The 72,089-nt window shown below is 44.7% G+C and overlaps 1 protein-coding gene across 1 annotated transcript; it reads right to left on the bottom strand.

Annotated features, from left to right (window-relative positions):
- Positions 1-20,691: 20,691 nt before the first annotated feature.
- On the bottom strand, positions 20,692-70,750 carry klf5a (Kruppel like factor 5a). Its single transcript, XM_078221575.1, has 4 exons — positions 70,491-70,750; positions 54,813-55,680; positions 43,983-44,042; positions 20,692-23,036 (listed from the first exon to the last, which is right to left on the bottom strand). The coding sequence occupies exons 1-4, from the start codon at positions 70,653-70,655 to the stop codon at positions 22,858-22,860; spliced, it is 1,272 nt and encodes a 423-aa protein (XP_078077701.1). The 5' UTR covers positions 70,656-70,750; the 3' UTR covers positions 20,692-22,857.
- Positions 70,751-72,089: the final 1,339 nt, after the last annotated feature.

Raw genomic sequence — 72,089 nt, 5'->3', positions numbered from 1 at the left:
CTACAGACGGTAATCAATACAGAAACAGCCAATGATCTAAAGTGTGATAATGTCAAACCTCTGGAACCACGAGACATAACAGTTTTTAAGGAGTGCCTCAAAGGAGGAAAGCGAGGTAGAGAGATGTGGCAAAGGTATTACAAACCTTAAGGCCTTGCCAACAGAATATGTGGCCCACCAACAGAGGAGCGATTAAAACCAGGAGAGCCAGAATTAGAGGGGTGCAGGTGTCTCGATGGGTTGCGGGGTTAGAGAAATAGAGAGCAACAAGGCCACGGGGAGTGGCGGGGGCGGGGGGTGGGGGGGGGGGGGTGGTGGTGGTTTGAAAACAAGGATGAGAATTGTAAAATGAAGACACTGTTTAACCAGGAGCCGCCCTGTAAGTCAGTGAGCACAGGGGTGATAGGGGAACAGGATTTGGTGCGAGTTAAGGTAGGGAGAGCAGAGTTTTGGATGCTGCTAAGTTTATGGAGGGTAGATTGTGGGAGAGTATTGGATTAGAAAACTTTTGAGAAATAATTAATAAGTAATGCCTGAAGATTCTGTTGTACAATAACATCTCCGCTGACAGCATTCAACACTGATTCAGATGGGGTAACGCTGGTCAAGCTTTAACAGAAAAGATTAACTTGACTGGTATTGCTATAATTCATAGCCCAGAAATACAGCCCAAATCCCACAATTCTGTATATAATCTTCCCAAGGCAGTAAATCCGAGCAACACATCATTTAACAAATTACTTCCTCTACATGTAACAGATGGCGAACTTTCAGAGGAATATCTTCTTCAGTTCTCCGCCCGAAATCAGGTCCAACCTACAGCATCGCGATCCCCACCATGGTTAGGGCAAAGGGGCAGGTTCCATATCCATCCCAACCAGCATGGGGATCAAATCCCCTGCTGTTAGCACAAATGTGATCCACACTGGACGCCCAGTCAACTGAGCCAATCAGCCCCCAGGGAGTCCGAGCTGCTGTGAAACACATGTCATAATCCAGAGCTATGATTGGCGACGGTAGAAGTTCCAATTTTCTTTCTATCTCATGAGCAGCTCTATTGCCTGCCATTGGTGGATGTTGGAAGGAAACACAGAACAGGCGGAATTTTCCCGTTCCGCCCGCCACCGGAATCGTAACGGGCAGGACACGGACCATGCAAAGGTCAGTTGACCTCGGGCGGGGTTTTCCGGCCTTGGGGCAAGCGCGGATGGAAAATCCCACCCTACCTGTTTGTACCCATTATAGTATCATAGAATCCCTACAGTGCAGAAGGAGGCTATTCGGCCAATCGAGTCTGCACTGACTCATACTCGAGCTTAGCCCGTAACCTCACATATTTACCCCGCTAATTCCCCTAAACTACACATCCTGGGACACTAAGGGGCAATTTATGATAGCCAATCCACCTAACCTGCACATCTTTAGACTGAGGGAGGAAACCAGAGAACCCAGAGGAAACACACGCAGACACGAGGAGAACGTGCAGACTCCGCACAGACAGTGACCCAAGCCGGGAATCGAACCCGGGTTCCTTGCACTATGAGGCAGCAGTGCTAACCACTGTGCCACTGCACCACCCAAAAACATACCGTTATGAAACACTACGTCGTTGGCAATCAATCCTGGAGCGGGACCCTAGCACAGAGCTTCACGCTCAAAGGCTCTACCACTGTGCCACAAGACTGCCTCATACCTTATATAACACTTGCAAATTCAAATATCAAAATGTATTTTCATTGAAAAAACTCCAAATCCTTTCAGCTCACCAAGATGGGAGACTTAAGTATGGAACCCTTTGTATCTTGGATGTATGTGTTAAGGCACAGCATTCCCTGGCCAGAAACAATGTCTTCAGACAGAGACAAATTGCTCTACCTCACTCCTTTCATGTGCCATTGTCTCAACTTCAGAAGATCACTTCCTAAGTTAAATGTAACATTCCCACTCCCACACTCCCTACTATATGCACTGGCTGAATTTGATACTGTAATAAGTCTTCAGAAGCAGAAGTCCCTTCACCAGAGTCCCTTCATTTACTAACTCTAACAGCAGTACACAGAGTGCTGGCGGTTAGCAGTCTATTCCCGGGGGTGTCAGAGGAACTGACACTCCCAGTTAAGTACAAGGCAAAGACTCCCTGATTGGCCCATCAATTGGATCCTTAATCAGGGACATCTTTTGATGCCAACCAAATAAATGAACTCAAATTAACTTAGGGACAATTCAAAAGGGGCAGCTCCCTAAAAGGAGGGGAACCGCTCGAAACAAAAGACAAAGCGGAAAGGAAACTTAAAACATCAAATTAAAATGTGATTAAAGGGGTCAATAATACACCCCAGTCCCTGCGGTGCCCAGCAGGCACGGAAGATCGTTAATCAGGGAGTTCATACTCCAATAGGCCAATATCAATGGCCTGATTGAAGTCATTACAGGTACTATCTTTAAGCTGTGCATCGGTCCATTACTTGTGTCCAACATAAGGAAGGTTTCTCTCCCCTCAGTTTGGGCTACATTTAAAGCCTGTTGTCAGGTGACCCATGACCTCCTGGATTGTGACAGGAATACTGATATTTTCTCATGAACATGAATAAAAACTCAAAATGTGGAAGCCAAGTTTAAAGCTAGCTGGACTCTGCAACTTGCGAACTGCAGAGTTGGAGCAGACAGTATTCATGCAGGCAGGCCTTAGACAATCAACTTACCATCGAAACCAGACAGGCCTGGAACTGCCTGGCCAGTTGCTAATGGCCACATTGTTGCAGAATGAACAGTTGTTTACACTTCCAGTGAACCTGCTTTGTGAGAAGAATGTTACACAGACTGAGTGGCACCCAGCTCAGTAGGAGGCCAGAGGCATTGCATGACATGGACAGCACTTGACATGTTCTGTGGCCTCCAAATGTGGAAAGTAGTCACCTCATTAGATTTTCCCGCCCCGCCTGATGCTAGTATTGGACATAGGCCACCGAATCTTTGAGAAGGGCGTGAAGTGGGGGATAAAAGGCCAGCCTGGAGCCCCAACTCTCTCTACTTTTGCACCTTCTTCAACAGCATCTCTAGAGAGTACCTTTGACTGGCAGCCAAGCAGCACAGCGTCTCCAGCTCCTTGTACCTTATGGCGAGCATCGTCAGACTGACCAGACCCAGAAGACAACCCCAGTGAGATGACCCAAAGACCAGAACCAGCTTTAGATGAGAAGAAAGCCCAAATTGAGGACTGCAGGTCCTGAAACATCAGCCAGCCAACCCTCAAAGACCAAGGAACAGCCTGTTCCAGCCTTATTCAATGGGTATTACCAGTCTTTTCAAACTGTTCAAATACAGTGATAGAGACCTGTGGATAGAGTGTAGCGGATCCTCAGAAACGTGTATCAAAGGTAGAGGGTTAGTATAGATTTGAGACTGTTTACTAAGAGATTTAAGACTTTTTACTCAAGAGTCCTGTAAAGAGGTTGACAAAGTTTGAGAGAGCTTAATGAAAGTACAATAAGAGCGTCTGATAAATATTGTTTTCTCTTGCTAAAGTGTTCAAGAAAGTTGTGTTGGACCTTCCCCTGACTCTTGTCCCCTTTGTCTATCTCATCACATAATGCGCCCGAGTTAAGAAGGGTTACTGCAAACTGGTCAAGGTTAGTCTGGGTACATTTAACCAACTTTCGCTTTACAACAATATAGATTGCAGAGGAAGAAAGGTGCCGCATCGCTCAGCAGCCAATCAATGTAAGTTTGAAAGAAAATTTACTGCGTTATAATGAAAAAGTAAGTAAATTTAGATGGTGATTCTATCTTGGGGTTCAGATGACAAAGTACAAGCTACACAAATCTTCTCATGTAGTTTATGGTGTAATTTCAACCACTCGATTGCTTCTAATTCACTTAGCTGCAGTCATTACGTATTACCCTCTGTCAGATAAATTATGAGTGTAACGTGTTCCGAGACAAAGTAGGGCTGTGTGTAAATGACTCAAGATCCAGAGCGCATTAAGACAATTAAAGCTTTCAACTTGATTACATAGCATTTGAAATGTGTATTTTTGAGGTTTTGAAGCACTCTATTACATCTATACAAGTCTGATTGGGTCTAATTGAGTGTAATGAGTTAAATACTCTGTGGCAAGGCATCAGTGACAATCATCTGAAAAAGTAGAAAATAATTGGGTCATAGGGTCATAGGGGTTTACAGTTTGGAAGCAGGCCCTTTGGCCCAACTTGTCCATGCAATTGTCCAGTCCCAATTGCCTGCATTTGGCCCTTATCCCTCTATACTCATTTTACCCGTGTAATTGTCTAAACGCTTTTTAAAAGACAAAATTGTACCCGCCTCTACTAACTCTGGCAGCTTGTTCCAGACACTCACCACCCTCTTGTGTGAAAATTGCCCTAATCCTTTTATATCTCTCTCCTCTCACCTTAAACCTATGCCCTCTAGTTTTAGACTCCCCTACCTTTTGGACAAGTTGTTGACTATCTACTTTATCTATGCTCCTCATTATTTTATAGACCTCTATAAGATCACTCCTACGCTCCAGGGAAAAAAGTCCCAGCCTATCCCGCCTCTACTTATAACTCAAACTATCAAGTCCCAGTAGCATCCCAGTAAATCTTTTCTGCACTCTTTCTAGTTCAATAATACCCTTTCTATAATGGGGTGACCAGAACTGTACACAGTATTCCAAGTGGTAACTGGGTTTAGAGAGCATATCAAATACCGTTTATGCTATAGTGGATGCAATATTTGCCTCCCCACATACCTAAATTCTAAAGTTAACTGTACTTGTTGGAAGTGGTTACAACTGGATAATCAATAATTAGTGTGCAAATTGGCGATCAATGAAATCAGGATTCCACCAGGAGGACAAGGGCAGCAGCTACTTGGGAACACCACCACCTGCAAGTTCCCCTCCAAGTCACTCACATCCTGACTTGGAAATATATGGGGTGTTAATGAGGAGCGTCTTAAGTGGTGCTAGAACCGCACTCATCTAGTCATGAGACTATTCCATCACATTGCTGACTTATGCCTTGTAGGTGGTAGTCATGATGTGGAGATGTCGGCGTTGGACTGGGGTAAGTACAGTAAGAAGTCTCACAACACCAGGTTAAAGTCCAACAGGTTTATTTGGTAGCAAATACATAAGCTTTCGGAGCTTGCTGCTCCTTCGTCAGATGGAGTGGTCTCTGTTCTCCAACAGTGCACAGACACTATAGAGGGATAAACCTGTTGGACTTTAACCTGGTGTTGTGAGACTTCTTATTGTAGGTGGTAGACAGGCTTTGGGAAGACACTGCAGAAGTCCCAGCCTCTGGCCTGCTCTTGTCATCATCTTGTCATCATTTATACTGATATTATTAGTCATGCTAATTTTTCTTACCTATTGCATCTTGTCTCAAATATTTTTGATTCTTAAAAGGTAAGTGTAATAACTCTACGGAGGCAAAAGTCCCGTCACCAAGTTACTTTATTTACACCATCCATTACACCAGCCGTTTCTTCACAGTCGCTGGGTCAAAATCCTGGAATTCCCTCCCTAATGGCATTGTTGGTCAACCCACAGAACATGGACTGTAGCATTCAAGAAGTCCACTCACCACCACCTTCTCAAGGGCAAGTAGGGGTGGGCAATAAATGCTGGCTTGGCCAGCGACGCCCATGTCCCATGAATGAATTAAAAAAATAATCTGAGTACTAAATTGCTGTAAGATCAACTGAAAGACCATGATATCAAAATCTATAACAATGAAAATATACTTCAGTGCGTTAAACCTCTCATTTTGATTTGCTGATTTTTTTATTGAAAGACACGCTTAATTATCCTGAATTATAACCAACTGCAAACTGTAGACAGTGCAAAACCTCTTCTGCCTCATAAAGTTTCCCAGTGTTGTGGGAAAATTGGCACTTTGGAGTCAAGACTTGGAGGTTTCAACAATACAGTTTTATTTGACGAAGCTTCGTGGAGAAAAGGCACTGGCACTCTGCAGTACTTTAGGCAGCTACCTTCCCTCAATGATACAATAGGAGTGGTTCATTTTTATACTTTTCAGACAATGGATAGTCCGGACATTAGCCATTTAACACTATAGCTGAGTAGGATCGATAGTTTAACACATCGTTACAGCCAGACATATACAGACATTGGCTTTTAACATCACATTGTTTCATAGAATGGGTACATTTTCCCTATCAATCACTTAGTTTCGGTCTATACATACAGTAATTGGTTTTCCTGCATTTATGTATTCCCGTTCCCGTTTGTGGCTAACCTCTTTATCAGTCCTTATTGTCCTAGATCTGTCCTTATCTTAAAAGTGCCTCAAGCCCTGGCTGTTTCCTGTAGTATTTGTTCCCTGCATGTTTAACTTTAAATAACTGTCTGTTTCAATTTCAAGTAGCTGTCTGCACTAAAAGTCAGTGCCTGCTTAATGTCTCTCTCCCAGGTAACCTTTTTATGTGCCAGGCAGCCATTTTATGTGTTATGCACCCATCTTTATGTTTTTCCCACTTCACCAGTATATTTCACTGTTTCTTCATTTCTGGATTTAAATTCCAAGTGCAAATGTTCCAAATGCCAGAGTAGAAACTCCTCCAGTTTTTTTAGGTTCTCTCTTTCATATGCACATGCAGTTTTATGTTTATTTAGAAAACTATTATTGCTTACTGTGATGACTTCAGCCAGGCTAATGAGTTTGGCTTGCCAGAGTATGAACTACCTAATGAGTCCTGGGTATGAAAAGAAATACCTAATGAGTCCTGGTTATAGCTGTGATGGCCGAGTGGTTAAGGTGTTGGACTTGAAATCTACTGGGGATTTTCCCACGCAAGTTCGAGCCCCAAGCAGTTCGAGTGTGTTTGAAGCTGTTCATTTTCTTTATTGAAAAGAAATACCTGACGAGTCCTAATTGATGGTTAAATCAGGGAGCCTCATGCTCCTTATTTAAAGCAGGTGTGTCAGACTCCCAGCCTGCATTCAGCAGGGAGCAACTGGAGAGCTGGTTGTGTACAGATGGATGGTGTAAATAAAGTAACTTGGTGATGGGACTTTCGCCTCCGTAGAGTTATTACACTTACCTTTTAAGAATCAAAAATATTTGAGACAAGATGCACTAGGTAAGAAAAATTAGTATGACTAATAATATCAGTATAAATACTATGATGACAAGAGCAGGCCAGAGGCTGGGACTTCTGCAGTGTCTTCCCAAAGCCTGTCTACCACCTACAAGGCATAAGTCAGCAATGTGATGGAATAGTCTCTTGCCTAGCAGGAAGCTGATGATGCTCCTCATCAGCACCCCATCCACAACATTTAATATTCACTCCTTCCACCACCGATGCACAGTGCGTACCATATACAAGGTACACCGCAGCAACTCCTCCAAGCAAGGTTCCTTCAACAGCACCTTCCAAATCTGTGACCTCGGGCACCTATAAGAACAAGGGCAACAGGCACATAGGGACAGCACCATCTGCAAGTTTTCTCCCAAGCATACACCAACTTGGCTTGGAACTACATCGGCATTCCTTCACCGTTGATGGGTCACAATTCAGGAGTTACCTCCCTCCCAGATGTGCTGCAGAGGTTCATATAATCCCACAGAATCCCGACAGTGCAGAAGGAGGCCATTCGGTCCATCGATCCTGCACTGACAACAATCCCACCCAGTAACCTCACATATTTGCCCTGCTAATCCCCTTAATGCGAAGAGGCAATTTAGTATGGCCAATCAACTTAACCTGCCCATCTTTGTGACTGTGGGAGCACCCGGAGGAAACCCACGCAGACACGGGGAGAACGTGCAAACTCCACACCGTCACCCGAGGCTGGAATCAAACCCGGGTCCCTGCGCTGTGAGGCAGCAGTGCTAACCACTGTGCCACAATACCGGTTCAATAAGGCAGTTCACCACCACCTTCTCAAAGTCAATTAGAGATAAGTAACAAATGCTGATCTTGCCATATCAATGAAATATTTTTTTTAAAAAGAGTTCCATTTTCCCCCAATAGTGAAATTATAAACGTTTATTTCACACAATTACCCAGATGATCTCCCTCCCAATTTCCCCCCAGAACGCAAACAGTAATCAAATGGAGTTCAAATAAAACTGAAAGCAGACAGACTAAAGTTACACCCGCAATACCGTTCTGCATTTAGTTACTGTTTAACTTAATGGTACTTTTGTTTCTGAAGATGAGTCACACTGGACTAGAAACATTAACTCTATTTCTTTCTCCACAGGTGCTAAGTTTATTCCCCAGTTTCTGTTTTTATTTCAGACCTCCAGTATTTTGCTTTTATTTTTGTTCCTGTTCTCCAATATATCTGCTCCTTCCTCACTACTGAACCTTTCCTTGGGTCACCCCTCCCTTGGGTCACCCCTCCCTCCCTTTTCTCCAAATCCCTTTCCTTTGAACATCCTGGACTGAAATAAGCAGCGCATATGACCCCTGCAACATAAAAGTACTAAGTCTCTTGGAGTAAAAGTATAAAATCTTAAACAGTTTTTGGTTCATTAACCTATCCAATGTTAGCCGTAGCATCGGTCTTCTTCCTGTCCCAGCACCGTTAGCTCTGGAGTCTCCTCAGGATCCATACAGGCTCCTTGCCCTTTGCCAAAATGCTGCCCATTGTCCACATTCAAAGAAATGGGGTCAGCATCCACATGTCCATTGATGGCACCCAGCTCTGTCTATCCATTACCCTCCACTGTATCTGTGTTGTCAAAGGATTCATTTCGTATCCACTCTTGGATGAACCACAATATCCACAATAGGGCTTCACGGTGGCACAGTGGTTAGCACTGCTGTCTCACAGCGTCAGGGACCCAGGTTCGATTCCCGGCTTGGGTCACTGTCTGTGTGGAGTTTGCACATTCTCCCCGTGTCTGCGTGGGTTTCCTCCCAGTGCTCCGGTTTCCTCTCAGTCCAAAGGGTTGCGAGTTAGGTGGATTGGCCATGATAAATTGTCCATTAGTGTCAGTGGGATTAGCAGGATAAATATATGGGGTTACAGGGATAGGGCCTGGATGGGATCGTTGTCAGTGCAGGCCTCCTTCTGCACTGTAGGGATTTTATAATCCTCAGGTTAAACATTAGGAATATCAAAGTCCTTGTCTTTGGTCCCTTGAAAAATCTTGGCCTGAATTTTGCACTCACCCCCAGCGCCTCTGGCATGTTTTGAGGCAAGGGGTGGGGGGAGGGAGCGTTAAATTGCATGGGTGGGATTCCCGCCCGCCCTGACCTGGAAGCAATTTTATGGTGAGATGGCAGTGCCTCTGCGGTAAAGCCCAATTGAGTCCATTAAGATGAGGCCACTTAATGGCCCTTTCCCGCCCAGACTAAATTTTTAGGCTGGCGGGCAGATGAGAGATCAAGGGAAGAATAGAAAATTTGGAGAACCTAGACCTTGAGTGGAAAACGGTTTGAGAGCATCTCCATCATAAGCCCCCTTCTGATGGTGGGCAGCCGCAAAGCACCGGAGACCTCCAGCCCTCCCTTGCCCTCAGTCTATCTCTGTGAACCGAAACACCTCCTTCATGACCCCATCCCCAGGCGTCAACAACCACTGACTTGTTCTCCATGTCCCGACACTTAGTCCCAGGCAACTTGCTGCAGTGCCTCTTCCGACCATTGCAACGCTGTGCCTGGAGGGCCTGGAGAGCTGAAGCCAATCTGATTGGTTGGCAGCTTTCCACGGAGGGATTTCTTCCCTGTGATGGATGGAAGTCCAACCTACAGCCAATCAACAGTCGTTAGAGTGTAAAATGGCAGCAGGCTTGTTGGAGTCAGTGGTGATGTGGCCAACACCCACTATCCAAATAACTCAGGCCTTAATTCTTTTGCCACCAGTTCCATTCCCTTTTCCAACCATTGTTGAACCAGACTGTTTAAAATCTCAGCATTCTATTTAACCCTAAGCTGAGCTTATAAGAAGTCTCACAACACCAGGTTAAAATCCAACAGGTTTATTTGGCAGCACTAGCTTTCAGAGTCTCAGGCTCCTTGATCTCCACATCTGAGCTTTTAACCCACATTCTCTCCATCACTAAAACTATTGTTGTACCTGTAAGTCTCACATACTTCCGACCAGTATACTTACTCGAAGTTTTACCCTGGTGCCCTTATTTGCAAGATGGACAAAGGACAAACACAAGTAAAGGTTCAATAAGTTTATTAATAATAACACTATTAACCCTTAAATTACCCACATAAAATAAGAGAATACCCCAGATTCATGTATACTACCCGCAAAGATGGTTTGGTTAAACTGCAGGCCCGATTCTCTGAGTCCCTCTGGTCTGTGGTCACAAAGGTGAGTCTTGATGGCAACTTCTTCCTTCTCTAGTCAGTCTTCCGGATAGTCAAGGTCGCCTCCCTTGTCGAGTCTTCGCTGCTAGTGTGTCTGAAAGTGTACCTTTATCCCCCTGCCTGCCTGCCTTTCCAGAAACTTCTCTGGCTTCCGACCAATGAGGTCTCGGGAGAGGCTACCAATATCCAGTGGGTTTCTTGATGTCTGCCTGACAGGACACCGGGGCCCGTCCCCAGGTGTCCATCTTCATGGTGTTGCTTACATATAGCCTGTTGCCAGATAAGGTAACTGCAGGAATTCTAGGTGACAGAAAGACTGTCCCGATCTGGGCTTCTAACAATAGGCTGGTGCATTTCAATGGGGTGCGATGATCTCCTGCTGGGTCCCAGTAGAGTGCGATGATCTTTGATGGCTGATTGATGGGACAGGCCCAGACATGTTTCTGTGTTTTTGTGTATTTGACTTTTGTTAAGTCTGGCCTGCCCGAGGTTTGACTGTGTTTGATTTTAATATGCCCAATTCTTTAATTTAGGATATCCAATTTAATCAGCCTTAAAACTAGGCCCTGATTATATTACCACACTATTTACCTCCACTTCCATATCCTCCTGCACTGCTTCCATCTCTGCATTATCCCATCCGCTGCTGAAACTCTATTCCATGCCTTTGTCACCTTCCAGCTTAATTATTCCAATGCTCTCCTGCCTTCCTATCGACAATAAACTTCAGTTGATCTAAATCACCACTGCTTGTCTAATATGCCTTTCATCCATCACACCTGTCCTTGCCCATCTACACTGATGATGTGGAGGTGCCGGCGTTGGACTGGGGTAAACACAGTAAGAAGTTTAACAACACCAGGTTAAAGTCCAACAGGTTTTATTCACGACACACGACGGCGCAGAGTCGCTGAGCAGAAACTGATAGCCAAGTTCCGCACACATGAGGACGGCCTCAACCGGGATATTGGGTTCATGTCACACTATTTGTAATCCCCACAGCCTGCCTGGACCTGCAGAGTTTCACTGGCAGTCCTGTCTGGAGACAATACACATCCCTTTACCCTGCCTTGATGCTCTCTCCACTCACATTGTTTGTATCTTAAAGACTTGATTCGCTGTGAAGTATTCGCATTCCAACCATTATTCATGTAAATTGAGTTTGTGTCTTTATATGCCCTGTTTGTGAACAGAATTCCCACTCACCTGAAGAAGGGGCTTGGGGCTCCGAAAGCTTGTGTGGCTTTTGCTACCAAATAAACCTGTTGGACTTTAACCTGGTGTTGTTAAACTTCTTACTGCATCTACACTGATTCCAGGCTCCCAGTTCTTCCAATTCAAAGCTTTCATTCTCGTGTCATGATATCATTGAATGACAGAGCAGACTTGATAGGTCAACTGGTCTCTTTCTGCCTATGGTTTTTAAAAAATTAATTTTATGGGATGTGGGCATCGCTAGCTAGGCCAGCATTTACTGACTATTCCAAGTTGCCCTCCAGAAAGTAATGTTGAACTGCCTTTTTGAACTGCTGCTGTCCCTGAGGTGTCGGTACACCCACAGAGCTATTAGGGAGGGAATTCCAGTATTTTGACCCAGTGACAATGAAGGAATGGCGACATATTTTCATGAGGTGTGGATGCCGGCGTTGGGGTGAGCCCAGTAAGAAGTCTCACAACACCAGGTTAAAGTTCAACAGGTCTATATGGAGTCATGAGCTTTCGGAGCGCTGCTCCTTCATCAGGTGAGTCACGAGCTCCGAAAGCTCATGCTTCCAGATTAGCCTGTTGGACTTTAACCTGGTGTTGTGAGATATATTTTCAAGTCAGTATGGTGAGTGGCTTGGAGGGGAACCTCCAGGTGGTGGTGTTACCAGGCATCTACTGCTCTCGTTCTTCTAGATGGTTTCTTGGCATTGCCTCTCGTATATCTATACCCTCCTGCATGTCCCAGAACTCTCTGCTGCTCCAACTCAATCTATTCATTCCCATGCTCTTGCCTGTGTCCATGCCACGAACTCTGATATTTCATTCTTAAGCCTCCCTACTTTCCCCGTCAAAGAACAAAAAAACAAACAATACAGCACAGGAATAGACCCCTCCAAGCCCGTGCCGCTCCCTGGTCCAAACTAGACCATTCTTTTGTATCCCTCCATTCCCACTCCATTCATATGGCTATCTAGATAAGTCTTAAACGTTCCCAGTGTGTCCGCCTCCACCACCCTGCCTGGCAGCGCATTCCAGGCCCCCACCACCCTCAGTGTAAAATATGTCCTTCTGATATCTGTGTTAAACTTCCCGCCTTCACCTTGAACCTATGACCCCTCGTGAACGTCACCACCAACCTGGAGAAAAGCTTCCCACCGTTCACCCTATCTATGCCTTTCATAATTTTATACACCTCTATTAAGACTCCCCTCATCCTCCGTCTTTCCAGGGAGAACAGCCCCAGTTTACCCAATCTCTCCTCATAACGAAGCCCCTCCATACCAGGCAACATCCAGGTAAACCTCCTCTGTACTCTCTCCAAAGCCTCCACGTCCTTCTGGTAGTGTGGCGACCAGAACTGGACGCAGTATTCCAAATGCGGCCGAACCAACGTTCTATACATCTGCAACATCAGACCCCAACTTTTATACTCTATGCCCCGTCCTATAAAGGCAAGCATGCCATATGCCTTCTTCACCACCTTCTCCACTTGTGACGTCACCTTCAAGGATCTGTGGACTTGCACACCCAGGTCCCTCTGCATATCTACACCCTTTATGGTTCTGCCATTTATCGTATAGCTCCTCCCTACATTATTTCTACCAAAATGCATCACTTCGCATTTATCAGGATTGAACTCCATCTGCCATTTCTTTGCCCAAATTTCCAGCCTATCTATATCCTTCTGTAGCTTCTGACAATGCTTCTCACTATCTGCAAGTCCTGCCAATTTTGTGTCATCCGCAAACTTACTGATCACCCCAGTTACACCTTCTTCCAGATCGTTTATATAAATCACAAACAGCAGAGGTCCCAATACAGAGCCCTGCGGAACACCACCAGTCACAGGCCTCCAGCCGGAAAAAGACCCTTCCACTACCACCCTCTGTCTTCTGTGACCAAGCCAGTTCTCCACCCATCTAGCCACCTCCCCCTTTATCCCATGAGATCCAACCTTTTTCACCAGCCTACCATGAGGGACTTTGTCAAACGCTTTACTAAAGTCCATATAGACGACATCCACGGCCCTTCCCTCATCAACCATTCTGGTCACTTCTTCAAAAAACTCCACCAGGTTAGTGAGGCATGACCTCCCTCTCACAAAACCATGCTGACTATCGTTAATGGGTTTATTCCTTTCTAAATGCGCATACATCCTATCCCTAAGAATCTTCTCCAACAACTTCCCTACCACGGACGTCAAGCTCACCGGCCTATAATTACCTGGGTTATCCTTCCTACCCTTCTTAAATAACGGGACCACATTAGCTATCCTCCAATCCTCTGGGACCTCACCTGCGTCCAGTGACGAGACAAAGATTTGCGTCAGAGGCCCAGCGATTTCATCTCTCGTCTCCCTGAGCAGCCTTGGATAGATTCCATCAGGCCCTGGGGATTTGTCCTTTAAGGCCTCCCTGTAAAACCTACACCTTTGACCAAACATTTTTGGTTACCCTTCCTAAAATCTCGCTTAACTAGTCTACATTGAAGGTGGCATAGTGACATAGTGGTTAGCACTGCTGCCTCGCAGCGCCTTGAACCGGGTTCAATTTCGGCCTTGGATGACTGTGTGGAGTTTGCACATTCTCCCTGTGTCTACGTGGGTTTCCTCCAAGTGCTCCAGTTTCCTCCCACACTCCAAAGATGTGCAGGTTAGGTTGATGGGCCATGCTAAATTGCCCCTTAGCACCAGGGGAATTAGCAGGGTAAAAACGTGGGGTTATGGGGTTACAGTGATAGGGCCTGGGTGGGATTGTTGTAGGTGCAGGCTTGATGGGCTGAATGGCCTCCTTCTGCACTGTAGGGATTCAACGATTCTCCAGCATTTAAAGCTCCTCTGGTCCCCGAACATTAGGAAATTCTGCAGCATACATTTTATGAAAGGTTGCCTGGACCTGCACGTGAGCAGACAATAGTGGCCGTGTTGCCAATATTCGGAGGAGTCTGTAATAACTTGGCCCAACGGCAATGAGAAGATCAACTCCATTGGCATCTAACCATGTTGCTTCGAGAACGTGACCAGTAGAAGTGTGTAAAAGCAGTTAAACATATGATTTAAAAGTTGCCAGTTGAAAAACACGTAAGTCATAGTCTCTGTTGGGACAAATTAAAAGCCTCTGCAGCGCTGAAGCCTTTCAAGCAAAACCAGGCAGAAAGCTGCACAATGGATAGAATTCATCACAAAGATTATAAAGTATAAAAGTTATAGCTCATTCTTCCAGTGAACCTTGGACACATCATCATCATAGCACTCAACTATAAACATCCTGGGGGTTATCCTTGACCAGAAACTGAACTGGTTCAGCAATATGAATATTGTGGATACAAGAGCAGGTCAGAGACTGGGAATTCTAGGGTGAGTAACTCACCTCCTGATTCCCCAAAGCCTGTCCACCATCTAGAAGGCACAAGTCAGGAGTGTGATGGAATACATAGAAATCATAGAAACCCTACAGTGCAGAAGGAGGCCATTCGGCCCATCGAGTCTGCACCGACCACAATCCTACCCAGGCCCTACCCCCACATATTTTACCTGCTAATCCCTCTAACCTACGCATCTCAGGACTCTAAGGGGCAATTTTTTTAAACCTGGCCAATCAACCTAACCCGCACATCTTTGGACTATGGGAGGAAACCGGAGCACCCGGAGGAAACCCACGCAGACACGAGGAGAATGTGCAAACTCCACACAGACAGTGACCCGAGCCGGGAATCGAACCCAGGACCCTGGAGCTGTGAAGCAGCAGTGCTAACCACTGTGCTACCGTGCCGCTCCCCTTGCCTGGATAAGTGCAACTCCCACCACTGCAAAAACTTGACACCATCTAGGACAAGGCAACCTGCTTGATTGGCACCCAATCCAGCATCTTAGATATTCACTCCCTCTACCACCAATGCATACTGGAAGCAGCGTGTACCATCTACAAGATGCACTGCAGGAACTCACTCAGTGTCCTTCAGCAGCACCTTCCAAACACACGACCTCTATCATGTAGAAGGAAAAGGGCAGCAGAATGTCGCTGGATCAAAATTCTGGAACTCCCTAACAACACTGTGAGTGCACCTACACCACATGGACTGCAGTGGTTCAAGAAGGCAGATCACCACCACCTCCTCAATGGCAATTAGGGATGGCCTAGACAGCGACGCCCACATCCAGTGAAAGACTGCTTTTAAAAACCGCACTGCCAAAGAACAAAGTACAGCACAGGAACGGGCCCTTTGGCCCTCCAAGCCTGTGCCAAACATGATGCCCTAACTAAAAAAAACCTTCTGTCCTTACTCGGTCCGTATCCCTCTATTTCCACCCTATTTATGTACCTATTCAGATGCCTCTTAAATGTTGTTAATATACCTGCTTCCACCACCTCCTCTGGCAGTGTGTTCTAGGCACCCACCACTCTCTGCGTGAAAAACTTCTCCCGCACATCTCCCTTAAACTTTCACCCTCTCAACTTGAACCTGTGCCCCCTTGTAATTGACATTTGCACCCTGGGAAAAAACCTCTGACTATCCACCCTGTCTATGCCTCTGATAGTTTTGTAGGCCTCTATCACATCTTCCCTCAGTCTCTGTCTTTCCAGTAAAAACAATCCAGTTTATTCAACCTCTCCTCATAGTCAACACCCTCGAGACCAGGCAACTTCCTGGTGAACCTTCTTTGCACTCTCTCCAAAACTTCCATGTCCTCTGGTAGTGTGGTGACCAGAACCGCTTGCAATACTCCAAATGCAGCCTAACCAAGGTTTTATATAGCTGCAACATGATTTCCCAACTCCTGTACTCAGTGTCCCAGCTGATGAAGGAAAGCATGCCATATGCCTTCTTAATCACCTTGGCCACCTGTGTTACCACAAATTTGATCCTCCAAAATGCATCACCTCACATTTGTCCGGATTAAACTCCATCTGCCATTTTTGTGCTCAAGTCTCCAATCTATCCATATCCTATTGTATCCTCTGACAATCCGTGACACTATCAGCAACTCCACCAATCTTTGTGTCATCCACAAACTGGGCGGCACGGTGGCACAGTGGTTAGCACTGCTGCCTCATAGCACCAGGGACCTGGGTTCAATTCCTGGTTTGGGTCACTGTCTGTGTGGAGTTTGCACATTTTCCCTGTGTCTGTGTGGGTTTCCTCCAGGTGCTCCGGTTTCCTCCCACAGTCTGAAAGATGTGCTGGTCAGATGTATTGACCCGAACAGTCAATTCAGCCGGAGTGTGGTGATTAGGGGAATTTCAAAGTAACTTCATTGCAGTGTTAATGTAAGCCTTACTTGTGGCTAATAAACTTTAACTTACTAATCAGAACACCTACATTTTCCTCCAGATCATTAATATATACTGCAAACAACAAAGGTCCCAGTACTTGGAACAATTCCCCAGTTTTGCCCTTGACTAAAAAGAAATAACTTGCATTTATACAGCACCATTCATAACCGTGGGGTATCTCAAAGGGCTTTACAGAATTATCGTCACTGTTGTAAGTTACCTGAGGCTAAAAACCATTCTAGGTATTATTCACTTCACAAACTGTTGCCCAGCATTAGACCTGAACTTGCCGTTTACAGATCTGTACCTACCTCCTCTTGTCCTGAAGCCACAGCCTTCGGATTTCACCCTTTCTATCCCTACTCAATATCTTTTGATACCTCCACAAGGTCTCTGCTCAGTCGATTTTTTTAAATGCAGAATTTCTTATCTCAGTCTTCAGATTCTGAGAATCATCCTTTAATCCCTTCTCTGCAATATTTAAGATGGTTGGGGGTTTGATCTGAGCTTTGGTGATATAGGAGTGAATGCAGATTTTAAGGTGACCACACCATTATGTAGTTTCAGCACGACAACCTTTGACTAAAACTAGAGCAGTGTGGGGAAGGTAGCTCCGCACTGTGTTCGCTTTGGTGAGTGCTACTTTGAGAAGACTGGATATGGTAGGACAGACGTTTACCAGTGGTCTGAAAATTGGGAGTGCTGTGCTAATCTGCCTGTTCCCACATGCCATCATTTTGATCAGGCCCATCCTAGGGAGGCCCAGGCATCAGTCTGAAGCAGAAAATAGCCTCATGTAAGTAATTAAACAGATGTCCTTTTGTGTTAATCGAACACCAGCCCCATTTTCACCAGAAAAAGCAGAAATGCAACTCATGACACCCCACTCCCCCCCCCCCCCCCCCACCCCCGCCGCCATATTGAACTTTAGTCAAAGCTACAGGAGTTGAGAATAAGCTGCCTTGTGTGAGGGCAGATTGCAGCATGCATAAAGGTTCACAGTGAACTGTGGAACGCTGATGTCCCACAATGTGCCACTCAACTGGGAAGCAGATTCCTCCACACTCTCATAGTGCAGCAGCTCCAATGCCAGGCTTTCCAAGACCTGATACAACTTGCAGATGCATGAAGATCCGTTTTCATTTGAAGGCAGGGTTTTATAATCTGGGTCCTCTTTAACAGAGCTGGGAGCGGAGTTTGCAGGCCAGGGCACCCCCTCCTGAGCTGTCATTCCCATGAGTGCTTGCCCCTGCTCCCTTATGCTCTATGACTCCTCATGGTGCAGGCCTGCTATCTCACTGTCTACCCTACTATCTGGGATGCTGCTTTCTGTGCTGCCACTTAGGATTGTTGGAGCATTGCTCCTTCTAGGGGATTGTCCTTCTCCGAGTCATGTTCTCCTTTGTTCTCTGACGAAGGGTCATCCTGACTCGAAACAGATGCTGTCAGACCTGCTGAGTTTCTCCAGCATTTTCTGTTTTTGTTTCAGATTCCAGCATCCGCAATATTTTGCCTTTATGTTATCCTCCATGCAGGCTTTCAGATGGACCTAGGAAAAAGGGAGATTGATAAGGGTCAGCCTTGGGTACAAGAGCTGTGTGATTGCATGAGAAAAGAGGTGGCACAGTGGTTAGCACTGCTGCCTCACAGCTCCATGGACCCAAGTTCAATTCCCGGCTTGGGTCACTGTCTGTATGGAGTTTGCACACTCTCCCCGTGTCTGCGAGGGTTTCCTCCGGGTGCTCCGGTTTCCTCCATAGTCCAAAGATGTGTGGGTTAGGTTGCTTGGATATGCTAAATTAACCCTTAGTGTCCTGGGATGTGATAGGTTAGAAGGATTAGCAGGGTAGCTAAGCAGGGATAGGACCTGGGAGGGATTGGTGTCGGTGCAGACTCGATGGGCCGAATGGCCTCCTTCTGCACTGTAGGGATATTAATAACCAGATGCTCAATGAGCACGACTTCAATCAGTCTCCTGCACTTGTATCAGGTCTTGGAAAGCCTGACATTGGAGCTGCTGCGCTATGTTTGAGGATGTGGGAGAAGCTGCCTTTGGGTTTCTCCTCCATTTTGTCTGAAGGCTTGGATGTTGCTTAGTCCAATCCTGGTTCTGGTACACTCCTAATGATCATGAATTAGTGTCTCCTGCAAACAGGGAAGAGAGTTAGGATGTGGTCATTACACAGCTGTGCTGGTGTATATGTTGCGTGAAATTGGTCCCAGAGTGGAGTGTGAAAGCAGAGGACTAAAATGCTTTGCGGTTGTTAACCAGGTAAAAGCAGAATGGCCGTATTGTGGGAAGCAGCAATAGGTGAGTATGTCATTGAGTTGGGAAGGAGGGTTGGTCAAGGAGAAGTAAGTGTAAAAGGTTTGCAGTGCTGGATATCCCATGGCTAGATCTATTGTAAGATGATATGACGGTATCATTCTCATCCTTCCTATTGGGTCAGGCCATTGACAATCTTGCAGCGTTTAACCGCTATCCTAGCGTGATGTGATGGCATTTAGATATCAGCTCCCTCCATCTGATGCAGCATCTACTTGGTCACCTTCCCATCATTCAAGAACAGAGCCTGCTGGCTTTGCTTATTTTATTTACTAGTGTCACAAGTAGGCTTACATTAACACTGCAATGAAGTTACTGTGAAAATCCCCTAGTTGCCACACTCCGGTGCCTGTTCGGGTACACTGAGGGAGAATTGAGCATGGCCAATGCACCTAACCAGCACGTCTTTCTGTGGCAGAAAACCCACGCAGACTCCACAGTGACCCAAGTCGGGAATCAAACCCGGGTGCCTGGCGCTGTGAGGCAGCAGTGCTAACCACCGTGCCATTTAACCCAGTAAGCTGTTCTACCATTCAATAAGATCATGGTTGATCTGTACTTTACCCACCTCATCTATCAAATTCAGTCTTGAAAATTTCAATTCAACAAGAACTACTATTCCACTCACTGAGGAACAGACGGCATAGGATTGAAAATAACACTAGCATTGCGACTAATTTATTTTATATGAGAAAGAAATAGTCATTGCACCAACTTAAGGGCCTTAATGAGGAGTAGACAAAAATCACTAAGTCAAGACTGAGGGGGAAGAAAGGCAAATCTTAGTTGGAGACAGTGTGCTGTCTTTATAAATGTCACTCCGGGGTAGAAGGCATGGTGTCATTGTTATTAATCAATCTAATTAATTGTATAGCTATCGGAGATAGGATTGAAAGGAAATCTACTGATTATAGTTTGAGGATAAGAGGTAAACCTTTTACAACCGAGGTGAGGAGAAATTTCTTCATCCAGAGGGTGGTAAATGTGTGGAATTAACTACCACAGAATGTAGTTGAGGCCAAAACGTTGTCCGATTTCAAGAAGAAATTAGATATAGCTCTTGGGGTTAAAGGGATCAAGGGACATGGGGGGAGAAGGCAGGGGATCAGGATATTGAATTCGATGATCAGTCATGATCAAAATGAATGGCAGAGCAGGCTCAAAGGGCCGAATGGCCTACTCCTGCTTCTAGTTTCTATGGTAAGAAGTCTCACAACACCAGGTTAAAGTCCAACAGGTTTATTTGGAATCACGAGCTTTCAGAGCGCTGCTCCTTCATCAGGACTCGCCTGATGTTGTGAGACTTCTTACGATGCACACCGCAGTCCAATACCGGCATCTCCACATCATGTCTAAATTTCTATTAACATTTTTCTTAAAAACCCAAAACGAAATATAATGAAGAAATAGGTGTCCTTCGTTTGACAGCTGCACCTGTAGCGACCTGAACACTGGGATTGTAAAAAGATTTCATTTTTATAGCCATTCACGATTTCAAAGTGCTTTACGGTCAACTAATTCAAATTTGTTTGTAGTGTATTTACTGTTGTAATGTAGGAATCACTGACAATTAGCTTTATTTTAAAACATTTTATTACTGAAGTTTTTTTAAATTTACATTTAACGCCCCCCTCACAAACAAACCTTCTCATTCTATTAAATGCAGATTGTAGAAAGTAATATACAGCCGCAACAACTTAAAAAGGGAAATACAACGTAACAAAGAAGAAAATCAAGCTGAGGCAAAAATGATGCAACCACATTTGCCCCTTTGTTCAAAGTATAAACTTTGCAGCATCTTATAAAACTATATACATCTTCTTATGCTATTTACATATTCTCGCTGCCTTTTTGCGTCAAGCCATCACAATAAAGAACACGATAATTTAACAAGTTTGTAAACGATCCAGTTAGAAAGCCATTTTATGATTAGAAATAAATAAAATATAATTATCTTAAACAGCATTTTCTCTTGCCGCAGAGTCAGACCCAAGTGGAGATGAGCATTTTGACTTCAAACTCCTTCTTTAAATCAGCCAGCCTAAGCCTACGCAGCCCATTATTAATAATTTCCACACCTCATAAATGCATAATATTCCCATTCAGCTAGAAAAGCATGTTATCAATTGACAATGCATGTTAAGAGTTACAGCATTACGGCATAACAGTTGGGGAAAATAAATTGATATCATTTCCTCTTACTTGTTCCCCCACCCCATCCCAGGGAATGGAAACAAGACGACCCTCAGAAGGGGTAAGATTTGCAGCTCCCTCCAACAGAATTTGAGGTTTCCCTTGGACAGAGCTGCCCACATATGCAAACAAGTTGATCTGTTAATGTGAAGCATTCAGCATCCAACACTGATCCTGTGGCTAAGTGTGGTTAAACTAAACCCTCAGCTTCCTGATCGGGCTCAATACATGATAAAGGAGGTACATCAGAAATGACATCATGTCAACATGTTTTTAACAAAACAAACAAAAAAATTACTTAAAAAAAAACAATAGAAGAATAACTCCGCTATTTTCTGAGTGCTGAATGAGACTTCTACTCAACAGCAGTGTCACTGTACAGTATATATATATTTATATAAATATCTTTATTGCAGCAGTAGTTTCAACTTGGAATAGGGTGCTAAAATAACTTAAGTGTCAGCGTTTTGAAAAATTAATCAAATTCCACAAGGCATTAGGAATTTCCAGTGCATGCAGAAGCTATTTTTGGCCACATTTACACAGCAGCTTTAGCCTCACATTGATGCTAAAATTGAAGTGTAAATATCAAGCCTGATAAGCAATTGCATTCTGATTGTACTAGGAACTGGAAGGGAGGCCTCCAGTAACTTAGGGGCTTCAAGCCCAAAACCTCAGTTTCCTGCCTTCAGCCCAAATTGATTCTTGAGCAGACAAGGCCAAACTCCTCTTCCCTACTGCGGGCAGCCTTGTCGGAATGTCACAGGGCTTGGAAAGCTAATTTCAGAGAGTGGATTCGGCAAGGTCAGGGTGAGTTAGCTTGCCAAAACCTCACAAGCAATTTGCTTTCTGTCCACTGACTGCAGGAAAGCACCCCAATTGTATCGGATTCTGCACAGTCGTCTTATTAAAGGTCAGGTGCCTTAGCCCCAGTAACCTTTTGTAGTTACACAGTTAAATTCAACACCCCACGTCCTGCTGTTGAGATGAGAGCTTCCATAAAGTGATTTGGTAACCTCAAGTATCAAGTAGGCTGAATTTCCTTTGTACTCTTGAGAAAATATTCATCCACATCGTACCCTTTGTGGGATTTTTTTCAATGTCTTTGGCTACATTTACTAAACACTGTCAAGACCATGCAGTGCTTTGGTCAAAACAATAGAAAAAGGTTTACCGATATGAACTTGGCAGATGCAAAGGCCAGTACTAACCAACTACACTGTAGTGCAAGTGTCGATGAATTGGACGCGCTTAGTTTATACATTAAGCAAACCTAAAATAACCAAGAAAAATCCAAACCCCATTTATAAATTTCATAAAGCTTTCCTCTTAAACATAGCTTTTAATTCTCAGTGAATATGTACAAAATATACAGGATTCCAGTTTTAAAACCTTATGTCAAGGTTACGTATTTCATCAAAACTTCTTTGCTCTACACAGAGGTCCGGAAGCCCTGGCAGCAAGGTTACCATATACACAATGGTCGTCTGGTATTTTGTTTGGGCAACAATGTCTTGTTTGCATAATGAATGTCAGCCTCGGGGAGGATCCAGCTTTTAATTCTGGTGTCTTTTCATGTGCAGGGCTAAATGGTCGGAGCGTGAAAAACTGCGACTGCATACTGTGCACTGGAAGGGTTTCGCTCCGGTGTGTTTCCGAAAATGACGGGTCAGTTCATCGGAACGTGCAAATCTCCAGTCACAACCTTCCCAGGTGCACTTGTAAGGCTTCTCCCCTGAAATGAAAGGATGCAGGCATTAATTACTTAATAGCAATGTTACCAATTGTTTAGGCAGCATAAAGAGGTGCACAGTCTTCTTTAATTCCACCTTATTAAAAACATGTCAACGGAAAAGGCCACTACTTGTCAAAAGCAAATTAATTTCGAAAAGCCTGAAGTTTAAAGTTTATTTATTCCTGTCACAAGTAGGCTTACATTAACACTGCAATGAAGTTACTGTGAAAATCCCCTAGTCACCACACTTCGGCGCCTGTTTGGGTACACAGAGGGAAAATTTAGCATGGCCAATGCACCGAACCAGCACATCTTTCAGACTGTGGGAGGAAACCCGGAGGAAACCCATGCAGACACGGGGAAACGTGCAGACTCTGCATGGACAGTGACCCAAGCTGGAATCGAACCTAGGTCCCTGGCAGTGAGGCAGCAGTGCTAACCACTGTGCCACCCTGCCGCCAAGTGGAGGGACTAGGAATGATGTAAACCAAGATAATCCCCCCGATAGTAGGATTGATATTGTCACTTTTCATAGGATCCCTCCAGTGTAGGAGGAGGCCATTCGACCCATTGAGTCTGCACCAACTCTCCGACAGAGCATCTTATCCCAGCCCGATCCCCACGTATGTCCCTTGCTTAATCCCGCCCCCCCCACCCCCCAAACTAAACATCTTGGGACACTAAGGGGAAATTTACCATCGTGAATTCACCTAACCTACACAACTTTGCACTGTGGGAGGAATCCGGACCACCTGAAGGGGGAACATGTGCAAACTCCACACAGTCACCCAAGGCTGGAATCGAACCTGGGTCCCTGGTACTGTGGGGCAGCAATGCTAACCACTGTGCCCATAAAATATTGCACACAGTGGAAATAAGACTACAAACACCAAAGTCAGGCAGCATCTGTTATAGAAGAAAGTAGGGTTAATATTTCTGGTCTGGACTCTTCATCGCAATTACTTATTTATCATTCAAAGGAATTGGGAAAGTAGTTGAAAAAATAGAATATGAAACTAAGGAACTTGGATTCAAGTAGACAATTCCTGTTGAAGAGTTAGCATCAGGCAGGAATAGTGGCCCAAGTGGCCTCCTTTTTGTGGGTTAAATTTTGCGATTCCAAGATGCTCAGATCATTCATAGCGGCAGCCTTAACGATTGTAGATTTCATGGAATGCAATGCAGGAAACAAGCAATGTCTTCATCTTGAGATAAGACACTCTTAACATGTACACATTTTTATGTTCCAAAGCTGCCTACTGGATGGCAAACAAATCAGCAGACCTAACAGCATGCCAATGAGTGGACCAAAGCCAATCTCTCTTGGATCCCATTCCAAAAGGAACTCCCCTGCAAATTAGCATTGCTGTCACTAATAGTTGACCAAGAACCAAGGGAAGATCAATTGGTGACTAGTGTGCTAACTAAAAAAAAAATACAATCCAGTATCACAGAATCCCTACAATGCAGAAGGAGGCCATTTGGCCCATCGAGTCTGTACCAACCACAATCCCACCCAGGTCCTATTCCTGTAACGCTCATTTACCCTGCTAATCCCCTGACCCTGGGGTAAATTTAGCCTGGCCAATCAACCTAACCTACACATCTTTGGACTGTGGGAGGAAACCGGAGCACCCGGAGGAAACCCACGCAGACACGGGGAGAATGTGCAAACTCCACACAGACGGTGACCCGAAGCTGTAATTGAACCTGGCTTCCTGGCGGTGTGAGGCAGCAGTGCTAACCACGGCGCCACCGTGTCGCCCCTCTATTTATAGAGATGGGGAATAATGCTTGAAAACTGATTCATCCTAGATTACGCCATCGCTTTCCATGCTTTGGAATATTCCCAAATGTGTTTCTTTTGCAGTTTTTTCCACAAGATTAATGCAGAAAGACAATCAAGTTTGCTTCTAGCTCAATTCACAAGCAAGATCACAATTTCTTTTATAAAGATCTCTAGCTATTTTGTGCTTACTTCTCTTTTGTCTTCAGATCATGTCAACCACACACAAATTCATTAACAAAAGGCCGGGTGCCACTCCAAACTCAATACAGAATAGCTTGGGACGGATTTCTCCACGTTTCTCTTCAAGGACAAGGCAATGACCTCTACTTTGTACCTACTGCTATGTTGCCACACAGATCAGATGAGCAAGACCCCTTGTTCTGCTCTTCAAGTACTAGTATACTATATTACCCAAATGCTCCAAAACTTTCCTTTCAGAAATAAACACTCAGCAGCAAAATTGTGCCTCATAAATGTTACTTTTTGTGTCTTTGAAGTACAAACATGCGCAGCGTTACTGCACTTTGACAGGCAAATTATCATACCCCATTAAGGCACCTTAGTAACACATAATTGGATTGAAATTGTGAAGTGCAAACAATATTAGGAAGAAAGAATTGTATTCATACAGCACCTTATCACAAATGCAGGACATTCCAAAACTCTGCATAATCAATTAATTACCCCTGAAGAGAAGCCATTGTTGTGTAAGCAAACACAGTTGCCAATCTACACACTGCAAGATTCCACTGACAGCGAACGAGATGGATGACCAATAAATCTGTTTTTAATGGTGTTGGTCAAAGGTGACCAATTTACAAGGATAAATCCCTACTCCTTAAAGTAGTAGTTTGAGATCCTTGACTACCTGTTCAGGTGGATGCACGAGTCTCAGCTTAAATACAGTGGAGCCCCGTTCTAGCACAATGGTTGGGGTCCATAAAAGCGGGGTCGCGCTAAATTTGCCAATTATTAGCAGAAAAAAACAGATCTGATGACACCACCACGTTATATCCGATTTCGCGCTAAATTGGGGCTTCACTGTACTCAAACAAGGAGCCACCTCCCCCCACCCCACTCCTCCCCTCCCCCCTCCCAAAGCCCCTTAACGTTAACCATTTTGGTGAGTCCCAATGAATTGGTTGAGAGAATTCTGGCTTTGTTTTAAAAAAACCTTATAGCATGCAATGATCTCGCAGTGCTTCATAGAATCTCTACAATGCAGAAGGAGGCCATTCAGCCCATCGAGTCGGCACCGACAACAATCCCACTCAGGCCCTATCCCCATATACTTAACTTGCTAATCCCCCTGACGCTAAGGGGCAATTTAGCATGACCAATCAATGGACTGTGGGAAGAAACCAGAGCACACAGAGGAAACCCATGTAGACACGGGCAGAATGTGCAAACTCCACATAGACATTCATCCAAGGCCGGAATTGAACCTGGGTCGCTGGCGCTGTGAGACAGCAGTGCTAACCACTAAGTTATAGGCAAACACTTCTTTAAAAATTTATTGGTGTCACAAGTAGGCTTACATTAACACTGCAACAAAGTTACTGTGAAAATCCCCTAGTCGCCACACTCCGGCGCCTGTTCGGGTACACTGAGGGAGAATTTAACATGGCCAATGCACCTAACCTGCACGTCTTTCGGACTACGGGAGGAAACCAGAGCACCCGGAGGAAACCCGGGAAGAACATGCAGACTCCGCACAGACAGTGACCCAAGCCGGGAAACAAACCCGGGTCCCTGGTGCTGTGAGGCAGTAGTGTTAACCACTGTGCCACCGTGCAGCCCCTATTCAGTGGGGATCTCTAGTCTCTCACTCATTACAAACTGAATCACAAATCTATACTGTTGGGATCAGATTAGGGCAGCATGCTAAGGATTTAAGTATTCAATCGAATTGCTTATGCTTCACATTTGAAGGATCCCAACTTAACAACAAGGCTAACAGATAACCTGCAGAAGGCAACTGCATACTAGACTGATTTTAAAGTTTATTTATTAGTCACGAGTAGGCTAACACTAACACTGCAATGAAGTTACTGTAAAAATCCCTTAATTGCCACACTTCGGTGCCTGTTTGGGTACACTGAGCGAGAATTTAGCATGGCCAATGCACCTAACCAGCACATCTTTCACCCACGCAGACATGGGGAGAACGTGCAGGCTCTACACAGACAGTGACCCAAACCGGGAATCAAACCCGGGCCCCTGATGCTGCGAGGCAACAGTGCTAACCACCGTGGTACCCCAATCAAAACATTGGGACATCATTCTGAAAATGGAATGAGAAATACATCCACTTCAAAGTGGCCAAACAATTCCTGTAAAATCATTTAGGATACCAATTTATCTCTGTTAGCTGCCAAGTTAGAAAAATAGTTTCATTTAGTTAACTAAACAAATTTAGATAATAAAAGGTTTGGCTAATCTCATTGCGTGGAGATGCCGGCGTTGGACTGGGGTAAACACAGTAAGAAGTTTAACAACACCAGGTTAAAGTCCAACAGGTTTATTTGGTAGCAAAAGCCACACAAGCTTTCGAGGCTCTGAGCCCCTTCTTCTGAGCCCCTTCTCTGAGCCCCTGAAGAAGGGGCTCAGAGCCTCGAAAGCTTGTGTGGCTTTTGCTACCAAATAAACCTGTTGGACTTTAACCTGGTGTTGTTAAACTTCTTACTAATCTCATTGCAACATGTTTGGGATCACGCACAAATCATAAGATCAGGGGGAAAATATGTTACAGATGCAGGAGATCAGTGAGTCAATTCTGGTTCAGCCACTCAAAGCTCCAACAATCTCAGAGTATCTAATTGCTTCATTATAAATCTGGGCTGACTGGGTCCAACCATGTTCCTGGAAATATAATTCCATTGAATGATCACCCTTTTGTCAAAAGAAAAGATTTGGCAAGTTCTATTGGTATCAAATGTTTAAAGGTTATTTATTAATCACAAGTAAAGCTTACATTAACACTGTAATGAAGCCACTGTGAAATTCCCCCAGTCACCACACTCCAGCACCTGTTCCGGTCAATGCACCTAACCAGCACGTCTTTCAGACTGTGGGAGGAATCAATCGACTCCAATGGAAATTAAAACCAGGGAATTTACGGGGAGGCAGTAGCACTGTGATATTGTCACTGGATTCATAGTCCAGAGAACCAGAGCAAGATCTGGGAACCTGGGTTCAAATCCCACCTTGGCAAATGGTGAATTTGATATTTTTAAAAATCTGGAATTAAAAGTCAACCGATGACCATGAAGATCATTGCAATTGTCATAAAAAGCCATCTGGTTGACTAATGTCCTTTAGGGAAGGAAATCTGCCGTCCTTACCCTGTCTGGCCTACATGTGACTCCAGATCCCCAGCAATGTGGTTGACTCTCAAATGTCTTCTGAAATGGAGAGCATTTAGGAATGAGCAATAAATGTTGACCCAGCCAGCAACACTCACGTCCCATAAAATGAATTCAAAAATATTGCGAGAGGAGCTACAGATTTGCTGTCACTCAATGTCAACATGGCTGACTATCATGCAGGTGATTAAAAAATAAAAACAAAATGGTTTCTATAGATCAATTTATTAACTTCCATGCTGGTGGACTGAAAGAACAGAATAAAAAAGTTTACTCCACACATTGCCGTCATAAGCCGTTGGGCCAATGGTTAGCACTGCTACCTCACAGTACCAGGGACCCAGGTTCAATTCCAGCCTCGGGTGACTGGCTGCGTGGAGTTTGCACATTCTCCCCGTGTCTGTGTGGATTTCCTCCGGTTTCCTCCCACTGTCCAAAGGTACACAGGTTAGGTTGATTAGCCGTGCTAAATTGATTCATATTGTCAGGGAGATTGACAGGGTAAATACAGGGGGAGCTTATGGGGAAAGGGCCTGAGTGGAACTGTTGTTGGTGCAGGCTGAATAGCCTCCTTCTGTACTGTAGGGATTCTATAATTCCATATATGCGTAAGGTGGAAGATAATCTTCTGTGGAGGAGGACCAATCATTGCTCGGTTTATTTTTCTGTGCTGGAATCACAGAATCCCTACAGTGCAGAAGGCAGCCATTTGCCCCATCGAGTCTGCACCGACCACAATCCCACCCAAGCCCTATTCCCGTAACCCCACATAAAATGACCAGTTTAGTCGAGTTCCACTACCCGAACTTGGTGTGGTTTCTGCTCCCTGCTCCTGGGTTACCAGGACAGCATCATAACCTACACCACTGGACTACCATGCAAAATGCAAGGATGGGCACTTTTCTTGCTGAAGCCTGGATTCTATATATATATTGGCTGGAAGGAACATCTGTGGCGTTGTAAATACAGAGCTCATGATTCAGTGACCACAGAAATATGCGCCACACAACCCCACTCCAATCCATTTACATGAGACTTTGGTTGAGAACAGATGTACTTACCACAAGTGAGAATGGTAAATAATCGAGTGTCAGTACTCAAGAATGTTACAGAAGTTAATTGATTAGAAATTGAGATAACACACTGAATCCATTTCCCTTAAGGAAACTCTGAGACCCTAAAACGCTAATACATGTTTCCCACAAAATGGACAAACAGTCCCAAAGACATCATGTGACGACAGCTTTAAGTTTCAAATTGGTTCTATTTGTATATACAGTCCAATCAGACACTGGTGTTCTGTAAGGAAAGAATTTTCCCAAAGAAAATTCTAATTGTCGAATTGCGTGAAAAGTGGAGTAAGTAATTCACGCTGATTTTTTCAGTGGGAGTTCAGAGAAGACCATAAGACATAGGAGCAGATTTAGACCACTCAGCCCATCGAGTCTGCATCGCCATTCAATCATGGCTGATTTTTTTTCTCATCCCCATTCTCCTGCCTTTTCCCCACAACCATTGATCCCCATATCAATCAAGAACCTATCTATCTCTGTCGTAAAGACACTCAATGACCCGGCCTCCACAGCCTTCTGCGGCAAACGGTTCCACAGATTCACCACTCTCTGGCTGAAGAAATTCCTCCTCATCTCCGTTTTAAAAGATCATCCCTTTAGCCTGAGGTTTTGCCCTCTGGTTCTAGTTTTTCCAACGAGTGGAAACATCTCGACATCCACTCTATCCAGGCCTCGCAGTATTCTGTAAGTTTCAATAAGATCTCCCCATATCCTTCTAAACTCCAATGAATACAGACCCAGAGTCCTCAACCGATCCTCATACAGAAGAATCTCCCACACTCTGTGCACTGCAGAGTTCACCGGCGTGAATATCATTAAATTTCAGGGGCGGGGCCTATTGCCGCTGAAATCAGCGTGCTACTGCACATGCACCAATCTGTCAGTGCTGGGATTGGCGCATGCACAGTGGCCCCGCACTGATGGCCTCCCAATTGCTGGGCAGTCCCACAACGATGACTCTCCATCCCCTGACCATTCCCAGGCCCAGGATTGACCCTCCCACCCAGCCCCCTGCGATTTCCAACACCCCCCGCACCACCCCGAGTGTTTATCATCCCCCCATTCCCTCACTGGTCTCCCCCACTGATCCCTAGACAGAGTAGCAGTGGGACCCGCACCAACCACCCTCTAGACCCCACCCCCATGGCACTGCCCCAGGCCCAATGTGTAGTGCTAAAGTGCCCCAGAGCATTGACACTTTGCCCCTTGGGCAGTGCCTGGGACACAGGCTGGCACTGCCAGGTTGCCAATGGCCAGGTGCAACCCCCCCACCACCTGACCATCTGGGGGGCCTCGATTGCCCCCCCCCCCCCCCCCACCTTCACTCCAGCGGGGTCGGGCTGCTAGTTCTCCGCTAGTAGGGAGCTATTCCAAACCCTGCTGGAGTGAAATACACTGGTGGGGTGGAGATGCTAGCAGGCCTGGAGACTTCAGTCCTGGGCCCGCTAATCGTGTTTAAATGACTATTTAAATGGTCTTGGCATTTCCTTGTCGATTTCCGGCACAGAGCAGACGCTGCTGGAAATCCAGCACTGGGAGACGCAGGCGAGGGACGAACCCCGCGAAACAGTCAAAGCGAGAATCTCCCAACATGCTGCGCTAAAATATTAGCGCGGGGAATGGGAGAATCGTGGCCTTAAACGCTAATCAGAACCCCCTGTAATGCTAATAAGGGCAGCACGGTGGCTAGCACTGCTGCCTCACAGCGCCAGAGGCCCGGGTTCGATTCCTGGCTTGGGTCACTGTGCGGAGTCTGCACGCTCTTCCCATGTCTGTGTGGGTTTCCTCCATGTGCTCCGGTTTCCTCCAGCAATCTGAAAGACGTGCTGGTTAGGTGCATTGGCCATGCTAAATTCTCCATCAGTGTACCCGAACAGGCACCGGAGTGTGGTAACTAGGGGATTTTCACAGTAACTCCATTGCAGTGTTAATGTAAGCCTCCTTGTGACACGAATAAACTAACTTTAAACTTTAATTTCAGTGAATACTAATGACTTGGTTTGAGATCCTTGACCACCTGTTCAGGTCATTGTATGAGTTTCAGCTTAAATTCTCCCGCAAGAAGACAGCGTCTCAGGAAAAGATCAATTGTTTCCTCTGCCCCCAACCCCCAGTTTGTCCCAAAGGGCCTTTAAAATTAAACAATTTCGGTGAGTACCAATGGATTGGTTGAGAAAATTCTGCCTTTGTTGTTAAAACAGGGCAGATACAGACACACACTCAATTTACAAGATAATGGAATGCGAGTCTTTACAGGTAATCAAGTCTTAAAAGGTACAGATAATGTGAGTGGAGAGAGGGCCAAGCACAGGTTAAAGAGATGTGCATTGTCTCCAGCCAGGACAATTAGTGGGATTTTGCTCGCCCAGGCAAGTCGTGGGGGTTACAGATCGTGTGACATGAACCCAAGATCCCGGTTGAGGCCACCCTCATGTGTGCGGAGCTCCAATCTTGAGGCTGCCACGCATTATAAACTGAGTCACAAGTCTATACTGATGGAATCAGATTAGGGCTGTCTGCGAAGGATTGATGTGATTTACTTCATGTGCAATCACAAATGGCATTTCAGGAAAAATTAATTAATAGTTGTAACGTGCTGACATCTGATATGGTGAGATGGCAGCGCACTCACTACAGGTGCTTTGTGCCTTGTGAAATATGGAATGTGCCTTTTTGTTTTTCTAACAGGGAACACGAAGAGGGAAATGTCTGACTTTGGAGTTGTTTCCCTGAGTACCTTGCTGAAATGACACCACCAAAATGTCAAAGACTGGGCAACAATGGTTAGCACTGCTGCCTCACAGCGCCAGGGATCCGGGTTCGATTCCCGGCTCGGGTCACCATCTGTGTGGAGTCTGCACGTTCTCCCCGTGTCTGTGTGGGTTTCCTCCGGGTGCTCCGATTTCCTCCCACAGTCCGAAAGACGTGCTGGTTAGGTGCATGCTAAATTCTCCTTCAGTGTACCTGAACAGGCGCCGGAGTGTGGCGACTAGGGGATTTTCACAGTAACTTCATTGCAGCGTTAATGTAAGCCGACTTGTGACACTAATAAATTAACTTTAAACTTTGACTGCAGAGTCTAAATTGCTGACCAGCAAAGCCAGATGTTCTTTTTTAAATGTCAGATTTATTTAATGGACTGAATTTAAATTTCCCAGCAGCCCGGACGGGATTTGATTTCAACACTTGCATAAAGCCAAGTGCTCAAACGTTACGCTTTCAATTTCTTCCACTACAGAAATGGAGAACACAACCACAAGCATACTTTTAAAAAAAGTCCAAGTATAACATAAAATCTATATTTAGCACACGTCCCATCGCATGTCCCAGTGAGTCAGAGAATACAGTTTTGTAATAATAGGGGCATTAGCAACGACGTGTAGGGAGCATAGTGAGTGCTAGAGCCAGGATTTAGATATGGGTACATATAAATAAGACTGTCTGACATTCATGTTATGTAACATTCCTTCCATGTTTCAGATTTAGTGTTGCTCTACAATGTTACAATCATGATAGAATTTACTGAATAGAAAAGGTCACATAACCCAATTGATCGGCACAGTGGCAAGCGCTGCTGCCTCACAGCGCCAGGAACGCAGGTTCAATTCCCGGCTGGGGTCACCGTCTGTGCAAAGTTCTCCCAGTGTCTGCATGGGTTTCTTCTGGGTGCTCCGGTTTCCTCCCACAGTCCGAAAGACATGCTGGTTAGGTGCATTGGCCGTGCTTAATTCCCCCTCAGTGTACCCGAACATATGCCGAAGTGTGGCGACTAGGGGATTTTCACAGTAACTTCAATGCAGTGTTAATGTAAGCCTACTTGTGACACTAATAAATAAACTTTAAACTTTGATTGATGTCAGTGTTTATACTCCATAAAAGCTTCCTCCAACCCTACTTTACTGTGGAAATTGTCACTGTTCCTAAAGCCTGTAGCTGCTCCATTTAATAGTCAAGATGCCATCAGCACAGTAAACGAGGCAGCGGAAGCTGCTAGGAGCTGGAGGTACACTATTAATGACTAGTTTCAAGATGTGGTGGCAGAGAGTAAGCCACCGCCCCCAAGAGCATTGAATACCTATTTTGTTTCCATTCAGAAAACACAATTGACTCTTTTCATTGACTCTTTTCTCTCTCCACAGATACTGACTAAGCTTTTGTGGATTTCATAGAATCATAGAAACCCTACAGTGCAGAAAGAGGGCATTTGGCCCATCGAGTCTGCACCGAACACAATCCCACCTGGGCCCTACCCCCACATCCCTACATATTTACCCACTAATCCCTCTAACCTACACATCTCAGGACTCTAAGGGTCAATTTGTAGCATGGCCAATCAACCTAACCCGCGTATCTTTGGACTGTGGGAAGAAACCGGAGCACCCAGAGGAAATCCAAGCAGACAGGAGGAGAATGTGCAAACACCACACAGAGTGACCCAAGCCGGGAATCGAACCCAGGTCCCTGGAGCTGTGAAGCAGCAGTGCTAACCACTGTGCTACCGTGCCGCTCGGCCTTTGCAATTTTTATTGCAGATTTACACCATCTGCAGCATTTTGCTGCTGCACTTACATTTACATAGCGCCTTTCATGACCTTAGGACCTCAGTGTTTCACAGCCATTTAAATACTTTGGAAATGTAGTCACTTTTGTCATGTCGACAAACAGAGCAACCAGTTTGTGCAGAGTATCAATGATATAACTAATAATCTGCTTAAGTGCTGCTGATTTGAGGATAACTGTTGACCAAGAGTTCTTCAATTAGTCCCATGTGACCCACCTGAGGGCAGGTGGGATCTTCAGTTTCATTTCTCATCTGAAAGATGGCCCCTCCAAGAACACAGCACTCCCTCACTATTGCACTGAAGTATCAGCTGAGATTTTGTCCTGAAGTAGGACTTGAACCCACAACCTTCTGACTCAAAGGCATGAGTGCTACAAACTGAGCCAAAACTAACACCTTAAACAAACATAACTACTGTTGCCAGGATATGACCCTACACTGAGGGATTTCTAGTCTATCATCTTTCTCATGGGCAAAGAATGATTATCAAATGCCAAGCAAGGATTTTCAATTTGGACACCCTTGGCTCTGCCACACTATCTCTGCTGCAAAGTAAAATACCTCTGAGTCTACCCTCAGATCAGAACCAAAGCAATAACTCTTTCCTATTTCCTACAAAACAGGTGAGATTCTCTGGCCTCTCAGCCACATGTTTCCTGCCAGCGGGAGGTGGCCCGTTGTTTGCTTGCGGCGGGATTCTCTGGTCCCGCCGCCATCAATGGGAATTTCCATTGACGTCACCTCATGCCAGTGGGAAACCCGGGGTGCACTGCCAGCGGGATCGGAGAATCCCACTGGCGTAAACGGCCAGAGAATTCTGGTCATTATCTTTATTAAGACATGACAAAATTGCCCCAAACACTGGAAACTGGGCATCTGATGCCAAATATTAATAGAACAGTTTGGAGTGATGACCAAAGACAGAATAAGAAAGAGAGGTTTATGAGATGACTTCAAGGCCAGGAGAGAGGGAAAGGGTTAGGGAGGGACCTCCAGTGCCCGCCATCCTGGCCATGTGTAGATGGGTAAGCATGCACATGAGGTCCATTAGGGCATCCAAAGAGATGGTCTAAGCCACCAACCTGGCGGTGCTTGCAAGTCATGTGTCAAGGCTATATAGAAATTTATAAAGAGCGGACATGGATTTTTCAATTCAGTTTGAACTTACATTGAACAATAGCTTGGTATTATCACTGAGACAGGCCAATCAGAGCTAATCTGGTACTGGGAGCACACTCTTGCTGACAGCTGGACTTGCTGTTCATGTTTATATTAACTTACGGGATGTGAGCGTCTCTGGCTAGGCCAACATTTATTACCCATCCCTAATTGCCCTCCATTTCAGACAGAATTTAAGAATCAACCACATTGCTGTGGGGCTGGAGCCACATGCAGGCCAGACCAGATAAGAATGGCAGATTTCCTTCCCTATAAGACATTAGAGAACCAGTTGGTTCAGAGAATCCCCACCGTACGGGAGGAGGCGATTCGGCCCATCGCGTCTGCACTGACGACAATCCCAACCAGGCCTTACCCCTACAAACCCACACATTTACCCCGTTAATCCCCTGACACAAGGGTCAATTAAGCGTGGCCAATCAACCTAACCCACACATCTTTGGAGTATGGGAGGAAACTGGAGCACCCGGAGGAAACCCACGCGGACACAGGGAGAATGTGCAAACTCCACACACTGACCCGAGGCCGGAATTGAACCCAGGTCCCTGGCGCTGTGAGGCAGCAGTGCTAACCACTGCGCCATCATGGTTTTCAAACAATTGACAATGGATTGTTTCATGGTCATCATTGGATTGTTTATGCCAAATTATTATTGAATTCAAATTTCACTATCTGCCACGGTCTCCAGATCATGCCCTGGATCTCTGGATTACAAGTCCAGCATCAATACCACTATATCACTGCCTCCCCTGAGCAATATTGCTCATTCTTCAATTGTTCCTATCCACATGGAAAACAAAATATGACTTGCTTAGAACCTCGTTGTGCAATAATGGTTGAGTTTGCAAACTCACCATTAGGAGAATTGGTTATCTGACAGTAACCACACACCATGCTGTCCCATCCGATGCACACTGCCTTCTGATCTTCTTCTGCAGAACATTTTGTTGTTCCCAAAAAAAAGATTAGGTGTAGCATACATCAACTTAGAATCCCAACAGTGCAGAAGGAGGCCATTTGGCCCATCAAGTCTGCACCGACCACAATCCCACCAGGCCCTATTCCCATAACCCCTCATATTTACCCTGCTAATCCCCCTGACGCTAGGGTCAATTAAGCATGGCCAATCAACCTAACCCATACATCTTTGGACTGTGGGAGGAAACCGGAGCACCTAGAAGAAACCCACGCAGACACGGAGAATGTGAAAACTCCACACGGACAGTGACCCAAGGCCGGAATTGAACCTGGGTCCCTGGCGCTGTGAGGCAAAAGGGCTAACCACTGTGCCACCCCGAAATGGAATAAAAATGTTAAAAACTGTGGTGTTACAATCATCCTATGTTATGAATTACCACTCATGGCTTGACATGGTTGCATACATTTGCAACTAAATGCTGCACCGCATTTTTTTTTTGTTGGAAGACAAGTTTTTTTAAATACTTTTCCAATTCAATCAAATCAAGTCCAATTCAGAGTCTCAACAAGTTGAGACATTTCCGATCCAAGCTGACAAGACAGGGCCTTCACACCTGTCTTGGGCCTGATCTACCCTGATCTACATGAGCCAAGCTGATTGGAGGAGGGGGAGGTTTCCTCCAAGGCTTGATCTCATTTGCAGACAAGTGCACTATTTTAAGTCTGTACTGACAGGTGAGTTATGCTGGAAGGCCATGTGAAACTGTTAGTTTTCTGTATGTGATGGGGATGGAATACAAAAACAAGATACTTAACACATATTATAGACTGACGACTTAACATACCTGCGGGTAACAATCATCACACAAATTCTGACGCTGTCACGCGCCCTTTTCCCATTTTCTACACCATCTCTTTTAAGAGGTTTTTGACAAGTCTTAAAAGGTTCCATAAACCAAATATAATGGTCAGACTGCACATGGAAGTTTAAATTCGGGCTCACATAATAGAGACTCCACTTCCTTAAATGCCCTTCCGCCATGCAAAAATCTGCACTTGGGTTTTCAAATGAAATTAAACTGACCTCGTTCTCTAGATTTCAACCCCAATCCCCAGAGTTGTGCTTCGCGTCTGTGATTCAGGCTGATTCATCAGCACTGCAAGAGCACCGCAGTATTCTTCAGCTTCCAGCCTCACAGCCAATTCGGATTAAACATTCGCTGTTGACCAGACAGTGCTACGGAAGGGGCCAGAAGCTCCTATACAAGTTTAACCAACCCAGTTTGACAATCCCAAAACTAAAGTCCCATCCGAAGACTTTCAGGGACAAAATAAGAGGCACACAGACTGTTTAGACTGCCTCAAGGCTCCTATACTATGAATAATACACACCACCTCAGAAGACTCACAACATTGCACTTTGATAAAGATCTTCCAATGCTTACTCACACCAAGAGCTTTAATTAGTAGCAAAGTTGGCTTATATATAGAGACTACACAGTGGTTTCCAGAAACTGCTTGGCTTCAAATCCTCTGATGTGTAAACTGGAGTTACAGTTTTAGCTACCTTACATTTCACGCTGAAGATAATATATCACCGAGGTTGAAAAGTACAGACATTATAAAATGTCCCTATTCCAAGTGCTATTTCACGCCCCCCCTCCCCCACCTGCCTCACCTCCGATATGATTAAAAAAGCTGCACAGAAAATTTCATGTTCGTGAATAGACACTTCTTTTCTTTCGCCAAGTTCAGTTCAAAATCATTTCTAGCTGAAGGGCGTGTCCTCCACCTTGTTTTTCTGGTTGCTACGGATCAAATGAATGCCATAAACACACTAGCAGGACCGCACATGCCTTTCAGACCTACGCAACATGTTCCCTAACACGCCTGCAGCTTTGCCATGGAGGTGAGAAGAACAGAAAATAAAATTGGGTTGAAACAGGGAGAAAAGCAATAAAATAGTTTTAAGTTGCAAAGGCTAAAGAATGATTAGGTTGATTGGCCATGCTAAATTGCTCCTTAGTGTCAGGGGGGCCTAGCAGGGTAAATACGTGAGCTTGAGGGGATAGGGCCTGGGTGGGATTGTGGTCAGTGCAACCAAAAGAGGAAATGCTGGGAAATCTCAGCAGGTCTGGCAATATCCGTAAGGAGAGAAAAGAGCTGACGTTGAGTCCAGATGACCCTTGGTCAAAGCTAAAAGGCATAGAAAGTGGGAGATATTTATACTGCAGGGTGAGGGAATGAAAGATGAGTCATAGCCACAGAAACCAAGAAAACCAGCTAATAGCTGTCCACAGAGAGAATAAACGGTGTGAATGGCCAAACGGCAGAGAAGCTAAAATGAAGCTGTTTGGGGGAGGGGGAGCGGGAATGGATGGGACAGAGGTAAGGTTTAGAAAAGGAAAAGCAAAGGGGGAGAAAAGGCAAGGGAAGGGACGTAAAGTAGGGGAAAAGAGTGGGGGGGGGGGGGGAGAAGAAAAATGAAGACAATAAAGAAATAAAAGGTAGAGAACTAATGAAAACAAAGGGGTCGAGGTGGGTAGAGCAAATCATCTGAAGTTGTTGAATTCGATAATTCAATGTGGTTAGTGCAGGCGTGATGGGTAAAATAGAATCTCTACAGTGCAGAAGGAGCCTATGATTGTCATGTGGACAGTGGACCTGGTGCAGAGCCAGAATTATATATAATTGGCACTTGCTTGTACTGAAGATTTAAAAAAAAGGTACAACAGGTAAGTTACCTGTACTTGTTTTGGACTTCAGCCAAGGCACACAAAAATAGTCCTTTTCTTAGAACCATGATAGAAATAACAGCCAAATGTTCTCAACACCAGCATGCAGACCTGTACAAGGATTAAAAGTTGCCTCACGCAGAAGTTGCACAAGAGTCACAACAGGATATTACTTTCTCCCCCCCCCCCCCCCCCCCCACACATGCATATATGAATATGAAAAAAGTTGTTTGCATGTCCATACCACACAAAACCTGTGCTTCAACAAGCAATCACTGGCTTTGTACAGACAACTCTAAATGCACTTGTCTGAAGTACTATTGAACTAGCAGGCAGGGTCACACAATGAATAACTACCCCGATTTACCCAAATTTACACTTCCACGGTAACATATATCCAGAGAGGAAGTACTCTCCAGCCTAATTCACCATGTCAATGCATTGCGGCAAGTTTTCAGATACTCATTCTACAGCTGGCTCTCTCCCAGTTGCTTGTGCAACATATTGCATTAATTCATTCCCACATGTTCTCCAAGTTTACTTTCGTATCATCATCTTACAAAATGCGGCAGGTATTTCGAGAAAATTGGGGAAACGAATCCTTATTGCCGTTAAATCCCATAATGACAATGCAGATAGAAGGCTGAAAATAAATGCTGTACCTCAGGGAAGCGTGAAAACTGAAACTTAACATTATAATTCTAAGTTGGAAGGCTTTACGATTTCAGAAATAATTACAAAACTCATAAATAGACCTTGTATTTGGAGTTAAGCCACTGTCCTTACACTGTGACATTAAAAAGCACCTGCTTTTCAGTCCTCACTATATACAGCCCTTGTGGTTATTTTGAAATATCAAAATTTCAAGAGCATTAAATAATTTCAAGAGCATTAAATAATTCTTGCAAACTAAAATAAAAAATGTTCAACATCTGCATGCAGTTTTAATTTTAGAAAGAATATCTCAAGTTGTTTGCTGAATCCATTGGTTTTGCATTTCTGTTATCCTAGTTTCCTTATTTTCTTTTCCAATGTAAGGGCAACAGCAGTCCCACCCCATTGAGTTAAAGTTTATTTATGAGTCACAAGTAGGCTTACATTCACATTGCAATAAAGTTACTGTGAAAATCCCCTGGTCGTCACACTCCTGTTCAGGTACGCTGAGGGAGAATTTCACATGGCCAATCAACCTAACCCACACATCTTTGGACTGCGGGAGGAAACCGGAGCACCCGGAGGAAAACCACGCAGACACGGGGAGAATGCGCAAACTCCACACAGACAGTGGCCCCAAGTCAGGAATCGAACCCGGGTCCCTGGCGCTGTGAGGCAGCAGTGTTAACCACTGTGCCATTGTGCCAACCACTGCCATTGTGCCGGCCCAAGTAAGTTGACAGTAGAATCATGCCTGTTCAAGCACCTGCATAATCACGAGCAGCAGCATGCAAGCTCACCTTTCAAGGCTTTTAAAAAAAAATACGAATAGAATTTACTTTAAATTCAGCCTGTAAACCAGTGCCATACTCAGGGGTATAAATACTTCAGCTGAACATTAAAATAATCAGCTTGGAGAAGTGAAGGCAGGAACGTGGCCACTATAGGAAAATTGCTAGTTGTTTAGTATACTTAACGTAATGGTTGAAATAAATGTTCTACACCCATGATTATTTTGTCACCGTTTGCCCATGACATCTACATTTTTTAAGCAGCAAGACTCTTGATGTCTTAGCTCCAGAAGCTGTGATTTATACAAATGCTCATGACTACAGATAAACATGGCACTGGAACAAAATAAAACTTAGCCACTTTAATTGGTATTTGGGATAAGATCTTATGCAGAGATTTTTTTAAAAATCCAATTCAATCAAATCAAGTCCAATTCAGAGTCTCCACAAGTGAGACATTCCCGATCCAAGCTGACAAGACAGGGCTCTCACCTCCCGTCTTGGGCTTGATCTACATGATCCAAGCTGATTGGAGTAGTTGCACCTGCATTATACAGCAGATCTGAACCCAGGTTGGTCACGAACCCGGGAGGGAGCTTTTCAACTGTCTCAACTTGGGACAGCATATCATGGTCAACCTGACACAATTATTCAGACACAAGTGTAGTGGTCTAGATTTGTGAATTAACTAGTTCAGTTTGTTAATTGTTTTCCGATTCCGGCATATTTGGTGAAAACCGGTTCAGCAAGGATTTAGGATATTTATTTGCAGACAATATTTGCATGTGGCAAAGGTCGCGCAGAGGTCGTTCAGCGTCACTTCAGTGTGGTTGGGGTAATAAGGTTTGCCATCGTGAATGGAAAGGAAAATTCACTCGCACCCATTTCGCACTATGGCCAAAGTTACTTCATGTAGTATCATGGCGGAACACAAAAAACAAACCTTGAGCCAACGCTGTGCCATCTGTGCCATTGGTGAAGGGAATTGCCTCTCTCAAATCCGTCCCTACACACACAACAGATGATATTCAATCCAGAAGGCACACAGTCCACCACCAAAACAGATGGGTGCCCACAACAGTTCGGGACTGGATGGGGTCAATTTTAACTCTGCCCTTCAACTTTCCCCACCCAAATCCGACCATTTACAATTTTAATTGCAGGCGACAAACAGAAAGACATCTTTGAAGAATGGCAGATTGGACTCCGATGATGTGATTGGGGCCAGATAGGCATGCTAACCAAAGACCACACCCCCCCCTCCCCCTCCCCTCCACCCACCGCGAATGCGATGTAGAAGCAGCCTCACCCCGAGTGCGGTGTAGGGGCAGCAATGGCTTGCCTGCCAGGCAAAAGTCAGAACTAGCAGCTTGGACCAGAAGAAGCTCATTGTCCTTGCATTGCTTTATTTACAGCTTTGTGCAACAGGAATTCAAGATGCTCCCCCATTCTCAACTCCCTTCCTGGTGCCAGGGGCCTTCGCCCTTCCGATCTCAACAGCTAGGCAGCTTCTATTTATTCTTTCAAGGGATGTGGGTGTTGTTGGCAAGGCCAGCACCTGTTGTGCATCCCTCATTGCTGAGTGACTTGTTAGGCACAAAACAGTCAACCATTGCCGTGGATCTGAATCACATGTAGGCCAGAGCAGGCAAACGTGGCAGATTTCCTTCCCTAAAAGGATATTAGTTAAGTTTATTTATTAGTCACAAGTAGGCTTACATTAACACTGCAATGAAGTTACTGTGAAAATCCCCTAGTCGCCACACTCCGGTGCCTGTTCGGGTACACAGAGAATTTAGCATGGTCAATGCGCCAAACCAACACGTCTTTTGGACTGTTGGAGAAAACCAGAGCACCCGGAGGAAACACACGCAGACACGGGGGAGAACGTGTAGACTCTGCATGGACAGTGAGCCAAACCGGGAATCGAATCCAGGTCCCTGGTGCTATGAGACAGCGGTGCTAACCACTGTGCCACCGTGCTGCCATTAGTGAATCAGATGGGTTTTTACAACAAATCGATGACTATTGCTGAAACCAGTTTTATGTTTCAGATTTTATTAACTGAATTTAAATTCCACCCGTTGCCTTGGTGGCATTCGAGTACGCATCTCCGGAGTATTAGCCTGGACCTCTGGGATACTAGTTCAGTGACACTGTCACTATACCACCATCTCTCCAAAGATGTCTCATGCCAACTTCCCCGAGATGGCATAAGGCTCTTTACCCTAGAAATAAGACAATTGAGACATGACCCAATAAAGGCCTTTAAAATTATGAAGACGTTTGATAGGGTAGACATATACATCGGAATTTTACTGGCCCACCTGCCATTGGAAACGGATCAGGTGAGGGGGCGGAGCATGAGAAGGTCTGTTGACCTTGGGCGGGATTTCCCGGTTTTGGGATGAATGAGGCCATAAAATTCCGCCCATAAAAATCCAATCCAATCAGCCATTCCAAGAATGTATCACATGGTCCAAACTGTGTTAAAGCTGTATTAAACCAAGAGAATGAATTTTTAAAAATCCTTCAGCGAAAGTTAAATATTTCAGTGAGGCCCCCACTGTTAATTAAAGGCCACAAATACATTTCTGCAGGTTCTCGTGCTATTTTCAGTGTTTCCTCATTATCAGATATTAATTCCTGCTGTAGCTCGAAACACAGTAAGGAGTCTAATAACACCAGGTTAAAGTCCAACAGGTTTATTTGGTAGCAAACACCACTAGCTTTCGGAGCGCTGCTCTTTGGAGGAGCAGCGCTCCAAAAGCTAGTGGTGTTTGCTACCAAATAAACCTGTTGGACTTTAACCTGGTGTTGTTAGACTCCTTACTGTGCTTACCCCAGTCCAACGCCGGCATTTCCACATCGTAGCTAGAAACAGTCAAACAACTCAGTTGCTTTTTTTTTAATATTGCAAATGTTTTCAGTTGAATTTGAGCTCAGACTACACCGTCTCAGGCCTGCCCCTTTATCTGATTTCCTCATTGCCTTTTCTCCTTCCCACCCCCACCTCGAGCACAATGACATTGTCTGGCACGTGCATCCGACCAAAACCTTAAGAATTTAGTCTGGTTGTAGTTACACGTCATTGGACAAGACCAATTCCAAAACAAACGGGATGCTGCTGCGCCAAGTCTAAGTTGTTCATTCTCCTGACTTGGAATTGTAATCGCCATTCCTTCACTGCTGCTGGGTCCAAATACTGGTACGTGCCCCCTGCCCAAGCAGCATTGATTCAAGATGGCACCGAAGAATGGCGACTCCTTGTGAGCTGTCCCCAGCATACCCTATAATTCTATCTATTACCCTTGCTGTATGCTTTTAAAACTCTATTCTAACTCTTCTAAACTCTTAAACAATGCTCTAATTCAATCTCTTGCAAGTTTGGAGATATTAAGTTGATCTTTCTTGACACCCTAGCTATGACTGTGACACTACATTCTGCTCTCCTCTCCTTCTCTATGAACGGTATGCTTTGTCTGTATCGCACGCAAGAAACAATACTTTTCACTGTCTGCTAATACATGTGACAATAATAAATCAAATCAAATCATTACAGGTGTGCCTACACCACAATTATTGCAGCGATTCAAAGCGGCAGCTCACCACCACCTCCTCAGGGGCAATTAGGGATGGGTAATAAATGTCAGCCTAGCCAGCGACGTCCACATCGCATCAATTAATTTTTTCAAAATCCATCAGTATTTCTGGCATTGCTTTCAATTTCCCACTGTCGCAACAGCGTATACGAGTACAGCCCTTAAATAACATGCCAAACAAAATCAAAGCAACATGCGTTCAGTTGCCAACTATCTCTATTTTAAACTTAAGCAATTATATAACATACTAAAAAAACAGTATTTTTAAAAAGCTCTTACCAGTGTGAGTTCTCAGGTGTGCTTTTAAGTGGGAGCTTTTGGTATACACTTTAGAGCAACCTAGGAAACAGAATGAGAGACAGTGAAGTACATATTTCAGTTACATACTAAAAATATGATGGTGCACTTTTAACTACCAGAGCACCATTGTCATCATACAGCACCTGTCAAGTTTGATCATGTGCATCTATTGACTGCCCATTAACAATGTTTACAAGAGCACCAGACAATATTGCTTTCAGCACTTTGATGGTGAGTTACACCTGCATATATTCAAACATACTTCTCTCCGCGCATGCCAAGTATCCTTCCATAGTCGGGTACAGAAGAATTACTAACTCAACTCAGTTTTCTGAGAGATTTTATTACGTATCCCAACTCGGAAATATGGGAGACACCTCTCATTTTAAATTGATCATGCTAGTTCACTGCAAGCACCAAGAATAAAAGAACAAGCTTGCTTTTAAATAGTGCCTTTCAAGACGTCAGATGTCGTCACTGTTTAATGTAGACAAATGAAACAAAAACATTTATCACAGCCTCAAGATGTCCAAAGCATTTTACAGAGGTACGGGCTGGTCAGAGAATCAGGGAGCACTCCTGAAAGGAGGGACGTAGGTTAATATCTCATCCAAAAGGTGCTTCCTCCAACAGTGCAACATTCCCTCAGTACGGCACCAAAGTGTCAGCCTGGATTATGTACCCATGTGTCTGAAGTGAATCTGTAAAGGCCTTTAATTCAGAAAATGTTTCACATCTACTTAAAGGAAAATTCAAGGTTAATAACATGATTTCCAGTTATGATGATGTTCAGTTATAATCATTTTTTAAAAAAGGTCCATTTTCTTCATTACAACTGAATGGTAACACAATCAGAGGGGCAAAATATTCAAACAAATCAACCTCAAATCTCTTTTATTGATGTACGCATGTAGCCTTGCTGATTAGATCCATTACAAAGAACAAAAGAGCACAGGAACAGGCCATTCGGCCCACCAAGTCTGCGCCAATATGCAGTTTCTATCTCTCTGTTCACCTCCCGTTCATGTGTCTATCAAGATACACCTTGAATGTTGCCAAGGTGCCTGTTTCCACCACCTCCACTGGCAGTGGGTTCCAGGCTCCCACCACCCTGTGTGAGAAAAACTTTCCTTGCACGTCTCCCCTAAACTTACCCTCTCTCACCTTAAACCTGTGCCCTCTTGTAGTTGAACCTTCCACCATGACTATCCACTCTATCTCTGCCTCTCATCATTTTGTAGACTTCTATCAGATCGTTCCTCAGCCTCCATCTTTCCAGTGAAAACAACCCGAGTTTACCCAACCTCTCCTCAGACCAAACACCCCCCAGACCAGGCAACATCCTGGTAAACCTTCTTTGCACCCTCTCCAAAGCATCCACATTTTTTTCTGGTAGTGTGACTCATAATGATTTCAAAAGAAACATAACTGGCAATCCAATAAAAAGCAATAAAGTAGAAACAAGTCCAAGACTACTTTTCCCCTTCACTTGTTTCAGTTTTACTAGTCCTCTAACTGCAGAAAGATGAGAAGCAACAAAGCAGCAAGAGCTAATGGGACTGGCTCTCAAGAGCTCCTGTGACATTGGGTTTCCTCCTGTGAATGCTGCTCTGATAAAAGAGCAACTCAAACCTTCCAATTCAATGATGCTAGTCCTTGTGTTGTAACCTCAGTATTCAAAGTGAAACCTGTTCGCCTCTGCCGCAAATACAATGGCAGCACAACACCTTTAATTAGAGTCTGCAAGCAAGGAAAGAATTTCCTGGTTGGAGCAGCAGATTACGACTACATGTACAGTACCTCAAATCAGACTTGTATAACCAAATTAACCCTGATGATTGTGAGGACACTATCATAAAGAGGTGCAGGAGTAACAATTCGGCAATCATTACATGCAAATACAAAACCAAACTGTACTGCACCATTTTATGCGGAAATCTTGCCATTTAAGTGAGTGATTCCTTCTTCCCTCAGAATTTCCTACACTTTTTATTTCACCCTCGCTGGTTACTGGAAGGCACATTTCAAATAGAAAGAGAGGCAGGCAGGCACTCCAGCGAGGGGAAGAGAGGCAGGCACACCAGCGAGGGGGAGGGGGGCAAGCAGGCAGGCACTCCAGCGAGGGGGAGAGAGGTAGGCACTCCAGCGAGGGGGAGAGAGACAGATTTTATTGCCCGAAGATATTTTGGGGAATGGAGAGGGTAGAAGAGAATCAGGCTAATGAGTTGGATGATTTGCCATGGTTATAATGAAAGCAGAGCAGGTGTGAAGGGCTGAAGGGCCTATTTTCTATATTTCTATGTCATAATGAAGGCAGGGACGTAAAGTTCAATGAGCTGCTTAAATGTCCATTGACTTTGGCAAAGCTTTCACACTGGTCTCAGTAAGATTGGGATGAAGGAGAGGGGAAGGAAAGGAGAGAAAGTCCCATCACTGAAATCAATATCTATCAGGACCATACTCGCCCTCCACCCCTCCATCTTGACCCCTGGCCCGTCCTGATCATCTGTAACCTCATCCAGCCTCTGCTGATAGGTCACCGACCATAAACATCTATCTCTCTACAGATGCTGCCAGACCCGCTGAGCACTTTTTCCAGAATTTCCATCTTTACACCAAATTTCCTTTCTTCGTTCATTAAAATCCCAAAAACACATCTTTGGGCCAAGAAGTGACATGATTTTTTCCTTTAAAAATATTGCACCAAAGTAAGATGGGTTGCGTTATAACATAACCAGTAACTCTGAGGCTTAGTGAGTAACTAAAATATATAGACTAGGAAAATGATCATAGGTACCTCTGATCATTGCCAGGGTGACAATGGGAACACACTTAACCTCAAAGAACATAGTTTATGGGCATAACAAATAGGGAACATTTTCCCAGAGAAGGTACTACAAAGGGTTGCGAATGAAACCCAATCCATCACGCAAACCAGCCTCCCATCATTGACTCAGTCTACATTTCCCGCTATCTTGGAAAAGCAGCCAGCATAATCAAGGACCCCATGCACCCCGGACATTCTCTCTTCCACCTTTGTCCGTCAGGAAAAAGATACAAAAGTCTGAGGTTACGTACCAACCGACTCAAGAACAGCTACTTCCCTGCTGCCATCAGACTTTTGAATGGATCCACCTCGCATTAAGCTGATCTTTCTCTACACCCTAGCTATGACTGTAACACTACATTCTGCACTCTCTCCTTTCCTTATCTATGAACGGTATGCTTTGTACAATGCACAAGAAACAATATTTTTCACTGTATACTAATACATGTGACAATGATAAATCAAATCAAATATGTAATTGACCTAATTAAGGAGTCACTTAATGGTGCTAATTAAAGTAGCACCGTAACTTTATAATCATTGACTTGGTTGCCTGTTGTGTCAGCACCCCAGGGTAAAGAGAGGTGGCTGCACAACAGGAGTTGGTTGTTACTTTTGACTTGATTTGATTTATTATTGTCACATGTATTAACATACAGTGAAAAGTACTGATTCTTGCACGCTATACAGACAACACATACCATTCGTAGAGAAGGAAAGGAGAGAGTGCAGAATGTAGTGTTATAGTCATAGCTAGGGTGTAGAGAAAGATCAACCTAGTGCAAGGTAGGTCCATTCAAAAGTCTGACAGCAGCAGGGAAGAAGCTGTTCTTGAGTCAGTTGGTACGTGACCTCAGACTTTTGTATCTTTTTCCCGAAGGAAGAAAGTGGGAGAGAGAATGTCCGGGGTGCGTGGGGTCCTTAATTATGCTGGCTGCTTTGCCAAGGCAGCGGGAAGAGTAGACAGAGTCAATGGATGGGAGGCTGGTTTGGTGAAGACAATTAAAAAATACCAGCAGGAAATAGCAAGACTGCTGACTTGCCATTTAATGTTGAATTGCTGGAGATGGATGTCTCAGATGGTCATGGGCCAAATGAGGTCTCTGTCATTCCCCTGATACTGACAGATGCTCCACTGCCTCCAAGTAACTCCTGCTATTGGGCCTCAGTACTGCTTGCACTGGTCACCAAAGATTGGCCAGTCCCATTTAAAAACAAAAACTTTGAGGTCGAATCCACAACCTGCGCTGAACAATCGGAACTTGCCTGGTGAGCAAGTTCCTGCCCTCAGTGCTTGTGGGTTAAGAAACCAGGGTGGTTACAGACAGCATCCTCTTAGTGATCGTTATGTAGTGCCCCCATTGCAGGAGTTGAACATGACTCACTCAGAGAACGGTACAATTGAGATTAGTTACTCTTTCCAAGTCTCAGATATGAGCACTGGCTGGATATGAAGGTAAATTAAGATAACAGCATCCACAGAAGCCCGTTGAGCAGTCACATCTCCAGAAGAGATGAGACGAGAGGAAAAGGGTAGGAAGAAACAAAAGTTTAAAGTTAAAGTTTATTTGTTAGTGTCACAAGTAGACTTACATTAACACTGCAATAAAATTACTGTGAAAATCTCCTCGTCGCCACACTCAGGCACCTGTTTGGGGACACGGAGGGATAATTTAGCATGGCCAATGCACCCAACTAGCACATCTTTTGGACTGTGGGAGGAAACTCATGCAGACACAGGAGAATGCGCAAACTCCACACAGTGACCCAAGCCGGGAATCGAACCCGGGTCCCTGACGCTGAGGCAGCAGTGCTAACCACTGTGCCACCCATACAAGAAAGACAAAATAAAACTCAGTTAGGTTACACCTGCAACCTTGAAATAGTACAAATACATTTTAAGGTGATTGAAAGGGTTAGAAAAATAGAGACGCACCTAAGCTTTATAAACCAGTGAGATGCAACCAGTCATCCGTGTAGACTTCACTATAGATAGACAATTTATTTCCTTTATTTTTATAAGATGAGAACATAGGGTGGCGGCTACATTGTATTTTTAATTGTTGAAATAATGGAACTCTTTATGTAGAACAATAGCTGATTTAACCATATTCGACAAAAGCAGAACTCATCTGGGCTTCATGGTGACAAGATGATCGAGAGCCAGATTCTACCTCTTCAGGTGGGAATGGGCACTTGGGCCATTTCCCAACATCACAATCCCACCTCCTGTGTGGCCACACGTGCCCAAAGTATATTCCTTCCCCCCACACCACCACAGGAGCTGGGGGCAGACTGGGTTCAGGACCATTGTGTCTGGCTCCAGCCTATGAAGGAAGGGACAGGCAGTTGTTAAGATGGCCAGGTGTGGACACCCTTCCCGTTCACTGGGACATCAGCTCAGTTCTGTAGAGGAGCAAGTGAGGTTCCCTAACACTCATATCTTCTCCATATCATCCATGCTCCTTCTCTCTTTCGCTCCACTTACCCAAACCCATACCACCTAAACTTTCGCATGCCCACTCACCCAGTATCCATTATGTACAGAACTTGAGACCTCTAATACCATTGGGCAGTCTTATTCATAATGGATTTCATTGTACAGCTATATAATCAAAGCCGCCAGAGATTAATACATTTTAAAATATCAGAGATCTGCTCAAGCTTAAATGAAGGTGACACATGGCGGCAGGAACATCACCAAGTGCAATATCCTCTCTAAGTCACACAATATTGACATGGAACTATATTGCTGTTCCTTCGCGGTCACGGGATCAAAATCCTGGAACTTCCTTCCTAACAGCACTGTGGGTGCACCTGTACCAGCAGTTCAAGGGCAGAGCTCATGACCACTTTCTCAAAGGCAAGTAGGCACGGGCAACAAACATTGACTTTGCCAGCGAGGGCCATATCCTATGAAATAATTTTTAAAATCTAAGTGTCTGAGCTGCCATTCAAATGGGAAAAAAAAAGTAATGGAGGTCAAATGGCACAGACAAATCTGAGTACCAATACTGTTCAATGCAAAAGAGCACTTTATCCATTGGATAATGTACTCTGATGCAACTGCGCACCTTTCCACTTTCACAATGCTGATCAATTTAATGGTCACTTACCTTTTCAGAACAAAGCCCATCACTAATCTTTGTATTAGAAATATATTTAAACTTATCACACATCATTATATTATGACATTCAATACCTATTAAATTTAGCTGTCAAAAGGTTCCTGACTACAGGCAAGAGCTCTCCCATGGTTCATGACATCACTAAGCTGTCACGAAGCACACTGCATTCAAATGTCAATCAGACTCCATGAAAATAACAGGTAGCCTAAAATGCCCGCTTCTGCAATGGAGCTGACATTCTGTATGAGAGCCTGCGACACGCAGCCTTATCCCACATGGATTGATATAGCTGGCAGTGGGAATGGTTGCAGGACTTCTGCAAACAGGGTCTGCTTGCCTCCGCTTGCACCCGCCTTGTCCCTCATTGAGATGGGAAAATCCAGCCCTGAATCTTTAACAAAATGCCTTTATACACACCCATGGCAACGTTCCTCAGATTTATTTTATGTGTCACTTTGATCATTTTTGGTGTAGAATATTTAGTCAAACTGTGAGCAGGTGGATTAAGAGATACACACTCAGATTAAAAGTTCAAGAAGAAGCAATGAGCTCCACTTCATAAGCAACCCAATAGACTTCAGATAATCCATACCAGAAGGATTGCAGCTGATAGGGCGGCATTGTGGCACAGTGGTTAGCACTGCTGCCTCACAGCGTCAGGGACCCGGGTTCAATTCTGGCCTTGGGTGACTATCTGTTTAGAGTTTGCATGTTCCCCCCGTGTCTGCATGGGTTTCTTCCAGCTGCTCCGGTTTCTTCCAAAGATGTGCAGGTTAACTGGATTAGCCTTGGGAAATGTGTGGGCCTATGGGGATAGGGAAGGGGAAAGAGGGCCTGGATAAAATACTCCATCAGAGAGTCGGTGCAGAATCGATGAGCCAAATGGCCTCCTTCTGCACTGCAAGGATTCTATGAATCTGGATTCTGCGTCAAATCAAGATTATTTGTTTCTGAAACTATAGACAATTTAAATAAAGAAATGTGCACCTTAAGAAATCAAATTAAATAGCTTTAATGCATTTGGCTTCTTAGAAGAAATAAATATTATTGTTCCATTTAATTCATAGTCCAGGTGAATCGTGTTCACTGTAAGTGAAGACAATTGTACAAGATAGCAAACCTGAAGGACCTCAGATAACTGCTGGCATCAGAAACCTGCCTTTGCTGAATCGCATGGTCAACTTCCACATTGAAGGACAAAGAACAAAGAAAATTACAGCGCAGGAACAGGCCCTTCGGCCCTCCAAGCCTGCACTGACCATGCTGCCCGACTTTACTAAAACCCCCTACCCTTCTGGGGACCATATCCCTCTATTCCCATCCTATTCATGTATTTGTCCAGACGCCCCTTAAAAGTCACTATTGTATCTGCTTCCACTACCTCCCCCAGCAACGAGTTCCAGGCACCCACCACCTTCTGTGTAAAAAATCTGCCTCGGACATCTCCTTTAAATCTTGTCCCTCCCACCTTAAACCTGTGCCCCCTAGCAATTGACTCTTCCACCCTGGGAAAAAACTGACTATCCACTCTGTCCATGCCTCTCATAATCTTGTAGACAAGAGTATAGTTTTGATCCATCAATCTTTGTGTTATGGGCCCAGCACGCTTCCGCTGCGCCACTCTGCTCCTTTATTACCCATAAAGGTTCTGCTCCCATGTTCATATTTTATGATCCAAACAAATCCCAATTTCTTCTGCCTGAAATGTAGCCCAGGTTAACACTATTAGATCGAGCTATCCATGACAAGATCTCTTTCCATGTACTTCCTGCTTCTGCTCAACACTGCTCCTGGCCATTACAATGCACACAAAGCTGCCATAACTCTTGGGAACAGGAGCTGTAGTTGCCGTAGCCACCACCTGTTGCAACTTGAGAGGACTAACTCAAAATTCTTCACCGCCTAATCCTTACTCCATACAGTGCAACCTCTGAACATCTCAATCAATTCAAATGAGTTGTAGAGGAGCCCCAGGAAATGAAATGACTTGCACTTTGACTGAGTAATTCAACAGAGGTCTGATTAATGGGTTTGCTAGGGTAGATGTAAACATGTTACTACTCAATGAGGAGAGATCAAAACTGAGGGCCATAAATGTAGGATTGTCACCAAAAAAAAAAATCCATGGGTGATCCAAAAGAAAATTATTTACTCAACCCAGGCAGCACGGTGGCACAGTGGTTAGCACTGCTGCCTCATTGTGCCAGGGACCCGGGGTCCAATTCCGGCCTTGGGTCTGTGGAGTTTGCACATTCTCCCCGTGTCTGTGTGGATTTCCTCCGGGTGCTCCGGTTTCCTCCCACAATCCAAAAAATGTGCAGGTTCGGTTGATTGGCCATGATAAATTGCTCCTTTCTGTCAGGGGGACTAGGAGGGTAAATATGTGGGATTGTGGGAATAGGATTTGGGTGGGATTGTTGTCGGTGCAGACTCGATGGACCAAATGGTCTCCTTCTGCACTGTAGATTCTACGATTCTATGAATTAGTAAGGATTGAAATGTAGTTACTATTTCGGGATCGTGGCAATATAACCAGTGGACTTGTCCCTTCCCCAACACTTCTATGGAGATCTTGAAAGTCTACGAGCAATAATAACCATCCTCACCAACCCCTAGATACATCCTCATGCCTGTTCAGCCTACCTGATTACAGGGTTAGGATCTTATTCAATCTCATGTCCCCCAGCAGCAAGAAGGTATCGCTATGAAATTTGGCATTTTCGAATATCCCTTTACAAGTAACATTTCCACAAAAATATCTTAGCTGCCAACGAGAGTAAGCGATGCTAACTGCACTAGGAGTTGTGATGCAAAAGCCTTTCCTTACAAACACCCACATAAGTGCAGGAATCTCAGCAAATTTCAGTTCCCCACTGCCCCTTACCACCCAAGGCAGCGTTACAATCCAACAAATCCTCCAACTCTCAGCCCCCTGCCACTTGACGATCTGAGCCTCATGCCAAGGAATGACCATAACCCACCGGCAATCAATGCACTACTGAACACAGCTATATAGCTGAATAACACTCTCAATCTATATATCTGCAAGAACTGGATGGCGTGTACATTGTTAGATATCAACACTTTTGACAGCATCATTAGAAAGCAGTTGTTTGCATAATAAAATTATTGGGTGCTTTACAGGGCAAAAAGCTGGGGAAACCTTCTTGGGTGCAGCAAGAAGGGAAAACGATCTTCATAAATAGGTTTCTAGGAGACTTCTGATGTCAACCAAAAAGGCAGGAAGTCAAAGAATTGACCTCTATTTGTTGCACAGACACACTGTTGGCTATTTAATGCTGCACTCAGATTTGGAAAGGAATTCTAATGTGAACAAATTGCAGTCTAGTCAACATCAGGTACAATCAACATCCAGGCAATAATGTCCAATGCACAAAGTATTTACAACAGGACTGAGCCGTACAGTGGACATACTGTCCTAAATTCAAAGGATTCCCATTCACTAAATCATTCTTTTCAAATCAAATTAAAATAAAACCAGCCTTTTATTGATGAAAAACCCAACTGTCAAGGAAACTCATCAACGTTAAACAAGCAAATTTCCAAAGCAACGGTACTTCAATTATTATTTGGAAAAGGATTGCACGGTCCAAAGATCATAGAATCATAGAAACCCTACAGTGCAGAAGGAGGCCATTCGGCCCATCGAGTCTGCACCGACCACAATCCCACCCAGGCCCTACCCCCACATATTTACCCACTAATCCCACTAACCTGCGCATCACAGGACTCTAAGGGGCAATTTTTAACCTGGCCAATCAACCTAACCCGCACATCTTTGGACTGTGGGAGGAAACCGGAGCACCCGGAGGAAACCCACGCAGACACAAGGAGAATGTGCAAACTCCACACAGACAGTGACCCGAGCCGGGAATCGAACCCGGGACCCTGGAGCTGTGAAGCAGCAGTGCTAACCACTGTGCTACCGTGCCGGTGTTCATCAAAAGTGTTTGATGTGAGGTTGATTGGCCATGCTAAATTGCTCCTTAGTGTCAGGGGGATTATCAAGGTAAATATAGAATCATAAAATCCCTGCAGTGCAGAAGGAGGCCATTCAACCCATCGAGACTGCACCGACAACAATCCAACCTCATTCCCATAGCCCCACATATTTACCCTGCCAATCCCCCTGACACAAGGGTCAATTTAGCATGGCCAATCAACCTAACCTGCACATCTTTGGACTGTGGGAGGAAACCAGGAAACCCAGAGGAAACCCATGCAGACATTGGGAGAATGTGCAAACTCCACACAGTGAGCCGAGGCCGGAATTGAACCCAGGTCCCTGAAGCTGTGAGGCGGCAGCGCTAATCACTGTGCCAAATATGTGAGGTTACGGGGATAGGGCTTGGGTGGGCAGACTCAATGGGCCAAATGGCCTCCTTCCGCACTGTAGGTATGCTATGATTCTAGATCATCTGTCCTGTTTTAACGATTACATTTTAACTTAAAACTCCCTTTTGAAATAAAGCTAATGACTATTGGCCATATTCTAAGAGAATATGTTTTACCATGCGGGCGAGACCAAAACTTGAGATCATAATCCAGTGAATAATAGGGAATTCAGGAGAAACTTCTTTACCAAATGTGTAGTTAAGAATACAGAGCTCGCTACCTCAAGTAGTTCAGGTGAATTGTATCGATGAATTTAAGGGGATGCCAGATAAGAGAAAGAAATAGATGGAACTGTTGATAGGGTTCCATGATGAAGTAGGGTTGGAGGGTGCTCTTGTGGATCATATGCACTAGAAAAGACTAGTTAGACCAAATAGCCTGTTTCTGTATTGTATGCTCTAGGTAACACGTAATTCCTTTTAAAATTGTACCACGTACCTGGAAAGTCACAATGATGGATCCTTCTCTTCTCCAGTTCTGGATTGTTTCTCCGGTTGAACCTAGGTGGTGGCACATTCTGTTGTGTTACTTGCAGGGTTGACGGGAGAGCATGGGCTCCAGTGGGCGACACCAATTTGCAGGCAATAGATGCGGCATACGACGGAGGTGGCGTCATGTTTTGCAGCAGTTCTGGTTGCCTGTCGGGGCTACCAGGCTCAGAGTTTGGTGGCGAGGGTGGCAGGTATGTAGGCTGTTGCGAGAAGAAGGGTGTTGACCCAGTAAACGTGCCCGCTGAGATAGAATGAAAATGTTTCAATGTTGCCTGCTGGTGCACCCTGCCGAGCGTGTTCATGCCAGGCATTCCCGTTGGCACGGAAGCATTGGCAAGGTTGCCCATACATGGCACATTACTTGGTGCGTGAGAAGTGTTACCAGGAACGTTTACCAAGTCTGGGGAACTCAGTAGCTGGTACAGCTGACCTTGTTGTGGGGATGCAGGCAGGTGCATTTCAGGAGAGGGCAGCTCCTGTTTAATGAACACGGTATTGACGTCCGGTGACTGCGACGTGTTAAACACACTGGTGAACTCTGGCAAGGCCTGGGTGGCAAGTGTTCTGTTTGCTTGGGTGAAAGCCGTAACTGCCTCGGAATGGGGCTGAAGCATGGATGGTCTTTGCGGCTTACAAAGGCCAGTTCGCAAGTAAGTGATGTCGGGCAGAATCACGTTGATATTGACGCTGTACGGCGAGCTTCTTTCATCCTGGAAAAATTCATCCACCACCGAAGCACTGTCCCTTCTGTACTTCTTCACCTCTGGAACTGGCAATGGCTGGGGAGATAGATATTTCTCCATCTCACACCTAGTCTGCATGGAAAGAAAAAGGTGGTATGTAATGAATAAGTTCTAAAAAAAGACACAATTAAAAAAAAATACAAGGGTGAAGTGCATTCAAATTGGTCTCTTGGAAGAGTTGCCAATATTAAAATCAAGCACTGGCACGACACATATCACTTCTTTTTAATGGGCCTACTATATATTAAACTGATCTTTCTCTACACCCTACCTGTGACTATAACACTATATTCTGCGCATGGTGGCATAGTGGTTAGCACTGCTGCCTCTCAGCGCCAGGGATCCGGGTCCGATTCCCGGCCTGGGTAACTGTCTGTGTGGAGTTTGCACGTTGTCCCCGTGTCTGCGTGGGTTTCTGGCAGGTGCTTCGGTTTCCTCCCAGTCAGAAAGACGCGCTGGTTAGGTGTATTGGCTATGCTAAATTCTCCCTCAGTGTACCCGAACAGGTGCCAGAATGTGGCGATGAGGGGATTTTCACAGCAACTTCATTGCAGTGTTAACGTAAGCCTACTTGTGGCTAATAAATAAACTTTTTTTAAAAATTGAATTTCAACTCTTTCTTTTCCTCCTCCCCTATGTACTCTATGAACGAAATGCTTTGTCTGTATAGCATGCAAGAAACAATACTTTTCACTGTATCCCAATACACGTGACAATAATAAATCAAATGTTGCAAGCCACGGCACTTTAAAAACCCACGAAATAATTTTCTAACCAAAATTCACAAGACATTTCAAATTTGTAACCTTGAAGTAGCCAATGTGTTAAGGCTCAGTGTCCCTGTGTCACCACTGAAATATTGGAAAGACAGTCAGAACTATACCAACAGTGACACTGATTGACAAAACAAAACCATTAACGTGGACACCGTTGTTCCATAAGGCCCAGTCTAGTCAACATTCAAATGGTGGATGTCCATGTTGGACGCACGCACGCACGCACGCACGCACGCACGCACACACGCACACACGCACACACGCACACACGCACACACGCACACTTTATCAAATGACGTTAAACATTAATAAGACTGCAGGGAGGTGAAAATGAAAAAAATCATTCTTCAGTTGAAATGATTGCATTATTCCAGCTAACCTTGTTTGAAACGAAACTGATTTTATTTAAAAATTGCCATCTTTGATGTTTAAGCGTTTTACTTGTGGGGGAGAAAAGATAATTATGAAAGTTGTATACTGAAATGCTGATAGATTTCAGAGCCTCAAGGTTCATTAAAAGTCTATGTTCATGTCAAACTCCCTGCCCCTATTTAGCCTGGCTCTGGGAGCTTAGCAATGCGAGGGTGTGAAAAATGGCATGTGCTAGACAGCTGCTGCAACAATGAACATGATGCACAACCTAGAAGATAAGTGGCTGAATGTGGGGTCAAATTTCAGCCACTCCAAAGTCTTTCCAGGGCAGAAAAATAGAATAAAATATTCATTACAATAACAACCCCATTATCTCCTTCCCTTCCTCTATACTTTCTTTTGCTTCTTAGAATCATAGAATCCTATATAGAATCCTAAAATGCAAAAGGCGGCTGTTTGGCCCATCAAGTCTGTACTGACAACAATCCCACCCAGGCCCTATCCCTGTAGCCCCGCATATTTACTCTGCTAGAGTAAATATGTTACCCTGACACGAAGGGCAATTCACCATGGCCAATCAATCTAACCTGCACATCTTTGAACTGTGGGAGGAAACCGGAGCATCCGGAGGAAACCCACACTGATACGATGAGAACATGCAGTCTCTACACAGACAGTAACACAAGCCGGGAATTGAACCCGGGTCCCTGGCACTGTGAGGCAACAGTGCTAACCACTGTGCCACCGTGCCTTCATAAGAGAGAGATGAAATGCAGTATAGATTCAATCTGAAGGTGCAATATACCAAGGTCTGGTAAAAGCTTGTATTTGGTACAGTGCAGTGCCACCTTTGTAAATTTAGGAATTTGACTCACACCAGAAGAGAGAAAAATATAAAATCATGGCAAATCGATCACTGTCAGATTTTAGAAAAGAAGCACGCTACTTTCCCCTTGGTTGCAAATCAGGAATTTAACAGCGTATGGCATGGGTGGATGCAAACGTCCCGCACATTTCATTAAAAAGATGCCACGTGGTGATTGGTAATATAATACCACTGAATATGCCCCATACAAAAGTTCTGACCTTAAGCACTCCCCGGGGACTGCATTCACGGATCAAGTTTTTCAAAGATCTTAATCGGAGTTGTTTGCAAAATACAAGCAGACTTTAAGGAAAATCGCTGCTACTCTTTAGAACATTATTTTCCATAACAAACAATAGAATTTTATACAAGCTGGAGAGAGATGCTTGGTGCTCAAGCTTACTCTTCAGAATTAAGTACATCACTGACACATTAGAAATTGCAAGTCTCTTCGACCTGCGAAGGAATTACTAATTCCAGAAAAGAAGCACATCATTGTTTGACCGTACGTTTTTTTGGAATCACAACTTCAGAAAATATTTAAAGACTCTGCCACAACACTTGGTAGTGGGTTGTGTTTTCAAAACAAGCCTTTTTGAAATCGATCATCATCAAGTAAAACTTCTAAATCTCCTTGATATAACGACACCTGTATCTAGACAACACTCTATTTTTAAAATAAAACGATATCACTTATTCAACAATACTCGCATTTTCGTTATACGAAACCTATCATCATGTGGAAGACTATTCTAATTTATTTTCCCCTGAAACAGGGCGGCATGCTGCTTCACAGAGCCAGGGGCCCATGTTCAATTCCTGGCTTGGGTCACTGTCTGTGTGGAGTTTGCACGTTCTCCCCGTGTCTGCATGGGTTTCCTCCGGGTGCTCCGGTTTCCTCCCACAGTCTGAAAGACATGCTGCTTAGGTGCATTGACCTGAAACGGCACCGGAATGTGGCTTCATTGTAGTGTTAATGTAAGCCTTAACTTGTGACTAATAAATAAAGTTTTACTTTAAACAGTCAGTTTAATGGGTACAATTCCCCAAAGATTAACATGTTGGAATAAGTAAAAAGTATTAGGGGTTTAAGATTGCTCACCTTACCAACTTTTTCCCTTATGATATGCAGGTAGCTGGAACAGAGTTGGCCTAATGTTAATTCTGCAAACAATTCAGATTGGAGAATAAACTTTATCTATCCAGGTGCAGACACTCAAGAATGCCATAAACTGTATTTTAAATGTTACTGCGTGTAAAAGTTAATGTTTAATGAAGCTGATACAGTTGCAGGAACAAAAACAATGTAAGAATAATTTAAAATGATGAATGTGCTAATGGTTTGTAAACTGGTGGGTCACAACAGAACATTTGGCTGCGGGTTCCCTTCAAGCTTTAGAAGTCTTGTTCCAAATCTTAGAATCGCAGAAGAGAGCAGCACAGGAAGAGGCCACTCGGCCCACCAAGTACATGCCAGCTCTTTCAAAAAGCGATACAGTCTGTCCCATCCCACCACCCCACCCTTGTTTTTGTTCCCATATTGCATTTTTCTTTATTTTTGAAGTCAGGGAAACACAAACAAACTTATAGTGTTGGTTATTCAATATTTTTTTTGTGCTTTTTAAAAAAAATGTACAACATCTGGAGCGAGCCAGAGATCAAGGGCAAGAAAGCAAGAATGAGGGCAACACAAGAAAGCAAGTGAGACACAGGACCAGACACTCATGGAGACAGCGAGAGATTTAAAAGTAAAAACATTCTTCCAGTTTCGACTGACTCAAATTTGTTGAACTAATTATGTCACAGATGGTTTCAGGAAAATCTCAAGCATATATTAAAGTAAAACAGCAACCAGTTCTCACTATTTCTAAAACCACTTATGGCTGTTGAGTGGCTTAATTACTGTACTTTGGGTCATTAATGAGTGACCAAAAGACAAGAAATTTTCCTCGTGTCCAATACTTATTGCTGTCACAAGTAGGCTTACATCAACACCGCAATGAAGTTACTGCGAAAACCCCCTAGTCACCACACTCCAGCGCCTGTTCGGGTACACTGAGGGAGAATTTAGCATGGCCAATGCACATAATCAGCACATCTTTCAGACTGTGGGAGGAAACCCACGCAGACACAGGGAGAACATGCAGACACCGCACAGACAGTGACCCCGAACCTAGGTCCCTGGTGCTGGGAGGCAGCAGTGCCAACCATTGTGTCATCGTAAACAATTGCTGCTTTGGGCACAATGTTCAGTAGTGCCTGAACTGCATATTTACTCATTGCCCTCTTCCATTCCAAAAATAAACAAATGTTTTTTTTAAAAATGTATAAAAATATACCTAAACACATTATTTATCCAGCCATCCTCTGTCTAATTATCATTGAGAACATGATGACTGGCTTTTTACTGAACCAGAATTTACTCTGAATTGTGAACAGGAAAAGTAACGGCACAGGTCATAAAATTAGTTTCTATTGGTGCTGCTTTGCTATTTCGTGGATCAACCCATATTAGTTCTGGATTCACACACATGTAACATGTGATTAACACATACATGTGCAAGAGGAGCCCCTCCCCCGACAGCAGACGCACACAAACTATTACTGGAGTTACAAAAAACATTGGTTGCGGTGAAGACTGAACAGCCACGTTTACCCTTCTGAATATTTCACCCAGTCACCAGCAGTGCGTTGAGAAAGAAATGAGAGCATTAAATGCGGTGGTGAGATTGCTGAAACTAAGCGGTCACACTCAGGTGATCGAAAAGTTGTTGAACTTGTTGGTCGCACGTTCCCTTCATCACTGTACAGGCGGGAGTACAGCAAAGTGGAACAATATTTGCTGCGCAAACATTTGAGTGCCATTAATAAAACCGTTGCCTCAGTATGATTTCTTACCACCATGCCAATTAGATTAGTTTCTCCCCGTTGCTTTAGCTAAGTCATCAGCCAATCATCTTTTCACAGTATTGTGTGAATGACCTTTAGTCAAATCTGCTAGCCGCTCGAAAATCAATCACTGACTGTAATGTTTATTCATGACATCAGAATTCTAATAGCGATCGTGAGCGGTGAAAGATATATTTTCCCTCTGCTGACTTCAAACCAAAACTTTATTTATCCCTGATAAAGTACAGAGACTTGTATACTTATTCCAGAGGCTGATATTCTGTTTGATTCTGTGTCACAATAAATCAAATCAAAGAATCCCTACAGTGCAGAAGGAGGCCATTCGGCCCATCAAGTCTGCACTGACCACAATCTCACCCAGCCCGTATTCCCATAGCCCCACGTATTTATCCTGCTAGTCCCCCTGATGCTAAGGGCCAATTTACCATGGCCAATCAACCTAACCCACACATCTTTAGACTGTGGGAGGAAACTGTGGGAGCACCCAGAAGAAACCCACGCAGACACGAGGAGAATGTGCAAACTCCACACAGACTGTGACCCAAGCCAGGAATTGTACCCGAGTCCCTGGCACTGAGAGGCAGCAGTGTTAACCACTGTGCCACGATGCCACCCATTTTTCCACATGTATTGGGATACAGTGAAAAGTATTGTTTCTTGCGCACAATACAGACAAAGCATACCGTTCATAGAGAAGGGAAGGAGAGGGTGCAGAATGTAGCGTTACAGTCATAGCTTGGGTCAGCTTAATATACGGTAGGTCCATTCAAAAGTCTGATGGCAGCAGAGAAGAAGCTGTTCTTGAGTTACTTGGTACGTAATCTCAGACTTTTGTATTTTTTTCCCCCCGACAGAAGATGGAAGAGAGAATGTCCAGGGTGCCTGGGGTCCTTAATTATGCTCGCTGCTTTTCTGAGGCAGCGGGAAGTGTAGACAGAGTCAATGGATGGGAGGTTGGTTTGCATGATGGACTGGGCTATGTTCACGACCCTTTGCAATTTCTTGTGGTCTTGGGCAGAGCAGGAGCCATACCAAGCTGTGATACAACCAGAAAGGATGCTTTCTATGGTGCATCTTATTCTAGAGACTGATATTCTGTAATGTTCTTATTCCATCAAAGCCTAAACAACAGCTACTATCTCTTACTCCTTCACTGATCAACAGTTTTAACCTTCAATTTAAGCCTCAACTGGTATGTTCATACCTCAGTGATTGGTCAATTCAGTTTCCTGCTTCTTCTCAACATCCATTAGCGCTCCACCAACTCCAAGTTCTATCTATAGGTACTTTTATATTTATTTTACCAAGCTTCTCTATAGCCCGCTACCAAACCAGTAAACCAGTTTTCCATCACCCAGTGACACACTTGGGTGGCACAGTGATTAGCACTGCTGCCTCACAGCACCAGGGACCCGGGATCGATTGCCGGTGTGGGTCACTGTCTGTACAGACGCTGCACGTTTCATTTGGGTTTCCAAATCTGCTGTTGAGCTACAGAAAACCGCTCTGATAATACAAATGCCAGGATACAGCTCAATGATTCCATCAGCCCTGCATCAGAGTTGAAATAATAATGGAAAAGCAGCTGAAGACTTCAAACACGTTGACATCTGGAAAGGCTCAAACACATCCCTCGACAGAATGCAAGAAAGGACGTATTTCTTGATACGTTAAGTTTATTTATTAGTATCACACGTAGGCTTACAATAACATTGCAATGAAGTTACTGTGAAAATCCCCTGGGTCGCCACACTCCGACACCTGGTCGGGTACACCGAGGGAGAATTTAGCATGGCCAATACACCTAACCATCTTTCAGATTGGAGGGAGGGAATGGGAGCACCTGGAGGAAATTCACGCAGACACAGGGAGAATGTGCAGACTCCGCACAGACAGTGACCCAAGCCGGGAATCGAACCCGGGTCCCTGGCGCTGTGAGGCAGCAGTGCTAACCACTGTGCCACCATGCCGCACTATAGACAGTTGATAGACAACATTTCATATCTAGTTTGTTCTCATTTATCTTTCTCAACTTTCTTTATTTGTCAGTACTCCTACAGCGTGTCATCCTCTTAAGCTTCACATGACCACTCCTTCAATTATATCATGTAACATCTCTCTTCCTGCTCCCTACATCCTATGGTGTAGGACTCGTCACAGTCTTCTTTCTTGGGGTCTCAAAATGATGAAATGTTTTACCTGCCTCAATCATTTCTCCCATCTACCGTATTAAAACTTAAAACCTAATCACTACCTCCTGATTTATATTGTATTCCTTGGGAACTTAGCCTACAATTCAATTTCTTCAAGAAGGTTCAATTACAATTAAAAAACACAATAAAGATTTTTCTTAAAGAGAACTGGAATAGAATTGAATGACATACATGGGAGGATTACTAATTAGCCAACTCTAACTAGATATGTTAAACAGAAATTATCCTTTCCAACAAGTTGCATTTATATAGCACCTTCAACAGAGGAAAACAATTCTAACACCCGTCATATAAGCGTTATCCAGCAACACTTGACTCCGAGCCATCAAGAGAGATTAGGACAGGTGGCCCAAAAGTTTCTAAGAGAAATAGACTTTAAGGAGCATCTTAGAAGCGGCATAAGAGATGTCTGGGCAGAAAGGTTCAGGAGAGAATTAGAGCTGCAATAGTGGGGAACGGACATGGAGGATGCACAAGAGGGTGAAAGTGGTGGGACACAGATGTCAGAGAGCGATAGGTCTGTAGAAAGTTAGAGAGATTGGAAGGTGCTGGGCGGACGGTGTGGAGAATCTTTGAACATTACGGTGAGAATTTAAACTCACATAAACACGATTTTTAAAAATCATTTACGGGATGCATGCGTCACTGGTTAAACCAGTGTTGATTGCCCAAATATTACACTGCTCTTTCTCTACACCCTAGCTATGATTGTAACACTGTATTCTGCACCCTCTCCTTTACTTCTCCCATACGCACTCTATGAGCTTTGTATAGCGTGCAAAAAACAATACTTTTCGCTGTATCCCAATACATGTGACAATAATAAATCAAATCAAATCCCTCATTGCCCTCGAGAAGGTGGTGGTGAGCTGCCTTCTTAGAATCCCTACTTTGCAGGAGGCCATTCGGCCCTTCAGGTCTGCACCGACCACAATCCCACCCAGGCCCTATCCCCGTAGCCCCACGTATTTACCCTGCTAATCTCTCTGACATGAAGGGCAATTCACCACGGCCAAACAACCTAACCCACACATCTTTGGACTGTGGGAGGAAACTGGAACACCTGGAGGAAACCCACGCAGACACGGGGAGAACGCGTAAACTTCACACAGACAGTGACCCAAGCCGGTAATCTAACCAGGACTCTGGCACTGTGAGGCAGCAGTGCTCACCACTGTGCAACCCTTACTCTTGAACCATTGCAGTGTCTGTGGTGTAAGTACAGCCACAGTGCTGCTAGGGAGGGAATTTCAGGGCTTTGATCTCTATTGGTGGCCTGTAAGGAACTTTCTAAAATAACTTTTCAGGACCAAATATAATTGTTGCCAGAAGTTGGTGTCTGAGATTAGAAAGGATCAGGACCCCCACTCTGTACATGAAGCGCCAACTGCTGAGAACCAAAACTTCCATCCTGGAGATGCACCATCACATAACTGGGAATTCCAATGTTAGGAGAACATTTTGAGGTATATTAGAAACATGGGGCAGAATTCTCCACTTTTGAAAGTGCAGTGGCGGGTAGCTCTGGTGGCAACTTTCCCACTGGCCAGGATGCCGGAATTCCGCACCAGATTCTGCGCTTGGATCCTCATTAATTATTCACAGATGAGTTCCTCTCCCGGCGCCATATTTAAACACCAGTCCAGCACACTCATATCACTCTCTTCAGCACCACCTGTCTTCACCAAGCCAATTCAGGACGTTAGCAACCCAGAGGGAAAAGGCTCGCACCCTCAAGAAGTCGGTTCCTCAATCCCACCACCTGTGAGGTGCCCTTACCCCATTTGGACCTCTACCCACTGGATCTGGAGTCTTCCCTGCATCCCCTTCCAGTAAACAATATGGTATTCCCTTGACCCCCTTGTCTGTGAGCTTTTCATGCAACCTTGTCAGGGTCTAGCTTCCCTCCGCCTTCCATTGTTCATCTTCTTCATCCATTTCCGAGCCCCTCTGCCTGCTATCGTGAGACCCTTCCCTTTCACTCACTCATCCCCCTCCCGTTTGCACAGTCCTCCATCTCCATTACTCCCTTGTCCTCATCAGGCCTCCACCAGCCTCACCTTGCACTCCAGCCCTGGTCGAACTTGGGGCCTTTATTGCGGTGGCTCCATGAGTTGCGGAGCACAGCCCCATCCAGATAGACACTTGGATGGAGGGCAGGAACCAGCCCGCCCCCGCAGAGTGGTGTTCAGCATATCAGGAGCACCATGGCAGAAAGCTTTGTTCCACTCACTCTGAAGTCTCTGGCGTACTCAGCACCTTCTGCATGTCACTCTTTAACATTGCGTTTCAGACTGATGTATTCTCTGGCTGGCGTGATGCAAGATTGGATGGCCAGACAGGCAGCTGTTTTAACAAAGATTCAGGAGATCCAAATGGCATTCACTCCACCAGCTGGCGAGAAGTCCAACCCACCATTAACCCGCCACTGGGAGCTTTGCAACAGGTTTTTACACTGGCAGGTTTCTGGCTCCCGGTAGATTCTCCTCTCCCACCCAAGCAGCTCGGGAGGATTCTGCCCACGGAAAGATTTATGGCAATAAGGTGGCTAATCGGACTATATCATGTCTGTACTAACCAAGACAAACCTCGCCAGTCTAATCCCATCTCCCAACTCTTGATCCATAACTCTGTAAATTGTGGCACCTCAAGTGTGTCTTTTTTTTTTGATGTTGTGAAGGTTTCTGCCCCTTTCAGACAGCTAGTTCCAGACTCCCCCCAATTGCCCTCTGGGTGAAATAATTACCCAACCCCCACCCCCGCCAACTCCTTCTGCCAATTGCAATAAATCTATGCCCCCAATTAATGACTTCTCTGCTAACATAATAGATCCTTCCTGTCCATTCCATCCAAACCTCCCCTAATTCCCACTGCTTCCTCTATTCCAAAGAAAACAACTGGAGCCTCTCCAATCTTTCCTCAGAGCCAAAATTCTCCATTCCTGGCAGCATTTATTTTATTCTTTCGTGGGATGCGGGCGTTGTTGGCAAGGCCTGCCTTTCTGGTCTATTCCTAATTGCCCTTCAATAGTGGTGAGCCACCTTCTGAAACCACTGCAGTCTATCTGGTGCGGGTGCAGCCAAAGTGGCGTTCGGAAGCAAGTTCAGGATTTTGACCCAATGACAGTGAAACAATGGCAATATGATCCCGTCAGGATCGTAAATCCCTCTCTAATCTGATCACATCCTTCCTGTAATGCGTTGACCAGCATTGTTTGCACTCCTCCAGATGCTCTAACTTAATACGGTTTATACAGTTCTAGCACAACCTCCCACTTCTTACACTCGAGGCTGCAATCAAGAAAGGAAAGTGTCCGTAAGCCCTCTAGGCCATCATTTCTACCTGTCCTGCTGCCTGAAGTGTTTAAAAACTCCTTCTCTCTTCCTTCCACCATTCCTTACTCCCACATACACTATATTTGTCCATGGGGATATTTATTTCCAACATCATTCTTTAGGAATAGAATTGTGGCACAGTGATTAGCACTGCTCCCTCACAGCGCCAGGGACCCGGGTTCAATTCCAGCCTCAGGTCACTGTCTGTGTGGAGTTTGCACATTCTCTCCATGTCGGTGTGGGTTTCCGCTGGGTGCTCCAGTTTCCTCCCACACTCCAAACATGTGCAGGTTAGGTGCCTTGGCCATGATAAATTGGCCCTTAGCGTCAGGGGGATTATCAGGGTAAATATGTGGGGTTACAGGGATAGAACCTGGGTGGGATTGTTGTCCAGCAGTGTAGGCTCAATGGGCCGAATGGCTTCCTTCTGCACTGTAAGGATACTATGATCATTCAACCTTCAAATTCACAATATGTGTACTCATGCCAACGCATGCACTCCACACTTCAGTTCCTCAAATTCTGGAATGAGAAACCTGTGATAGCAATACGAGACAATAATTATGCAATCCAAAACCAAACTCTCTACCCTTGAACAGATTTGTAATTACTACTAAGGTTTTAAAAACATAAGGTGAGTAGTTGTTACAAGGTTAACTCTGGGACATCCACTTTCATAATTAAGATATATTTACAGCCAAGAAGCTTTGCATTGAGTAAGCCTCGAGCGACAATTAGATTGCGCAATCCATAACATTCTTGAAAGCTGGTGTCTGTTCTTGATGAGGTAGGCATGTTAGTGCATCAGTGGAAGAGTTAAAACAAACTTGATTCCACCGATGGCCAAGTGCCTTCACAAGAATTTCAGTAGAATAATGGTGGACAAGTATATTTTTACACCAAATCCACTAGAACTGTTCAAAACAAACTTAGCAGCACAATTATAGGCTGCAGTACCAAATGAGTTGTACGCCAGTATGGTGTACTGAGGTTTAAGTTTTAAAGTTTATTAGTGTCACAAGTCGGCTTACATTAACACTGCAGTGAGGTTGCTGTGAAATTCCCCGAGTCACCACACTTCGGCGCCTGTTCGGGTACACTGAGGGAGAATTTAGCATGGCCAATGCATCTAACCAGCACGTCTTTCAGACTGTAGGAGGAAACCGGAGCAACCGGAGGAAACCCATGCAGACATGAGGAGAACGTGCAAACTCCACACAGACAGTGACCCAAGCCAGGAATCGAACCTGGGTCCCCGGCGCTGAGAGGCAGCAGTGCTAACCACTGTGCCATCATGGCTTACCAGTGTTCCACTTCAGATTTCACTTTCAATTTGAACCAAGTAATGAATTAACAGAACCACACAAACTTTACACACCTTGGCTTAAGAGCAGCTTTTCTTAAGCAACACTGCTGTCCATACGAAACTTTAACATGTCCAGTAACAATACCGCAACCATTTAACAGGTGTCCTCATCTCTAACAGGGGGCTGCCATCCACATGAACTTTGAGTATGCTCGCAAATCTAGCTATTGCATTTGTTTGGGATAGGATTGTACAGAGTCATCCGAAACTGGTATCAGGAATTAGCAGCCACCTCCAGCATACCAGAAACATTTCACGGCACTCTCACAACAGCAACCTGATCCAGTCGCTTCCTTTATTCGTTTTACTCTGATCTCCTGAACTACTTAAGTACACAAACTTTGAAATGAGAGGGGCTTAAAGTTTGATGCAAGACATCCATATTGCTCAGCACCTCCAATAAGCAATTGCAAAAGAGTGAAGGAATGGGGTGTGGGAAGTATGACGTACAGGTTACCATTTGAAGTGAAATAGCACACTGTTAACTTCATTGCAGTGTTAACGTAAGCCTTACTTGTAACTAATAAATAAATTTTACTTTTTTGTTACACTGAGATTTTGTGTTTAAAGGTAAAACATTCTGTTGAAATTCACAAATACCGTTAACTGTTACAGGAGGAATAAGGTTATATATTCCTTGCGAGTTCAAAGAAAAGTTGCAGCAAGACAGTTGCTCAAATATTTTCCAAAACAGATCAAAATATCTGAAACAGAAAATACCACTGGGTAATGGCTCAGCACAGCCCCGGGGGTGGTGATTGCTTACAGAGTCACCAGGGCAACATTCATCAAGCATGCTGCCGTTGAAGATACCAATGCTACATTCCCCCTTCGTCTGCAAAAGCTCCACTTCATGCCAAATATTTCTGGGCCATACCTCCCCCCCACCACCCCACCCACTGAGGAGAATCGGCTGACTAATGGAAAACCTGATCAATGATTGGACTTGTAGAACTATGAGGTGAATTCCACTTCCATTAAGCACCCGCACCCTCCCCAGAAAAAAAATTTGCAAAGTTTGGTGCTGGCCACACATTTAGAATTTTCTGATTTTAGAACCTCCAGCTGTCGTCGGCATATTTTCAGTGCAGGGGCCTGAGAAGTTTTTTCTCGTCTCAATGACTCGCTCTGTGGGCGAGAGGGGGTGGAAGAGTCAGATGCTTGAATGTTATATGGCAAGTGGTAAACCAGCTGCAAGCCCTGCCTCGCCCAATGGCCAAAAAAGAAACACAATTCAAAAATAAAGATACGACACATCCTCACGCTCGCCTGGTGCAGGCTGAACATTGTCTAGTCTGGGAGAGGTTGAGTCCAGCACGTATCCCCATCACTTTAACCCCTTCCATCAATGCCACTGTGCAAAACCATGGCACTCCCACCAAAACTGGGAGGGAATAGAGATGCAATCGATTGCCCATCAAACTGTAGCATGTACCTTCATAATCAAAATATTACAAGTATGCCTCCCCCACTCAATAATCCTAGTGTACAAACAAAATTTTTTAAAAACCACCCCAACTAGTTCCCTCTTCCTTAAAGCTTTTAACTCAAGGCAGGGTGGAAGTTTATCTGAGCTCTGACAAAGGGACTCGAAACATTGGCTCTATTCTCTCTCGATGTGGAGATGCCGGCGTTGGACTGGGGTAAACACAGTAAGAAGTTGTTAAACTTCTTACTCTATTCTCTCTCCACAGGTAGAATCATGGAATCCCTACAGTGCAGAAGGAGGCCATTCGGCCCATCAAGTCTGCACCAACCACAATCCCACCCAGGCTCTATTCCCGTAACCCCACATATTTACCCTCCTAATCCCCCTGGCACCAAGGGTCAATTTATCATGGCCAATCCACCTAACCGGCACATCTTTGGACTGTGGGAGGAAACCAGAGCACCCAGAGGAAACCCACGCAGACACAGGGAGAATGTGCAAACTCCATACAGACAATGACCCGAGGCAGGAATTGAACCCAGGTCCCTGGCGCTGTGAGGCAGCAATGCTGACCACTGGGGGATTAGCAGATGGGGGACAGCACAGATGCTGTCAGACCTGCCAAGAGTTTCCAGCCTTTGTTGTTTTTGTTTCAGATTCCAGCATCCGCAGTATTTAGTTTTTATATTATGGTGGAAGTTTATCTTGTCAGCTTGGATCCTGTTTGCCTCCCTTGCAGGGAACCATGAATTGGGATTCAAAATTGGATTTTGGAATTGGGTTTTTGGAGCAAGCAAGGAATGGATTCAGGTTTGTCCAGTCCATTCTGAACACTGGCTTTGCAACTTTACAAGCAGGAGTAAAAAAAACAACTTAAAAAACTGAAGGATTACCTTACATCTCCCACCTTGTCCTGCAAGAGTGGGAAGTCAGATCTGCTGCTCATTCACCTTGGCAATGTTTACACACATTCTCCTTCCCCATTCACAACGAACAGCACCCACACATTATCTCACAACTCCAATAAACACTACGGAGATTTAAAAGGGTGGTTGGACGGGGAAAAAGAGATACTGTTGCCCACCACATGAGTTTATTATCTATTTATTTATCTGAAGTAGGCTTACATTAACACTGCAATGAAGTTACTGTGAAAACATGAGGGGTTTATCCTTCCCTTTTTGCGATATTTTTCTATATATATCACACACAATAAACAGCTCATGTTTTCACAGCAACTAAAGGAAGGATAAAGCCCTCTCATACACACACACATATACATGAGAAAGCTTTAGGACGAACAGTTAAACCTGAAGCCAGAGGGTTAGAAAATGCAAATCGAAAGGGAACAGTTGCAAATCAAACTTCCACTCCAATACTGGCTGGAGGAAAAAAAGAATCCTAACTTTTGCAAACTGGTTTAAGATTTAAAAGGACGAATAGCTCTTGCCACGGGATTCTCTTAAGTTTACAAACTTCCAAAGATAACTTTTTAAAACAAAAAGGTAAAGTTTGACTGATGTTGCAGTCTGTTGACACTGAGTAAGGTTTATAATAATAAACACACACAATACAAATTTCCCAGAAGGTGGAAGCCTCTCCCTCCGGGGACATACCTGGGCCAGGTCGTCCGCCCCGAGCATCCTGACCGCCGGACCCTTGATGCCCTGGAACATCGCCGCTGCTGCCGCTTGCTCCTCTGCCTGAAGACTCACCGGTTTGAGCTGAGTGAAGACAGGCTCGTCCCCAGCCAAGGCTCCCCTCAGTGCCCCACTGGCCATTTGCTGCACACACTCAGTGATGTGTATGTGTAACGTGTGGAGTTAACACACAGCCAGCATCTGTCCCACTCCTCTCCCTCTTACTGACTGTCCCAACACTCCCGGCACTTTGTGGTTTTTTTTGGATCCCAGACTCTTCCCCCCTCCCCCCGTGATTGACATACCCCCCCTCCAATCACCGAGAGGGAGGAGGCGGGCTCTCCCTCCCCCAAGCCTTAAGGCATCAGGTTACAGGCAAGGCTCAGAGGTAAGATTCAACTTCACACCTGTCCCAAAAAGCAGGCAGCAGAACATGTCCCAACCCCAATTACAGAGTGAGGTAAAAGCAAAAATACTGTGGATGCTGGAATCTGAAACCAAAACAGAAAATGCTGGAAAATCTCAGCAGGTCTGACAGCATCTGTGGAGAGAGAATAGAGCCAACGTTTCAAGTCAGGGTGACCCTTCGTCAGGGCTGATGAAGGGGCATTAAGACTCAAAACGTTGGCTATATTCAGAGCTGACGAAGGGTCATCGAGACTCGAAACGTTGACAACAATCCCACCCAGACCTCATCCCATAACCCAACGTATTTACCCTGCTAATCCCCCTGACACTAAGGCAGAATTTTGCATGGCCAATCAACCTAACCTGCACATCTTTGGACTGTGGGAGGAAACCAGAGCACCCGGAGGAAACCCACGCAGACACAGGGAGAATGTGCAAACTCCACACAGACTCACCCAAGGCCGGATTTGAACTCAGATCCCTGGTGCTGTGAGGCAGCAACACTAACCACTGTGCCACCCCATTTGGATGGGTACATGCATAGGGAGGGAATTGAGGGATACGGTCCAAGGAAGGGCAGAACGTTTCTTTTAGCATCATGATCGGCTCGGACTCGAAGAACCTGTTCCTGCGCTGTACTTTTCTTTGTTTTTTTGACACAAGAACAGCTTCTTTCTGGCTGCTGTCAAATATTTGAAAGGTCCGACCATATATTAAGCTGATTTTTCTCTGTGACTGCGACACTACATTCTGCACCCTTAGCATGGCCAATGCACCTAACCAGTACGTCTCTCAGACTGTGTGAGGAAACTGGAGCACCTGGAGGAAACCCACCCAGACACGGAGAAGGTGCAGACTCCAAGCCAGGAATTGAACCCGGTCCCTGGCACTGTGAGACAGCAGTGCTAACCACGATGCCACCGTGCCACCCATTCTAAATACTGGTATATTTTGCCTGTATTGCATGGAAGGAACAATACTTTACACTGTACCCCAATACATGTGACAATAACAAATCAAATCAGGCGATGAAAAACACCCCTTTCCCTTCCATTTGTCCGAAACAAAGTGAACATTTGCTTTTGTCATGTTTGGGAAAGTTGAAATTTGCTTGTGTTTTTAGGAGTGCAGATTTTCTCAGTGCAGCAACCATACTATTTTTTTTCC

This window comes from Mustelus asterias, chromosome 10 (genome assembly GCF_964213995.1).
Source record: "Mustelus asterias chromosome 10, sMusAst1.hap1.1, whole genome shotgun sequence".
Lineage (NCBI taxonomy): Eukaryota > Metazoa > Chordata > Chondrichthyes > Carcharhiniformes > Triakidae > Mustelus > Mustelus asterias.
Note: the sequence above shows the minus strand (reverse complement) of the source record. Positions and strands in the feature narration are given on the sequence as shown.

Bases quoted from the DNA above. Each gene is read 5' to 3' on its own strand.
- klf5a (XM_078221575.1), bottom strand. From the start codon at position 70,655: ATGGCCAGTGGGGCACTGAGGGGAGCCTTGGCTGGGGACGAGCCTGTC. The intron at 44,043-54,812 runs GTACGTGGTACA...TCTGTTTCCTAG, and splicing joins CCATCATTGTGACTTTCCAG to GTTGCTCTAAAGTGTATACC. The intron at 23,037-43,982 runs GTAAGAGCTTTT...CTTTCATTTCAG, and splicing joins ACACCTGAGAACTCACACTG to GGGAGAAGCCTTACAAGTGC.